Source organism: Cavia porcellus, unplaced genomic scaffold (assembly GCF_034190915.1).
Source record: "Cavia porcellus strain 051 isolate PalLab524CR breed Dunkin Hartley unplaced genomic scaffold, mCavPor4.1 scaffold_5, whole genome shotgun sequence".
In the NCBI taxonomy this organism is placed as follows: domain Eukaryota; kingdom Metazoa; phylum Chordata; class Mammalia; order Rodentia; family Caviidae; genus Cavia; species Cavia porcellus.
Window position 1 is genome coordinate 33,490,340 of NW_026947488.1, and position 69,896 is coordinate 33,560,235.

The 69,896-nt window shown below is 52.3% G+C and overlaps 1 protein-coding gene and 1 long non-coding RNA gene across 7 annotated transcripts in view; both read left to right on the forward strand.

Moving 5' to 3' along the window:
- Positions 1 to 2,493: 2,493 nt before the first annotated feature.
- On the forward strand, positions 2,494 to 47,061 carry Foxa2 (forkhead box A2). Of its 6 annotated transcripts, none has more exons than XR_010047457.1 (5): positions 8,221 to 8,354; positions 39,218 to 39,485; positions 42,117 to 42,284; positions 45,961 to 46,625; positions 46,709 to 47,061. XR_010047457.1 is itself a non-coding variant. In XM_003476438.3 (2 exons), the coding sequence occupies exons 1-2, from the start codon at positions 2,961 to 2,963 to the stop codon at positions 5,298 to 5,300; spliced, it is 1,380 nt and encodes a 459-aa protein (XP_003476486.1). In that variant the 5' UTR covers positions 2,494 to 2,960; the 3' UTR covers positions 5,301 to 5,950. The 6 variants fall into 6 exon arrangements, 1 of the variants encoding a protein (XP_003476486.1); XR_010047459.1 differs by lacking the exon at positions 8,221 to 8,354 and adding an exon at positions 8,456 to 8,473; XR_010047458.1 differs by lacking the exon at positions 8,221 to 8,354 and adding an exon at positions 31,390 to 32,517.
- A 22,724-nt stretch (positions 47,062 to 69,785) lies between these two features.
- The window catches only part of LOC134475880 (uncharacterized), an 8,111-nt gene continuing 8,000 nt past the window's right edge, over positions 69,786 to 69,896 (forward strand). The window contains exon 1 of the long non-coding RNA XR_010047208.1: positions 69,786 to 69,896. This exon is cut by the window's right edge and continues 615 nt beyond it. This is a non-coding gene — a long non-coding RNA (uncharacterized LOC134475880).

Below are 69,896 nucleotides of genomic sequence, written 5' to 3' on the forward strand. Positions count from 1 at the left end.
CAGAATAAAACTGCTAACTGAGCACAGTTGCTGGTTTTAAGGCGGCTTCAGTACAGACATGGCTGGGCTGGAGGGAGAGGAAGGAAAGGACAGGATAAGACAAAGGAGAGTTTCGTGGGTCTGGGCCCTAAATGAGGTCTAATGAAGGGCGGGGGGGGGGGTCTGTTCGCAGCCCAGCTCCTGCAAACTTTTTCCTGGAGAGAAGCTTCGGAGCAGTTTACAGCATTCCAGCCTGTGCTTCCCGAGCCAGAGCTCTGAATAACCCTTTACAAATCCAAGCTCCGAGCACCCGTGTGTACAGGGGGAGGTGGCATCCTGAAGCCAGCACAGGATAAGGCAGAGAAGCCCAGGCTCTGGGCTGACCCTGCACCCCTCACAGGGGCCCGCCCGCCTCCCAGGACCTCGGAGCTGATGGCTCAGCTGGCATGTCGGCCCAGTCTAGCCAGCCCTACCGCCAGCGTCCCCAGGGGAGGGAAGCCAGTTTGGGCTGGGCAGAATTTCAAGGGGCTCAAAATAAATGCATTCTGGAGTGTTTTTTTTTTTTTTTATACAGGGAGGGGGAGGTCGGAGAGACCCAGAGAAGACGCCCAGGTGCAGGAGTTGATTATTCAAGAACGTGGGCCCAGGACGCGGGTGGGTCTGCGGATGTGGGGCCGACAGGGGGCGCGCTGTCACCGTCGAAGCCATGCCCACAGCGCCCGGATGCCCGGTCCAGCCACGCGGGTCCCCTCTTTGGAAGGGACAGGACCTCCTCTCACTTGAGCCTGGAGCTCTCTTTGACTTTTGGAATAATTTTTATGACTAGAATTTCAATCTGGAGCAACAGCAGAAAGGGTGTGCGCGGCTAAGCGCTCCCAGCGCCCCATGAGTAGAGGCCTGGAGGGTTCAAGTCCAGAGAGGCCGGGAAGCTGCCTGGGTTCCTGGCCTCTGCGTGCCCGGCGTGGGGCGGAGGGTGCCCGTGCCCTGCGTCCAATTTAGGAACGCATGCCGTGTGGCTCGCCGCTGTTTTCCTGCCCAGGCCTGCGCAGAGAGCTTTGCAGAGCCGCTCCTGCCTGTGCCCCTTCGCAAACCCTTTCAACGCTCCGGATGGTGCTGATGGCGGCTCCACCCACCCCCAGGGTGTCCTGGATGATACTGTACTCTCAGGCTCCCCTTCCACACTTCCATCTTTGCCCCGTGCTTACACAGCCGGACGCCGGCTTCTGCTGGACGCCGACTTTGGCTTGGGTCGCCTGGTACTCATTGGGAGGGCGAGGAATGCCCTTCCCTACAGATTGCCCAAACCATGTACGATTCCATGGCCAAGGATGGAATCCAAACCCCGCGCAACCCCGGAGGCCAGGTCTGGGAATGCTACCCCCCTCCCCGCGGCCCTGCAGGGTCCACCTTCCAGCCTGACCCTCCGGAGGCATGTGTTTTCCATCTTGGCTCTGCTCACAGCTGTCTTTTGCTACCCTGAGCCCGATTCGGGGCAGGTGGGCCAGATCTGCTTTGTGTCTTGTCCCGATTTGGGAGAAGGCGCACAGGGCTGCGTCCCAGGCCTGGGCCAGGTGCTCAGAAACAAGTAGGCAGAGGCTTCCCTCTCTCAGCACCTGTACACTTCCAGCTCCAGGCTGGCAGAGGCCTTGCTGGTCGTGGACGTCTAAGCCAGGACAGGCAGCTGTTCTGCACCCGCTGGAGAAGCAGTGAAGTGTGTGGCTGCTGCAGTTTGTAGTTTTCATAAAAAGCCCCCCTGGTGGGCAGAGAGGACAGGGACCCTCCTGAAGCAACTCACACACCCTGCATGGATCCCTTTTCTCTCTCTCCTCCCGCCCCACCCCACCTGTCCTGTTTGTTTTAGTTACCAAACGCTGTGGGCACCTTGCTCATGACCGGAAAAGTAACCTTGACTGTCAGAGAGACAAATCGCAGCCTCCTAACGGTTGGCCGCAGTGAGCCCTCTGGGCCGCAGGCAGGAGGGGACTGGGCCGGCGGACAGCAAGGCCGCCAGGCCATGCGCGCAATAGCTGCCGCTCCGGATCTAACTGTCACTGGGCAGGGCCTGCTGGGAGTTCCGGAGGGCAGTCAAGGTGTGTACACAGTTTTTCTAAATACTACAGCTTTTTGCAAATTGGCTGTCACCAGCTTGTTTTTATGACCGAGAATGAGCACCAGGAGCGAAGAACCTGGGATAAATAAATCTGGCTTAACCGCAGTTCCGCGGGGCTCCGAGGCCAGACGCGCCTTCGGAGGCGCGCGCCTGGTGGCGTTTGGTGCTCAGGGACAGAGCGGGGATGTGGCCCCAGGCCGATCGGGTGGCTCTTCCCGGTCCTTTGGCGCACAGTGGGCGTCCTGGAGACCCTGCAGGACAAGGGCTCACCCTCCCCAGCGTCCCTTGCGCGCACCTCCCTGGCCGGCCAGGTGTGGGGCGCGGAAGCTCGGGGTGCGGGGCTCCGAGGGGCAGGTGCGGGACGCCGGCCTGGGCTGCGTCTCACCTAGGTGTGAGCTGATTATTCAAATGGGCTGCCCGGGTCTGGGGATTGGAGGCCCGCGCAGCGCGCCGCGCTATATCACCAGCCGCCCACGTCACTGCGGCACTTGTTCGCCGCGCGGTCCACACCTCCTCCCCCTCCTCCTGCGTTCCCCCCGCCCGCCCCCGCGCTGCCAGCTTCCCGCCGCCGCGGGGCGGTCGCCACTGCCTGCCTCAGCCTCCTCTCGGCAGCCGGAGTGCGGAGCGGCGCGGCGCGGGCGCCCATACAGCGGGCTCGGCGCAGCCTCCCGGGCTCCTCGGCTCCAGCCTCCGCGCCCAATCGTGCGCCCTCGGCACCTCCCGGGCCGGCGGGTATTGAGCGGCGCGGCGCGGCGGGAGCGCGAGCGCGAGGAGGAGGGACCCGGACGCCAGCAGCTTTTTTTTTTTTAAGAGGGTGGGGGTGGGGGCGGACTGCCGGTCGTTTGTTGTGGCTGTTAAATTTTAAACTGCCATGCACTCGGCCTCCAGTATGCTGGGAGCCGTGAAGATGGAAGGACACGAGCCGTCCGACTGGAGCAGCTACTACGCTGAGCCCGAGGTGAGCGCGCGGGGCTGGGGCGCGGCGGGCGGCGGGACTCGGGATCGCGGCCCGGCGCGCACCGCCCCCCACCCAGCCGCGCGGACAACAGCCTTTTCCGCCCTCCTTCGACTCAAATGGGTCTCTTTTTTTATACGACACACTGTTAGCCTTGAGATAATATTAACTTTGTGATCAAATATTGACTTGCGGCGCCTCCAAATCCTCTCCGTGGCCGCGCCACGCACTATCCTAACAGAGTTATGTTTGGCGGCGCGCGGCTGGGGAGGGGTGGGAGGTCGGCCGGAGAGGGTGGGGGGCGGAAGAGGAGAGGTGGGCCCGAGCCGGGCCGCGGTGGAGGCAGAGTCACAGACTCACCACGAAGAGAAAGAAAGTTGGCGGCTGCGAAGCCCCGCCGCAAGGGTTCTGTTCCCAGCGCTCTGAGCCTCCTCCGTTCCCCCCACTTTGAGCCGGAGACAGAGCCCTGGACTCCGCAGCCCTTGCGCCCAGGCTCCCCCGGGACAGGGAGGGAGTCACGGGAGGAATGCGGACAAGCGGGGCCCAGAGACAGTCTACACTTGTGCCACCCCAGACGGGATCCCAGTGCTTGGTTCTTGGGACTGGAGGTGGCCATGTCCAAGGACTCCGGGCAGCGGCGTCCGGTCACAGTGCGGGCGGGAGAGTTTGGGGCGAGTCTGGAGAGGGAGGATACGCTCACTGCGCTCCGGGAGGCCGCTGTCCCAGGATCTGGGCAAGGCTCCGTAAGGCTGGGAGCCGGCTACACTCCCGGACCGGCCGCGCGCCGCAGGCAACTTCCCCAGGGGTGCTCGAGGTTCGCTCTGGAGAAATGCACTCCCGACCAGGGCCCAGGGGAGGCGCGCCCTCCCGCTAGGCAGACCGGGTAGGGACTGGAAGGGCGATGGTGTGGGCACCCTGGAGGCGCGGCGCTAACGCTGTCCCCCTTCCTGGCTCTGTCCGCAGGGCTACTCCTCCGTGAGCAACATGAACGCCGGCCTAGGCATGAACGGCATGAACACATACATGAGTATGTCGGCAGCCGCCATGGGCAGCGGCTCGGGCAACATGGGCGCGGGCTCCATGAACATGTCCTCGTACGTGGGCGCCGGCATGAGCCCGTCTCTGGCCGGCATGTCCCCGGGCGCCGGCCCCATGGCAGGCATGGGGGGCTCCGCCGGCGCAGCCGGTGTGACGGGCATGGGGCCGCACCTGAGTCCCAGCCTGAGTCCGCTCGGTGGGCAGGCTGCAGGGGCCATGGGCGGCCTGGCACCCTACGCCAACATGAACTCCATGAGCCCCATGTATGGACAGGCGGGATTGAGCCGTGCGCGCGACCCCAAGACTTACCGGCGCAGCTACACGCATGCCAAGCCGCCCTACTCGTACATCTCGCTCATCACCATGGCCATCCAGCAGAGCCCCAACAAGATGCTGACGCTGAGCGAGATCTACCAGTGGATCATGGACCTCTTCCCCTTCTACCGGCAGAACCAGCAGCGCTGGCAAAACTCCATCCGCCACTCGTTGTCCTTCAACGACTGCTTCCTCAAAGTGCCACGCTCCCCGGACAAGCCCGGCAAAGGTTCCTTCTGGACCCTGCACCCCGATTCGGGCAACATGTTCGAGAACGGCTGCTACCTACGCCGCCAGAAGCGCTTCAAGTGCGAGAAGCAGCTAGCACTGAAGGAGGCGGCAAGTGGTGGCAAGAAGGGTGCGGGGACTGTGGCCGCCCAGGTTCCGCTGGGGGAGCCCTCCGGGCCGGCCCCGGAAACGCCAGTGGGCACAGAGTCGCCTCACTCAAGCGCCTCACCCTGCCAGGAGCACAAACGCGGGGCCCTTGGGGAGCTGAAGGCGCCCCCCTCTGCAGCACTGAGCCCGCCAGAGCCCGCACCCTCCCCTGGGCAGCAGCCCTCTGCCGCGGCGCACCTGCTGGGCCAGGCGCACCACCCTGGCCTGCCGCCTGAGGCACACCTGAAGCCGGAGCACCACTACGCCTTCAACCACCCCTTCTCCATCAACAACCTCATGTCCTCCGAGCAGCAGCACCACCACAGCCACCACCACCACCAGCCGCACAAAATGGACCTCAAGGCCTATGAACAGGTGATGCACTACCCCGGGTATGGGTCCCCCATGCCCGGCAGCTTGGCAATGGGCTCGGTCACGAACAAAGCGGGCCTGGATGCCTCACCTCTGGTGGCGGACACTTCCTACTACCAGGGCGTGTACTCAAGACCCATCATGAACTCCTCCTAAGAGGACAGCTGCAGCCCCAGCTGGCTCCAGCAGCCTGGGTGAAGGATGAGAGAGAAAGAGACAGAGGAATCCAGTAGAGGCTCCAGGGATGGGGTTCCAGGAGGTGCAAGGGTGGAGAGACCCAGGACACCTCTGCCCCAAACAGCCCTTTTTAGGCTCACTTTCTCCGAAGCCTGAGCTCCCCACAGATGACCACGTTGATGCCCATCATCCTGTATAAGAGGGAGCGGGGAAAGAGGAAAAGAAAAAAGCCTTCGGTTCCCACTCTGTAGACTCTGCTTCTCTCAGCACCTGCAGACCCGACTTTTTGTTGTTGTTGTTCTCCGTTGCTGTTGTTGCAGGGAAGATTTACTTTTTAAAAAAAAAGCTTTGTGAGTGACTCGGTGTAAAACCATGTAGTTTTAACAGAGATCCAGAGGGTTGTACTGTTGTTTAAAAAGACAGAAAAACAAATGATGTAAGGGTCTGTTGTAAGTGACCAAGAAAAAAATGCATTCCCATCCTCCACACGGTGAAATCCAGGTCTCGGGTCTGATTAATTTATGGTTTCTGCGTGCTTTATTTATGGCTTATAAATGTGTATTCCGGCAACCAGGCCCAGAGTTCTGCAGATCTATATTAAAGTGTTATTGCTGGTTTTATCCCTTGAATCTTTTCCTCAAGATTTTTCTTTCTTTTTCCTCTTTTTCTTTTTTTTATCTGACTTTGAAAATAAACAGATTTAAAATTATTCCAAGGAGGGAGGTAGAGAGTGGCTGGTGGCAAGTTTTATGTGGTTGGGGGGAGCACGCTGTTTTCCAAGCATTTTATTAAAATGTCCAAGTTAAGCTTTTTTTTTTTTTTTTTTTTTTTAATGTGAGTATACAGCAGCCACGGCCAAGGTCCCAGTTCTCCTCTCATGTTCCTGTCCCTCTCACCATGCCTCCATCCCTGAACCACTCTGAACCACCCACTCAGCATGGCTCCGGGTAACTCAGGTGCCAGCCCTCTCCCACCTATGCCCTCAAAAGTCTAGCCCCATAAGCTCTCAGCCTCTCTGTGGCCGTGCTTCCCGTCTGGACTTTTAACTGTGCACACAGGGAAACATGGCCCCCTGTGAACCATTCTGGCAGGTTTGTTTTTAAAGCTAAGAGAAAACCAGTCTCCTCTTGTCTCAGCACTCAACGTGGGCTGTAGAAGGCGGCCAAGCCTGGATCTCACTCCAGTCCAGGACTGGCTGGTCCTGGGGAAGCCTGGACTTCACCTGTACCTGCTGTGTTTCTACCTAGGCCTCATGGAAGCTACAGAGCCTAGGCTGCCTTTGTAGATTTCTAGTGCTGAGGTGGTCCTGGTAGCTTACTGTGGAAAGGGAACGGGGCCAGCAGTCTCAGGCCTGTGTCTATGCCACCAGGGTGTCTTGTGCCCTGTGCACACCTGACTAGATGGGGCAGCTGAGTGACATTCCACCTCTCCTTTGTAAATATGAGGTGTATGTGGGACTAAGGCAGAGGTAAGGGTACCTAGTGCCACTTGTCAAAGGATCTTGGCTGGTGCGGGATGCCAGTGTCTTAAGATCTGTCCCCTACCTCATAGCAAGCCCTGAGATCCCAAAAGCATCCTGCTGGGCCAGGTTTCCAGGCTGGCAATGTGGGATTGCAGCCCAGTGCGGGTATTATGTGAGTCTTCTAGAAAACCAAAAGTATGAGGACCCAGAATATATGCTTTTCCTTTCTTTTCTCTTTTGCATTCTTTTGATCTTTCTTTCCCAAAATATATTTTTCCAAACTGTTCCCTCGCCCCACAGATGGCCTGGCTGCAGTGGAAACCCTGGCTCTGAGCAGCGCAGCCCAGCATGGGTTTTGACCCCATCTCCGCAGGCCTTCCAGCGACTGTCTAGAGCGCGCACCTCTAGTTCATGCCTGAGTAAAATCGCACTGGGGCCCCAGAACCTCAGACTCGGTGCTTCCGTTTTCCAAGCCCAGACTCGAGCTTCGAAAGCTACAAATCGGGCTTCCCGACTGCAGAAACCGGGGGTGTCTCTGAGGCTTCCCGGCTCGGACACCTCCTTGTGGTCTCTGCGCCCCTCCCACTCCCCCCGGCCTTCCCACGCCTTGGGAGGGGGCTGCTCCTCCACCCCCGCCTTCAAATCCCCCTTTTTAACACACCACATTGTCCCAAAGAACACAGGGAAGAGAGACGGGGTGGGGGGGGTGGAGTTGCCTAGGCCAGCAATCAGGCCGTCTCTCCTCCAGCAAGGACACACACGTCGCGAGCCTGGCCAGAAATGTGTTTCATTATCACATAAAAGGCTCCCGTGGCGAAGGAGCGGAGAGGCAGGGCCCGGGCCGAGTGCGGGACAATGGGGACTGAAAGCGCGGCCCTAACCTGCTGTGTTCCCTACCGCTCGCCCATTGTGCGAGGGTCGTTTTAAACTACTTAGCGCGCCCCCTCCACTGATCCTGCCGGGAGCAGAGTCCGCGCTCCTACGCGAAGAGGAGGTCGGAGCGGCGCGTCCCGGCTTCTCTGCTTTCAGTGCCGTCCGCGACCCTCCCCCCGCAACCCCCCCCCCGTTCCGAGCGGGCGCCCCTTCGCCTCCGCCCGCCTGGCTCCGCTTCTTGCGGGGTGCAGCGCGCCCCCTCTCTCCCATCTGCCTCCCCGCGCCTTCCTTCCGCGCGCGGGTTTAAGCAACCGTGATGTGTGAATAAACAAAGTCAGTAAACAACCGAAAAAAAACATGCTGGATCCGAATTCCAGGAGGGTGAACTCCCCACGCCACGTCACACCTCAGCAAATTTGCACAGATATTATATTGCCTCCCCCTCCTTTATTATTCTTTTTTTTTTTTTTTTGCCAAGATCCCATTGTACTTAACTGAATTTTATAACGCTGATCGATATCTTGGTAAAATATTCATTTTTAAACTAGCGGGCAGTGAAATCTTTGCTTTGTGCGCTAAAGTCAACAGTCGCTCGGTTTGAGCTCAAATAAATGCAGGGATGCCGGGGCTCTGAGCAGTCGGCCGCCTCCCTCCGCGCGCTGGACGCTCCGCCGCCGTCCGCAACCCAGGCCACACAGGTAGGGAGCGCGCGGCTCCCCGCCTGGCCGGGTCCTCTCCCCGCAGGGGCCGCGACGCTCGGCGGGGGCCAGCAAGACGCAGGGGTGGGAGAGGGTTCCAGGCTGCGCAGCGTGCAAGGGTAAGGGGTCTAAGTCCGGGCGCAGTTGGAGTCTAGCAGGACCCCGAGGCACTGAAGCCTTTAACAGGCTCCTGCCACCACTGTGGTCCGGGGACTCGATTCAAAGGAGAGTGTGGAGGTGGCTTAGAGAGTGAAATCAGCAGGAAACGGGGTGCCCGGTGCGGGACGCGGGGCAGATCCAGGCGCAACTACTTGGTTACTGTAAGCCCCGCTGCAATCTGGGCTCGGCTTCTTGCGGGTGTGGCCTGGCGTGGGCGGCAGGGGTCGTGGCAGGGCGCAGGGGAGGGGCAGCTCCTTTCCAAGGAGAGAGCGATTTGAGCTCACGCGCAGAAAACCTTGATACTTTTACGCACGCGGGCTCGGCCACGAGCAGGATGGGAGCCTCCGGGACGAGAGCTGGGCCCACGTTAGGAAGCCAAAGCTGGCCGCGGGGCCTTTTGTCACCTCTTTCTCCCAGCACCAGTCGTCAGGTGCCGGAGCTCGCTAGAGTGAGCCGGACTTGGCGCAGAATCGTCTAGGACACGGCAAAATCGGGCACAGTTTCGCTGCCTGCGGGAGGTGCAGACCAGGGAAAAGCAGCAGCTTTTCAGCTTCCGGGACGCTTGGCTTTTGAGGGCGGGGTACGGAAAGACTTTCCCCCCGGGACCAACCTTTCCAACAGGTCCCCTCCACGCCGCGCTTTCCCAGGGTCTTCCATTTTTACTCTCGGGCGTCAGGCATACTACGGGGCCCTGTCCAAATAGGACCTAATGCGGTTTTGCAGAGGCTGGGATGCACCAGGTCCATGGCCTACGGAAATTGCCCGCCAACCCAAATGGACCGCTCAGCTGAGCGGCGCCGCAATCACCAGATCGCTACCCCGGGTATGCAGGAATCGGTCGCAAGGATGCATGGGCTTAGGGTTGCTGGCGCACTTTTGTTTGTGCGCATTATAGGTAGCCCCGTCGTGGACACGCTGCCGTCCGCGCCCATCGTCCCCGCTGCTCGAGGGGACGCACCCACCGCCTCAGCCCGGCCTCCGCCTTGCCTGGCTGTTGATCATCCCCAGCGAGGTGGAGCGCCTGAAGGATGCAAGGCAAGGCTAATCGTTTTTAAATAATTAATGCCTCCCGTTCCGCTGGTAATGCTGGGCCTCGAATTCGTCGATTACTTGTCATTAGACGAGTGTCGCCCCACAGCCTCCCCTCGGGCCTTTGATGGCGCCCGGTCACCTAGCCCAGCCCACTCCAAGGCTGAATTAAAAGGTGCCCGGCCTTTGAGAGCCGGGTGCAGAGTAGCCGCGGCCCTTAATTCACTGCGAGTTTTGAAAGAAAGACCCTCGCTGAAGAGATGTAATCTTTCAAATGGCCAATTTAAACGCCTGATCTTTATCTCTGGCCTCTCCGGCTTATACAGAGCAGCCAGCCCTCAGCGCTTTGGGGGCCTTTCCAGGCAGGGGTAGGGCAGGAGAGTGGAGAGATGGGTCCAGCAGTGGAGGGTAGAGACGGTGGTTATTAAGTAGGCTCCAGAGGAACCGTTCAGCGTCCAGCACCCAGGGGTTTCATGCACTCCTGGCTGGAGGCACTGGGTATCCTGAAACAAGGCAAAGCCTTTTCTGAGGCTCTTCATCCTGCAAGATTAGGGGGAAGGGAAAAGGAAAGAGGTCTCTCTACCCCACCCCTAGCCCCACCACTGTGGATCTGGGGCTGCTGAGCAGTGACAGCAGAGCCAGCCTACAGACCCAAGTCCTGCCTCCAGAACACAGTTGCACCCCCAGCACTGGTGGCCCCAGTTTGCTGTCCCTGCAGTGACAGAAGAGCAAGTGTCAGACCTGGAGTGCTTTGCCCACTTAAGATGGCCTGACCACGCCTGGGAGCAGCACCTGGTGATCCAGGCCAGTCATGGGTTGGCAAGTGAAGCTAAAAACTGTGAACACACAAAACAAGGAAAAAGACCTCCAAAATTTGCAGCTCAGTTTAAGGACATTTATTGTGTACATGGGTCAAATGTTCTTTTTAAGGTAAATAAAGATGAAAGCGGCTGGGACAGTGGCTGGGTGCCCTGGCTGAGCACAAGCTGCACACTGTGTCTCAGTCCTGGACAGCGACCCCCTCCCCGGCAGACCTCAGAAATAGTATGTCTCACTGCTCAGGACCCATTCTCCTCTGCCAAAGGAAGAGGTAGGGACAGTCACACAGCTAACAAGGTCAGGGAGAAACTTAAAAAGAGATGAAGAAAAGCCAAGGGCCTGGTACCGGGGGTCCTGGCTGTCCCTTGATCTGTACCCCCCCCCAAAAGCAGGTCACCTTGACTGAGAGCTCTGAAAAATTCTTTTTTGATGAGCTGCGTTGGATATGGGCAGGCGCACAGCAAACAAAACACTCCTGGCCTGGCCGTGTCCCCAGCGAGCTCAGCGGGGGCCCAGCTCCCAGCGGCCTCTGCTCGGGACAGAACTCTCAGGGACTTCCCGACCCCATTGCTCCAGGGGTTGCTCGGAGGCCTAAATCCTGGGGCATCTCCTGCATTCTGTTTGCAGCCTTCCTGCCCACACTCTTATCCCTTTTCTCCTTTCTTCTTTAAAACAATCATGTGTGTCCCCCCTCACGCCCTCCCCGCTTTGTGTTTGTTGATGACCTAACACGCTCACACCAAAAGCCACACACAGAAAACCAACAGTGTGGGATGGGAGGAGAGGCCAATTATGGCTGAGGCTAACAAGCGGGAACACCCAAGTTGCAGCCGGCTGTCTCCTGGGAGACTGATGGAGGCTTCTTTTACAAGCTGTAATTCCGCCCCGGTCCCGGTCCCCCTTGCCAGACAGGAGGTGATGCTCCTCACCCCTCCCCCGCCCTGCACCCTAGGCCGTCTCCAGATCTCCTGTGCATCCTCTTCTCTGCAAGGCAGAAGGCTGCCTTGGGCTGAAGTGCTTCTCAAGGCAGGGAAAGCAGACAGGGATGTGTTAGTGGCTGCTCCTCAGAGTTGGGATCTCCCTCAGATCTCCAGATGAACTATCAGCACCAGGCTCACGTTAGAGAAGCTCAGCTTGCTCTGCCAGCCTCTGTCTCTGTCTCTGTCTCTGTCTATGTCTCTGTCTCTGTCTCTGTCTCTGTCTCTGTCTCTGTGTCTCTCTGTTATCTAGCACAGCTAGTACCTGCAAGTGAAAAAAGAGGCAATTCAAATTAAGCTACATTCAGGCACAGCTAGAGACCTCTGGGTTCCCCAGGGCCAGTGCCTGGGGTTCCGAGCCCCTCTTGCTAACTGGAGGTGTTGAGGTTGCTAATGGTGTAGGGTGTGAAGCCTGCAATACTCTATCAGACATAAGCATCCGGTGAGAAGGAGAATGTCAGCCCCCAAATCTCCAATGTGTAAAGTGAGTGAGATTAGAGGAGTAGCGCTGGGCCTTTAGAGTAAAAGTTGACTGTTTTCAGCTCTTACCTTTGCAACCCCACATGCACTTGCTTGAATGCTAAGAACTAGATTTCTTCCCAAGCAAATCAGGGATTGCATTGTTTCACTCGCTGAAAACCATAAAACTCAGGTTCAAGGAAAAGCACGAATGTTTTTGGACCAGGAGGGGCAGGAGCCCAGTAAATCAAAGCAGAACTGCATGCATGTGGATCTGGAGTTGCTATTTCTGTACAAATTCGATCTTCATTCATTCCTGGGTCTCTTTTTCAGAAAGCAGGCATAATTGTCATGAGTTTTGTGGGGGAAATTCTCATTTGCTGAAAGAAAAGTATATCATTCCTAATTCTAAGTCTTGAGCATTAAATCACTAGAAAATTTAAATTGTTGTCTTGGGAATGTTTGGAAGGAGGGAAGCATAGGGCAGGAGCCCTGGGAGGAACCTAATTCTGTGACTGTCCTCCTAGAAGAGTGGGGGACACCAGCCAGAGCAGGGACTGGGTGCCATCGCCACCACTCCAAAAAAGTCCAGGACATCAACTTATGGTCTCTGTTATAAAATACAGAGTCTGCTCAGGATTTCTGTTTAGTGTACTTTCTGAAACCCATCCTCAATCTAAAGTAAAGGAGACTTACTTTCCCTTTATTTTGCAATTCTTAGCTACATTTTCATTCATTCACTCATATATTTATATTAGTACATTGTGCACTTCATGAGCTGAAAGAAGTTATAATTTCTTTTTTTTTTTTCACTTTTTTTTTTTTTTATCAGTACCAGGGATCGAACTCACAACTGCATGCTTGCAAGGCAGGCGCTTATGCCGCTGAGCTAAATCCCCAGCCCCAGAAATTATAATTTCAACTACCATCTTGCTGGTTGAAAAATTTGCCTTCTACCCAGAGAAGTGAGTCTATTTCTTGGCAGAAATTTTGATTCTTGGTGTTCTACCATGCTGGGTTTCTTATGGCCTTCTGATGCCTAACACGTGTACATCTTTCTCTCTCTTTCTCTTTCTTTCTTACTTTCTCTTGAGATTGCATCCAGGGCCTTCACACTAAGCTACATTCCCAGCCATTTTTATTCTTTGTTTTGAGACATGATCTCGCTAAGTTACCCAGGTGGAACTTGAACTTGGGATCCTCCTGCCTCAGCCTCCTAAGTGCTGGGATTACAGCACATGCACCTCCACAACTGGCCCATCTTGTTTCCTCATCACAACTCTGTTTGACCCCACCATCAAGTGGGGCTCCCCAGGGTGCAGGTACCCCCTGAAGTCGCTTTGGGCTAATCTTCCTCACTGGTGGGAGTCAGAGTTTCCGGGGGATTGGTGCTGAGCCCTAGTCTGAGTTCTGTGTTCTCTAAATTTAGCTTGTCTGCTTCCCAGACTCAGAGCTCTGGCCCCAAGTCACAGCAGTGGGAAACAGCTTTCACCTGAGCTCAGGGTTTGGGTCCTGGGCTATGTCAGTGGAGGAGCATGTCTGGAATGTGGGAAGAGGTAGAGGGAAGCAGGAAGAGCTCAGAAGAGTGGGGCCAGGGTGCCCAGGATAGATTAGGACAGATTAGGAGGGGGTGTGTGGTCGAATTTCCTGTGACCATGGTCCCTAGAGCCAGCCAAGAGTCTGTCTGGACCTGGCTGCGCTCTGCTCCCCGCTGAAGCAGTGTCAGCTGGCCGCTGCTGAGAGAGGAGGCCACAGATATTCAGCGGTTGGACGGTTCCAGCACTGTGATTAGAAGAGAAAATGCCAGGGCCATGCTGGGACAGACTGGGGGAGAGCTAGACCACGCAGGTTTCTTTCAGCGCTAGATTACCCAATGCCTTATTCCTCATCAGACCTGGCAAGGGGCCTGGAATGTCCTAAGAGACTCTGACCTCTGACCTCCCCCTGACCCCCACCTGGTGTCCTGACAACACAGGTGACAGCACAGCTGGAATGCATGGCCGCCCACAGCTGGCCTCCTACACACCCAGCCCACCAGCCCAGGGCAGCACCCCTGTATCCAAATTCGGTCCCCAGCATCTGTGTGTGTGTGCACAAGCGCACAGATGCTGCCCTGCACCCAGCAGGCCTACTGCCAAGGAGAGGACATCTAGCACACACTCAGGGGCTGCAGGAGGGAAGGGGTGACAAGGATGGCTGTGCCTGGCCCTGGGGCCCACACACCTGCCTCCTGCGAGAGTATACACCACTCCCTCTCCCTGTGGCCCCGCAGCTAGGCTCCCTGGCTTGTCCACTTTGAGAAGTTGCTGTCCTGCAGAGTTGGCGTCTTTGCCGCATCATTTCAGGGACACTTGGATTGGGGGACTTAGATTCTAGGCCAGCATGCACTGGATATCTGTACCAGGCCTGAGGATGGGTGACTCCTTGAGCTACAGGGAGGTTCATGGTGAACTGTGTCCCCTCAGCCCCGCCAGCAGTAGGGGTGAGATTGAGGTGGGGCACAGCGCGACACAGGTTCCCAAACCTCTGTCTGTCAGCCCCTCTGACACTACTGAGAGCACAGAATACTCTTGGGGCTGATTATGGGGTGGGCAGCAGGAAGAGGGTCCCCGATCTATGTTCTGTCCTCTCTCCATTTTAATTGCCACCTCTCTCTCACCAGCAGAGTTTGCCTATTAAAGGCCAATCTCTCTTGATTTCTTTGCGTTCAAAGGACATTTCGATTCACCCAGACAGACAATTAAATCCCCCTCGCACTGCTCGCTCCCTTCTCCGGTTTGGGACTGAGATGAATCCCTTTCTCCTGCGGCTCCAGCTGGGGAAGAACCGATGTCAGGTCTCACCTGTGGTTATCAGAATGCCAGGCTCATTTAGGCAGCTCAGCTCGGGACCCCAGGCGATCCCTTCATTGATTGTGGAAAGCATGATTTAGATTTTCCCCTTGCTCAGTAAACAACTAAAAGTAACTGCATGGTTTTGCCCTGGCTTTCAGCTATCTCCCACCCTCACTCTCCTCTCCTGCCCTTCTTTCTCTCTCTCTTCTCCCCCCACAGCTATGCACACATACCCACACTCCTTCCTTCTACAGGTCTCTGGACTCCTGTTAATCACGTAGGGACAGTCAGATCACAATCCCTTTATCTATAGCTAATCCCCTCAGCAAAAGAATTTGGGGGGCTCTGTGCTCTCCATTGGGGACTCACACTTGCCTTGGGGGATGTACATGCCCTCCCAAGTATCTACAGGAGGTTCTGAGAACGTGGGGCCCCTTTCCAAACCCCTGCTGGCCACTTCTCTAAGTTCCCACCTGGCTAGCACACTTGCTGGGGACTTCCCAGCCCTTCTGGTCGGCCTCCCTTCCCCCACCCAGGCCTCTGCCTTTGCTAAGCCGGCACAGCTCTAACCCAGCAGATAGAAGTTGGGGGTGGGGACGTTCCAGCCACCATACAGGAGCAGGGGCTTCTGTACCCCTCCAACCCTGGTCCTCCACACAGATTTCTTGGGGTAAAAGTAATTAATGTGGCAAACTGACTCCTTGGGCACCAAACTTTTAAGGTCTTTAACAAGAGCCTCACTTACTCCCCAATTACTAATAAAAAGGGAAAGACGCTCCCTATTGTCCACAAGTCCCAATTCTCTGAATAGACCATTTGTTCTAATTAGACTCCTTCATTAGCTCTAACTCCAGGAACAGGTTTGCTGGAGGCCATTGTAATGATCGTGGGCATACAGCTGCCTGTTTTATAAGAACAGACACAATCACCAGCTATCCACAGCGGCGAAAAATCTCAGTACCAATCCTAAACAGTACCGAGTTAAAAATGCAAGAGCTATTTTTAAGAAGCCAAATGGTAAAGAACTGTTTTCCCTGAATGTTTTGGGTCATCAGTCTGCAATGAGTGCTTTTGTAAAAATTAAGAAACTTTCTCTTTCAAAGTTGGTCCTATTTCAGATGGAATTCTTTTTTTGTTTGCCTAAATTCCTTTTACTCGCTAAAAGGCATTTTTCAAATTCGATCACACATGGACTTCAAATACAGTGCCCCCTTCTAGCTAGCTTTCACCAAAAATCCCTAGTTGTTCTAATATTTTAAAAAATCACTGGTGTTGTCCATGAACTCTCCAAATTAAAAAAATCCTAAAAATAAAACGAACCTTATAATTTGTAAATTCTTGATAGTTAAGGTAAAAATATCTCCCCCAGCAGCAGCAGAAGGCAGGTATTTGTATTTTAAAGAATGAAGCGTTGCTCTGGGAACCAGAAGACTTTTTAATATAAAGTATGCCTGCACAAGCCAAGAGAGTTTTTGTCTTCGCTTTCTCCTTTCTTTTTTTTCTAGCATAATTTTGTAAATTGAGTGTAAAATGCATCTGGAGTCTTGATACATTTATGATGACACTTGATGCAGCCCAGCTATTTCCTTCCACCATGCCTCAGCCCACAGGGCGTTTGGAGAATGAAAGTAAAAAGGGTTGGTGGACACGAGTTCTGGGCATAGCAGACCATAGTGGGTCACTGTGTTCCTCCTGGTTTCTTTATCATGAGCAGAGTTCCTGGCTGGCTATGTTGTTGAAAATCAGGTTTGATATGACTAGAACTAATCACCTAATTTCGTTTAATGTTTTCTTCTGTTATGTTTGACAGGCCAGCTCCGCAGTGTCCATGAAACGTGTGCTTGCACCATTTCTTTGTATTTATCCGTGTTTGACCTTGTGGTGATAAAATTTACATTAAGAATATTTCTGGAGAGAAACGCATTTATCATTTTTGGGTTGTTTAAAATTATGAAATACAATAAGGCTGTTTCTTGGTAAAAATAGAATCGAGTACTAGATTAGCGATTTGCTTTCTTTTCGCCTCCACTTTGTAAAGCTGGGTCGAGTCCCCTTGCACTTTGCCTCGGTCTGATGTCGATAATTTTGTATACTTTGCCACCTCCGGAGCTCAGTCAAAGTCGGGCTGAATTTTGAAAAAAATAATTCAGGGGAAACCTGCAGATATTTTGAGGACTCTGTGCGTAACCTCCCGGGACGCTCGGAGAGAAGAGGAGAAAATCAGGATCCAGCGGTGTTTACCTGTGTACTCGGCCATGAAATTGAATATTATCAAAGTTGAAAAATGCAAATCAAATTAAAACCAGAGAAAATTGCCTTTGGAATTATAGCGGCCCGGAGACCCCAAGTGTTTGCTTAAATGGCAGCTTTACAAAATGAAAAGCATCCAGACTGCTCCCCGCTTCTCCTCCCCCTACCCCAAGCACGAAGAAGCGTGATCTTTAATTCTCCTCGGAAACAGGTCCAAATGTGGGCCAGGTCGCTCGCCGGCAGAGCGGATCACCTTTGCAATGAGAATTTCTTAAGCATTGAAGGCCAACCTTTCTGCAAGTGTCCCCAAACCCAGCCTGCTTCTGAAACGGAGTGGCACCCCTTCAGCTCTCTGGGACCGAGGCCCCGCAGCGCCCTCTTTGAGCGCCCGGCGCTGGGGCGGAGAGGCCCGAGAGTTCCCAGGCTCCGCGCTCAGGACGCACGGAGCCCCAGGATGGGGCGCGGGTCCTCTGGGCGCTTGAGGCTGGGGACTTGGGGACTCTGAGGGCTCCTCCTGCTTCTCTCGGTGTCGGTTTTGGACAAGGGACTTTCCTGGGCAGCTGAACATTACTGAGCAAGAAAAAAAAAATCTGAAAAGCATGAGGCAGAGAGTCTACCGAGCTCCTTTCCAAGTCCCAGGGCGCAGGAACCGACCCCATCCCGTCGCTGCTGCCGGGGACCCGCGCCCTTTTCCCTCTCAGGGCCAAGGTCGGCTGGGGGCATCCAGGGCTGGGTGGGGCAACGGACAGCGGCCACGCCCACAGCCTGGACTAGGGAGGGTCGAGTACCCCGAGAGCTAGTGTTGCGGGGTGCAGGGTGCCGGTACAGTGGACCCCGGGGAGGAGGCGGTTCTTGTGTCCCAGCCCTCCAGGCCCCCGCTGTCCCCTGCGCAGGGAGAAAGCCTGAGCCTCCATATCCCTTCGTCCTAGAAGCCCTGACAGCAGGACCAGGCCGGACCACTTGGACTCAAACCCGGCTCAGTCTCCTGCCAGGTCCCCGGGTGCGCACGGGCTCCGGAGCTGGTCTTGGGCGGATCCTTTAAATCGTGAGATCCGGGAAGCAGACGGTCTGTGTCTGAGGAGAGCTGTGCTGAGCGGGCGTTGTTATTTTCAAAATCAAGCAAGGGAAGCAGCAGCCAATTAAAACGAAATATGTTTATTTCCCTCGCTTATTGTCGACTTCCCCCCATCCCCAATTTTCCCAAGCCTGTTAGCGGTGACAATGAGTGAGTGCCTTCCTAATTTAATTTTCCTGTCACACTAAATAGAGCCACATTGTAACCTTAGATCTACTCCTACTGATAGGGTCGCCTTGTTTTACCATTTGCACCATAAAGACCCCCAAAAGGGACACTGTATTGTGACCTCTGCTCTTGAATTATTCAAGAACTTAATGACATTTTCCATTTTAAAAAGGGAGCTAATTGCCATTGAGGCGAAGCATGTGACCTTCTGGGGGTACTCAGTAAGGGAATGCAGCCACCTGCACTGCGGAGCCAGCGGGAAGGCAGGTGAAAGCTGGTAGGCGCGTCCCTGCCAGGAGTAATGCTTACTGAACCCCACATCTTCAACTCCACCCGCCAAGACCAGGCTCCTGAGTTCTGTCTCTCATCCGTGGCTTCTGCATTTTTGAACAGGAGGTGGCTTTTTAGGCAGAACAGGGAGGGTCACATAGAATTTCGAAGTAAAATGTCCCTTTTTGTAAATGTGAGACTACTTTGCGTGATGTCAACCAAAATATCCAGCTGCCCAAGTCTCTCCTTTTGTTGGCTTTTCTTTATTTAATTACTTATTTACTCAAAAGGAAAAAGAAATTTACATCTGCAAATAAACCCTACATCTTAGTATGTGCTGTTAGAAATTCTTTCTCCTGAAATTCCTTGAAAATGAATGCTTATCTTTCTTCAAAGTGAGAAGACTATTGTATTTCCTGTTGTCCTCGCATTCGTTCCCTCATCCTGAGGGGTAGACAGGCTTCCACCCATGTCCTTGGGTCTTTAAACTCCAACATCTGACTCCAGTTCACGGAGGGGGCCCTGGTGCAGCTGCCTGTCTACAGCTGCTAAGTGTGAGCAGAGCCCAGAAACCGGGAAGCAAAACATCTTCTCTCGAAAGCTGCAGATGCTGCTCTGAGCTGTTACTGAATGCCTGAGTGGAGCCTAGTGGCTCCTCTGGCAGAGATACCCTAGTCGTCCCTGCCCGGTGCCTGCTTTGTGCTCGGCTATGAAGGTGTGGGTGGCTCTGTCCCGCAGAATCCCAAGGAGAGAAACACAGCACATTCGACCCTCTCCCTAGGATTCGCAAGCCCCTCATGTCAAGAGTGGAGTTGCATGGCAGCCAGGGCTCCCTGCCTCTGGGGGTGCAGTCAGCGCTGTTGGAGGAGATTGCTGTAGAGCTCTTATACCCAAGCTGAGTAAGAGCGACTGCTTTCTCATTTCTCTGAAGAAACCATTCTCTCCGGAATGCCGCATCCCTGTGTTCACTAAATGGCAGGAGATGTTAATTGAGGAAGCAGGATGGGCTGTTTTGGTTGTGGATGCTGGTGTGTTTGTGTATGTGTGTGTGTGTGTGTGTGGTGCAGCCCAGGGCCTTGTGTGTGCCAAGTAAGTACCCTATCACATAGCACACAGGTCTTACTGTTACACAATAACAGTAGTCTAAGAAGTGCTTAGAAAAAGAAGCATTGTGACCCGTGATGAAAGTGTTTTACTGGTCAGATGTTAATTTAGTTTTAGAGATGTTTTGCTTATTTCTCCACTTATGAAAGTGTAAACCACTTGTGATCAGCCACAGTGCAAATCAGCCGTGCGTCTCACGGCATGCCTGTCCCTGTTCTACAGGAGTGTTATCCAGGAATTTCTCTCCACAGTGACATTTCATTTTCTTTTCTTTTCTTTTCTTTCTTTCTTTCTTTTTTTTTTTTTTTTTTTTTTGTTTTTTGTCTTTTTCCTTTTTATCAGTACCGGGGATCGAACTCACGATTGCCTGCTCGCAAGGCAGGCACTTATGCGGCTGAGCTAAATCCCCAGCCCCTAACATTTCACTTTCAAAATGGAAATTTCATTCACTGTTCAAATTGTCAAATCGCATTTGTTATTTTTTTCTCTATTGTAAAAAGAACTGTCAGTGTGGGGTGATCTGAGGGACCTCATGCAATGTGGGGAACCTGCAGCATCTGAGGTGGGGGGGAACAGGAGGAGAGCAGGTGTGATGAGACTAGAGGAGGACCAGGAGGCAGGACACAGACCCCCCTTCCCATCCCACCTCCTATGCTAGGAAAGCATTTCCACCTCAGTGGCCTGGTGGAAGAGTGAAGTTCAGGGGACCTTTCAGTTCTCCTCCTGTTGGGTGGGCTCCTGTGTCTCCATCCAGGCTGCTGTGACCAGGACAGTGCAGCTTTTCAGTTGAGGGAAACACATTTTGTATTGGTATTGGTGGAAATCAAGACTGCTCTGCACCTTGGTTATTTTTAAAGCTTCTATGCACACATGGAAGGAGAGGAATGAGACCTGGATGGAAGCATAGCTGAGACATAGGCAGTAGCCTTAGGCAGCTGGGTTACCAGGCTCCCCTGGATGCTGAAACAGTGGGGGTTCTGCCTTGGCCCAGGATGTCCCCCTGCCAGGCAGCCCCATTCCTGCACGTTTCCTCTCCCGACAAAGATGAGGATCAAGGATCTCGCTAGTGCAGGCTTTTCAAATACCAGAGCAGGCAAAGTTGCAGTGACTTTTTTTTCTGTGTTTATCTGCAGGTATAGACCTAGGTAACGTTTACTGGACTTTTGGCGGTGCGTTTTTCTTCCTCTGGGAAATAACATCACACGCTGTGGTCACTAATAATACCTTTTAAATAAATCCAGTTTTTCCTGTTTCGTAAATATTTATTCCTTGAGCATAGGTCCTGTAGCAACTCAGGGCCAGGATTCTGCTTAGGCAGGGAGAGTTACCCTGGCCGCAGATGTCACTCAGCAAAGACAGTTTCCAGCACGTTATTTGTCACAGGCCCAGGCGGTGCCCACTCCGGTATGTTCTCTTTTCTCATGGAAATGGGGTTCTGAGACTCCTAAAAGATTTTCTGTCTGCTGGGTGAAACCTGTGTGCTATTATCAGTTCTCTAGAATGCCACCTCACTTAATTAATAATTAAGCTTTGGGTCAAATTGTTGAATTCACCCTGGACTCTTTAGGAGCATTATTTTTGCTAGGAGAATTTAAGAGCTTTTCCCAGCATAACCTCCCTTTTCAATAAAAAATTTAACTGTGTAACTTTCCTTATGTTTTGTCTAGATTTGCTTACTCACAGTTCCTTTGCCAAAACTATGAGCTAGAAGACGTTTGCACATATTTGTGATCGAAAGCCCATAAGCTTCTTCCACTGTGAGAGTGGTCCCAAAAGGCCACGACTCCATCAGGCAGCCCCTGGACGCTTCTCTGGGAGCCTCCAATGGCTGTAGACCAGGGCACGAGGCACACGGCCAGACTCGTCCCCAGACTCATGGGTACAATTCCAGATGGGCTCCATGTGCCAATGCTGCCCACTGGAACAAGGGAGAAGGTGACACAATTTCAGAGCTGGTCCACAGTGCCAGGCCAGCATCATGAAGGTCTTTAGAGAGGAAGTGCTGGCCTGTCCTTTTGTCAGACTGAAGTCCTGGCTGGCTAACGAGGTGGCTGAGGATGCATTTGGCCCCTGTCATATGACAAACGAACCATAATGCTCCTGGAAGTGTAGCTCACTGTGGGAGCACTTGGTGAGATGCCTGGGACCCTGCTGGCCAGCCCCAGCATCAGTCCAAATCACCACCTGACCAAGCAGCAAGGGGGAAGACAAGATGTGTGACTGATTTTTAGAAAGCTTCAACTTCAGACTGGGTGACCTAGGACATTGGTTTTTCTGTGTGACCAGAAAATGTCCACAAACTCAGGAATTGTTTGGAGGTGAAAAGTGACCCATCACCCCTCCCGGGGTGGGGAGTTCAAATGTTGACTTGTGCAGCCCTACAGGGAAACCTAGGACCAGAGCAGAAGGAGCCCCAGGCCCAAGGCACCCTGCAGCAGCCCGCCATGCTCTCAGGGCTCTGCTTGTGCCCAGCAGGGCTGGTGAAGGTGGCACAGGGGGTGTAGCTTTCCAGGAAGGGATGGAGGTGGACCTGCTTGGCCAGGGTGGCAGAAGGGTAGGACCCAGTAGACTTGCTGGGGTGGAAAGGACACGAGGGAATGAAGCCACTGTCCAAGCCAGTGTTGACGGCGGCACGGTGGGGTCTTTGATACCATGTGATTTTCAGAATGCTTTGTCTCTGTGGAGAGGATTCAGGAGGCCCTTGAAGTCCTCAGCCCAAAATCCATGTTAACGGGGAAAGATTTTTTTTTTTTTTTTTTTTTTTTTGCTAGAAGAGAGCTTGGGTTGGGAGAAGCACTCATCAGGCCCACACAGAGGCTGAAGAAGGGCAAAAGCCCTGATATGATCTGCAGGGCACTCCTTAGCCACTGCCTCTCTAGGGGGTCAAATTTCCAGTGTCAGCGGCATCAGTGCTGGACATGAAGTGTGGCTGGCTCTTGCCCGACACAAGTATTCTTTTGATAAATGCATCTGCCCAAAGAAGGTGCGGCCACAAGTGTCTTTTATATGAGGATATGCAAAGTGCTTTATTTTCTGCTTTATCTCTGGAACTGCAGGCTGATCCCATCCATATAGATTGATTTTCTTCAGGTAGGTAATGAAAAGTCCAGCGGGAAATCACACAGTGGTGCTCACAACCCTGGCCTTCTAGCTGTATAAAAACTGGTTTATTATTTCATTCTTTTACAGGGAACTTTTTATTTTCCTTTTTTTTCCCTTTGTACTAGGAAATCTTTTCAGAAGCATCATGCGATGGGTCTCCCCGAATTACCTGCCAGAGGCAGAGTGAGGAGTGAGGTCATGGGCCCCCAGCTCTGTCTGCCACCCGTGCTGAGGGCTCCCTGCTGCCCACCCCCTCGGCCTGCCCTGGGGCCTTACCCACTGTGGCCACAGCTCCAGACCTTGCTGGGTGAGAACAGAGATGCCAGTCCACACACGCATCTGCTGCACAGGTGGACTTTTTCTTCACCCCAGGCATTCTAAATTTTGTCACGATGCCTGCAAGAGACAGAGAGGCCAGGGGTGAGAGGGGACAAGGATCAAGGCCACACCAAGGGACAGCTTAGAGCCAGAATCTTGGAGGAAGTGTTATTAATAAACATCTTCTGGACATTGGATAGCCCATGGAGCTTGCTCCAGCTTAAAGCAATTAATTCAGGACACTGACTTAAACTCTCCAGGTCTTTGACAGCTTGGAGCCGAAATAAAAATGCTAGTTCTCCCGGGAGGAGAGGCGGCCGGCGAGCTCTCTTCTGGACTGTTTGCTCACAGGCCCCGTGAGCCGCTTTCTTGCAGAATGAAATGCAAGGGCACAAACAATGTACCAGGGAGAGAATAGGAGATGGGAAGGAGCAGTTTGAACTATTTGCTCAGCAGAAGGGCACCACAATGCTGGGCTGGTGCTTTTCCCAGGCATCCGCTGTCCCTGCTTTGGGGTCTTTTGTTGTCTCTGTCCCCTCTGGCCAGATAAGAGCACAGCTGCGTGCTGCAGCTGAGCTGCCGTCCGGTCCCCTCAGCCTTGGTTGCTATCACTGTGGCCTTACTGCCTGGCTCCACTTGGCCCCTTAAACTATTTTTATAAAGAGCAGAACAGGAAAGAAGGGAGAATCCAGCGGGCAGGGGACCCAGGAATGTCACATCACTTAGGTCTGCTTGCCGTCCCTGAGCCTGAGTTGTGCCTACTTGCTGTCCTTTTGGGTTCGGGGATTTGTGTGGCTGCCGAACCAAATGCTGCCTTTGGTGGTAGGGAGAGAGAGAGAGAGAGAGAGAGAGAGAGAGAGAGAGAGAGAGAGAGAGAGAGAGAGAGAGAGAGAGAAGAGAGAGAGAGAGAGAGAGAGAGAGAGAGAGAGAGAGTTTGTGTGTGTGTGTGTGTGTGTGTGTGCACGCGAGAGGTCGAGGGTGTTAGATAAATGTAGGGAAGGGGATTTCAGGCCAGTCTTTGCTTTCAATAGACTTTTTCAGCAGCTTAAAAGAGGGAAAAGTTTAGGAACAGTCAAATTCAAAATTGTCCAGGTGTGATCTTCTACTTCTGAAAATCACTCGTATTTCTTTGCATTTTTTTTGCTCAGAATTCTAATGAATTGAAGTAGCTGGAATCAGATTGAGAACAGGGTGGACTGGTAACAGGACAAAAAATATCCTTCCATACTTGCCCTGAATTACACTTACAATAAAAGTAAATGTCATCTAAAAATAATCAAGGTGTTCTTTCACATTTGGTCTTTTAAATGCTAGCTTATTCTACATACCGTAAGAGGAAGTAGACATGATAATGGTGTAAAAACAAGCTCTCAGCTAGGGGTGTAGCTCAGGGTCGTAGGCCTTGCCCAGCTTGTGTGTAGCCCTGCTCCCCCCCCAGCCCCAGCAACACATTAACAAAAAAGTACAAAGTGTGTCGATGTCCGCTCCCGGCCGGCAGGAAGGACACACGACATAGTCTGGTAGTGGACAACCTTTTCTTTTTATTTTCCTTCTCTGTACAGCCTGCCCTGGGTTCTCCCAGCTGAAGCCTCCTTTGGTCCGCTCCCCGCGGCTCCTTTTGTGCTTCAGCCTGCCCCAAAGCCTCTACCGGTCCGCTCTCCGCGGCTCCTTTTGGGCTTCTACTTCCGGGCTTCTATCTGGCTTCTTCTTCCGCCCAGGGGTGGCACCGGTATATATACGGGTACAGTGTCCAATCATGTTAAAGTAAGCAAGGCAAGCTGATTGGCTAACATCATCAGTTGCCAGGCAGACTATATTGTTGAGCGGGTTGTTTACGCGGTAAGCAGGAAACTAACATATTCGATGGGAGGGGTAATCTACCTCAGGCCTCACTCTTTACTACAGGCCTCACGTCCGCCAAGTGAGGCGACCGGGCTCGGGGCTGCGGCTCCCAACATCTCCCCCTTTTTTATTTTTTATGAATGTGCGCATCGTAGCCCTTCCTGGACTGGGTGCAGAGGCTTATGCCCTATGCGTAGGCCCACCGTAGGTCCTTGGCTTAGACCCTGGTCGGCCGTCCCATGGTCTGCCAAGGCCCTGAGGCCCTCGTCCTTTTTCTAGGGCCAGGCACAAACTGGACGGAACCTGGATGCACACAAGCTTGCACTCATTTCCTCTCCGTAAAGAAATCCCCTCGGAGAGAAATTTAGACCTGGGCAGCATCTAACAGTCCAGCGGCTTACGTGCAGGATGGGGTAGGGCCTGGCTTAGGTCGAGTCATGCTGGGGAGGCACGCTCTTACCCGTCATTGACTCATCTACCCTGCTATATCATAATTTTTTAGAGGAGGAGTGTGGGAAGCTCACCATCCCTAGACTCGGTCGTAGGCTAGGCGAGCGAGCCATGCATATGCCTGAGGATCTTCTTGTCCATTTCGGGCTACCGCTATTTCTATTCATCTTGTTGGTTGGTCTGTGATGGATCTCCAGTAGGGCAGGTCTGATCTTCAGTCGAGGGCTTTGTTGCCCGTGTCAGTCTCTCCGGTATCCACAGTGGTTCTCGTCCCGATTCCTGTGGGAAAACACAAACCGCGCCTCGGTTCCAGCTGATTACCGGATCCGGGCCCATCCATTGTCCTGTCAGGACATCTTTCCACTTCACCCACCCTTTATGGTTGGGGGAAGGGTTGCAGTGCTCCACAGCTGGGGAGCGATTATCATTATTTAAATTTAAAAAATTGTGTGTGAATAGTGCCATGGATAATCGTGCCTTTGGGGCCAGGCCTTGGCCTACTCCCCCTTTTTGTTTTTGTAAAATTTTTTTGAGGCTTTTATGAGCCCTCTCAATGATTTCTTGACCTTGGGGATTGTATGGGATACCATGTTTTAATTGAACCTCCATCATTTTGCAGAACTCATTGAAGGCTTTGCCTATATAGGCTGGTCCATTATCAGTTTTTAATATTTTTGGTTTGCCCCATGCGGCCCAAGCCGCCAGGCAATGATTGATCACATTAGACACTTTTTTACCTGTTTCTGCTGTTGCAAATATGACGCGAGAACAGGTGTCTGTGGAAACATGAACATATTTAAGAGTCCCAAACTCCTGTATATGTGTGATGTCTATCTGCCAAACATCACCAGGGATCAAACCTCGAGGGTTTACTCCCATCGGTATGGCAGGTTTGTATGTGGCACAGGAGTCACATAGTCGCACGATATCTCGTGCATCTGCTCTAGAAACATGGAAATGGTTTGCTAGTGTCCTGGCATTAACATGAAATTTATCATGGAAGGCACGGGCTCGCTCGATTGGTGTTAGTAAGGTAAAAATCTATAACGGGCGAGTGGCAGTGTCAGCAGCCGCATTCCCCTGTGCCATAGGCCCTGGCAGGGATGTATGTGCTCTTATGTGGGTGGTGAAGACCTTATGGTGTCTGTTTTGAAGCAATGTCTGGATAGACAGGAACAGTCCAGCCACTGTGGAAGTGGATCTAATTAAACCGGCAGTCTCAAGCACTTGCATAGCATTGACCACATACCTAGAATCGGAGACAATGTTAATGGCCTCTGAGAACCGTTTAAGAATCATTTTAACGATCTGCAGTTTCACCACCTGAGGCTGATCTGGTTCAAATTGTATGGTAACCGGGGGCTTGCCTAGGATCACATAGGCGCCTATCCCCGTCTTAGAGCCATCTGTGTATATTGTAGTTGCTGGGACTAATGGCTCAGAGGCAGTAACCTTTGGAAAAATTATAGGGTGCTGAGTGACAAATGACAAGATGAACACCCATATAAGTCTGGAGGCGACACTGAGGTCTACACCTGCTGACCCAGGGGTGGCCCTTGTTGAAGGCTGCCACCCTGAGCTGTCCTGTCTCTGGGGCGGGGGCCCGTCTGTGAAGGGGGCCCCCTCTGGCCGTTTTTTGGCTCTCTAGCATCTTGTCCACAAATACGGTTGCCCTGAGCATCAAAGACCGACCTACACTCCTCAGCTTTGTGTGATCCCTTCTTGCATCGCCCACAAACATATGGTTTTTTATTCCTAGGGCGAGGCCTAGCATCTGCATTGTTTGGGCAGTGACGTTTAATGTGTCCTGGCTCCCCGCAGGCAAAACACCCTTTAGCCTTACATTCCCCTTTTAACCCGCGAGGTCCCCTCTGCTGTACAGCCGCGGCCAGGAGAGCAGCCACTCCCGAGTTGGAGAGCGGCCCCCCTATCTCTCTGCATATCCTAATCCAGGCATTGAGGTCCTTGTTCTTATGAGGAGCTATCGCCGCCTTGCACTCCTTTGTACACTGTTTGAAAATCAGCTGCCTTACCAGCGGTCGAGCCACTCCCGGATCAGAAAATATCTTATCGGCAGCATCTTGCATTCGGGCCACAAAGTCAACAAATGGCTCTGTGGTACCCTGAATTATTTTTGAAAGACACAAGGAGGCTGTTCCAGCACCACTTACTTGCTTCCAGGCGCGGAGTCCTATGGCATTGATTTGCTCATAGACAGCGCCGGGGAACTGGGTCTGGTCATCAGCGTGCCGACCTTCTCCCATAAGCATTTCCTTGTTCCACCCCCGGTTTCCTCGATTGGCGTTTTTCTCAGCCTGCTCGGCAGAGAACTCTGCATACCAGGCTCGCCAATCCAGGTAACTGCCCGAGGGCAGACAGGCCTTTGCCAGCTGAATCCAGTCCGCGGGGGTGAGGGGCCCAGAAGACAGATTCTCCAGCATGGCAATGGTGTAAGGCGCAGTCGGCCCAAAGGTTGTAACTGCATTTTTAAGTTCTCTAATCTGCTTTATCTCAAAAGGCTCCCATACATTGCGTCCCTGGCCCATAGCTACTTGTACAGGAAATATCTCGTAGGGGCCACTATCTATCCCAGGTGGATGTACCTCATGAGACAAGCGTCCCCCCTGTCAAAGCCGCCTGTAAAAATACCGACCTGCCGGCGGCGGAGCATAAGACAGCGGCCGTGATTGGGCGGAAAATGGGGGCCCGTGCATCACTTCCTGTTCTGGCGAAGAGGAAGGGAGCTCCCGGGCGGCCGCCCCGCGGCGAGGGATCGCCTCCGGAAACGGCCCCCAAGGTGGGGCGGAAGGCTTCGCCTCCCTCTCGCGCCGGGGAGCGCTCAGGAGCTCTCTACTCCTCCGCAGACCAGGTTGAGCAGAGCGCAATTCGCGGGGCAACGCTGGAAAAGAACCCTGCGACTCCTTATTGAGCGATTTAGGCTCTTGACAGCTGGTCTCTTTGGCCTCCTTGCCATTTAACTTTTCCTCGTCCTCGGAGTCAGACGACTCCGAGGCTAGAGCCCCGTCCTCCTCCTTAGCATCCTTGTTCCCCTTGACAGACACCTCTCGGGAGCTCCCTGACTGGGCCTGCTCAGATACCCTGCGTACTTTTGTAAGCTCTTGAGAGCTTTCTCCACAACCACCCTCGCTCTTAGTGCCGCTACCTAGCATGTTTCCCATTTTTTAATATGTTACTCACCGCGTGAGGCCCAAGGAATCCGCCACTTACGCGTGAGCCTGAGGGGAGTCTAAAAGCCCTGTAGGTGCGCGCCACCCAGAGCCCAGGCTTATCCCCAACTCACCTGTCTCGCAGCTCTGTACTGGAGCGTTGTCCACTTCCACGTCTCGGGGGTGATCAGTCCCCGTACGGGCCACCAAATGTCGATGTCCGCTCCCGGCCGGCAGGAAGGACACACGACATAGTCTGGTAGTGGACAACCTTTTCTTTTTATTTTCCTTCTCTGTACAGCCTGCCCTGGGTTCTCCCAGCTGAAGCCTCCTTTGGTCCGCTCCCCGCGGCTCCTTTTGTGCTTCAGCCTGCCCCAAAGCCTCTACCGGTCCGCTCTCCGCGGCTCCTTTTGGGCTTCTACTTCCGGGCTTCTATCTGGCTTCTTCTTCCGCCCAGGGGTGGCACCGGTATATATACGGGTACAGTGTCCAATCATGTTAAAGTAAGCAAGGCAAGCTGATTGGCTAACATCATCAGTTGCCAGGCAGACTATATTGTTGAGCGGGTTGTTTACGCGGTAAGCAGGAAACTAACATATTCGATGGGAGGGGTAATCTACCTCAGGCCTCACTCTTTACTACAGGCCTCACGTCCGCCAAGTGAGGCGACCGGGCTCGGGGCTGCGGCTCCCAACAAAAGTGCAAGTAAATCCGAAACCTACACAGCTTTGCACTGTTGGGTGTGTGTCCCAACACAGTGAGCGTTGCCACTGGTGCTGGTTTTGGGAGCCAGGCTACAATGGATAGTTCACTGTGAGAAGATAAAATTAACCTTCATGGTTTCATAAGATGAAAAGGCAAAAAGTTTAACACCAAAGGAAATGAATGGTTTTCTAGGATTGTACTGTATAATCACAGGCTGAAAAGGCCCCGGAAGGAAATAAAAAGTTTCTACACTGTGCGCGCGCATGTGTGTGCATGTACATGTGTTTTGCACTGAAAAGCCGGCAGAGGAAAGCTCTTTCTCTGGCTCTCCTGCTGGGTGGTCAGAGGAAACGCCACAAAGCCAAAAGCCTCCCACTGAGAAGCAGCGCTAGGAAGAGCCTGCCTCCCATGCAATCACCTGGCACCTGGTCACCTCCTTGCTGTGAGGCAGGCCCTGCACTGGCAGCAGAGGAGCCAGGCTTGCCCGCACTGCCACCAAAGACTCCGTGCTAGGAGCCCTGCACCCGAGAGCATGCTGCACCAGGCTGCCTCAGCTCTGCCATGCACAGAAGCTGTCATCCAGCTGAGCCACGGAGTACCTGAATGCCCGTGAGTACCATCCTTGGTTAGAGCAGGGTGTGTGTGTGTGTATGTGTGTGTGTGTGTGTGTGTGTGTGTGCGCGCGCGCGTGCGCGCGCACGCGCATGTGTGCTGTAGTCTGTTGTGATGCAGGCAGAGTGGGCAGCAAGCAGAAGAAGGGTTCTTTTAGACATTTGCAAATGTTTGATGACACCATGAAAACAACGATGACAAAAACCCTATGAAACGTATCTTGTGCCATGGTTTCATTCCTGTGTGGCTGGACGAATGAGACCCTGTTTTCTCTGAGATTGTAGAAAACCTATCAAGAGCTAACTGATTCCATTTGCTTTTGCAAGAATATATTTTAAAAATTTTATGTTTCAGGGCCTGGGGATTTAGCTCAGCGGCATAAGCGCCTGCCTTGCAAGCAGGCAGTCGTGAGTTCGATCCCTGGTACCAATAAAAAGGAAAAAGGCAAAAAAAAAAAATTTATGTTTCATAAAGGAGAAATCGTAGTCTGTAAAAGAGAGCAAGCCCTTTTTACCCCCCTAGATGAAGTGTTTAGGCTAAAATGTATTCTGTCTTCTTGTGACCTGAAGCCAAAGTGGGCAAATATATTCCTTTTCTGTCTACTTTTTGACATAGGTAAAAACTATTTCAGGCAATTTTTTTCAGCATGGAATATTAAGATGAGTTTGAAAATCCAGATGATACTGGGGATAACTCAGAAACAGGTGGAGTCCTTCTTCCAGAAGAGCCTTTGCCCTGCTTTTGTGAGCATATATTCACACTTTCTGCAAAGAATATGCATGCAACTGGTTGCCGAGCAGGCCTCTGTGGGAGGAGCCCCATTGCAGGGGAGGGCAAGGGCACGAATAATGACTCAGTTTAAAGGACTGTGGTCAGATGCAGGGGTGAGCGATACTGATCTTATACCAAGGGGCTTGGACGCCACACCAGCTGCCACGGTTTGATTAATGAGGCATTAAAGAGATCGAGTGACACTTACAGCTAGTTACTTATGGTGCTAATTTCAAAACACTTTGCAATTGACAAAGAGACTCTGCTCATAATGCAAAGTAATTTGTGGTGTGTTCCTGGCGAATGCATTTAGTGAAGCAAATATAGTTATGCAGAATTTAAATTAGGGTTGACACTAATGTAAACAGAGCCCAGGAACCACTGTCCAATAATTTGATGAGGACACAGGTTTTAATCAAGCCTCTTCCACTAAAATAGCAATTTAAATCCCATCGTTTAAACTGGATAAAATGCTTAAGCCGTGAAGGTTGAGGAAAAAATAGAAATTTACTGGAAAGGAAAAAAGAAACACAATATCTGGCAGGGAAAATGCTTTGACTGAAGAAAGGGCTTTGCATATTGTTATAACTATCAGGTTGATTTCCAGACCTGAGGCTGGGTGTTTGAAGGCATTTACCATGTGTCTTTTGTGTTGTTGTGAAATTGAGGTGGGACACATCTTTGTGGTATTGATCTCAAAATAAAAGAAAACTCCCCTTCCTAAGAATCGAAGGCTCCTAGCTGATTCTGAGATTTCAGAGCACTGTTTTATTATGAGCAGAAATCCTTGCTCCCCAATGGGCTCCTCCTGGAGCTAGGGAAGGGCAGACAGCAGGGCACCATCCCCAGTGGGCTTCCCGGGGTCCCCAGCGGGTGCCCCACAGGCTTTGTCTGGGTGTGCCAGCCCATCTCCCTGGCTCCTCGTCCTTGGGGGAGGGGTGGGCTCCAGCATTAACATTCATTAAACGCCAGCAGCCAAGGTCCAGCCTGGGAGCTTCTGTGGATGGAATCACAACCAAACAAAACAGCAGCTAGTCCTGCCATGTGCTGGGAGGGAGAGAGAGTGAATCTTCCAGGGCCTCCTGTTCTACTGCTGGCTGAGGGAAATCCTCAGTTCTCTGAACTGTGACTCTGACTGCTCCAGGTCGTGTGAGCAGTGTGTCTGCAGGGGGAGAATTTGTACAATGACATGGGTTTTCCAAACCCACACAGAAGAAAGAGCCAGAAGTTATTTGGGGAGATAGTGCTTTCAGTGTGCAGTATTCTGGAAATGCTGCTAGCAGGAATGTTTGTGACCCTCTGCCTTAGGTGCAAAGATGGGGGAGCCTTCATGGTTAAGCATGGGGGAGGGTCTCAGCTTTTATTCTGCGTAGACATAGGCACAGCAGGACCAAGAAGATGGACCTTAAACATAGACATTGAGCCCAGTCAGGCACACTGGGGCACACTCCTGTAATCCTAGCACCCTGTAAGGCTGCAGGAGGATTGCAAGTTTGAGCCAAGCCTAGGGAACTTGGCAACTTAATGAGACCCTTTTCCCAAATGAAAAAATAAAAAATGGGCGGGGCATGCATATCACTATGAAAGCTATGAGATCAAACTCCAATTCTGATGGAAAACAAATCCTTAGTGACTTACAAGATCCTGCCTAAAAAAAAAGGGTGAGGGGAGGGAAGGCATCTGACTGTGATGGTCCTGGGTTTAATCCCCAGTATCCTTACCCTCTCCTAAAAACACCACCGGGTCCCAAGGAAAGCCTGTCCCACATATTCCCAAACCCAGCAAGCAGGAAAGGCATTACAGGACTGCTCCAAATCCTGGTCACTTCTTCTCTGAGATGGTCACAGCTTTCTTCATTATTCTTTTTATGCTGTCCTTTAGAGCATGCCAGCCCTACTGTCCTGTGGACCCCCTTCCCACCATGCTCTAAAGTGGAAGGAGCCAGGATGAAGTCTGGGCTCCCCGGTTAGGGAAGATGAACTCCAGTGTGCTGTGTCCCCAGAGCAGAGGCCACAGGTCTGAGAACAGCAGACGCCCAGCTCTGTGTCTAAGGTAGGATGGCTTCCATGATGCACACCAGGCCACAAGGGGCCTGCGGGGGCTTGTCCCCCCTCCACAGGATGGGAGCAGAACCAGTAGGGGTAAAGGGGACTGGTAAAGAGGTTCTGGCTTTAGAGAAAGAGAAATGGCTTGATGGTGATGGTCCTGGGTCCTGGATGATGGTCTTCCTGATGGACGGGGCCTCTGTGTCCTCTAGTGGTTCCTCTGGGACAGTCCCTCTGCAATGGCATGGGGAGCTGCTCTCCACCCTACTGGCTTGGTTCGTGACTGTGCAAGATACAATCCCCAAGAGTGGGCTGGGTGCTGCTCTTCACCTGGAGACCACATGCATTTGGGGTCCCTTGGCATGGGGTCTATGACACTGTTCCTTTGTGAGCCCATTTCCTGATGTGGGACTCTCCAGGCACATACTTTCACCCTACCCTGGATGTGGGTCAGTGGCTCACACATGCGATGCAACTCTTGGTCTCTGTCTCTCGCCCTGCGTCTCTTGGTACCCAGTATCACAATCCCGCGGACCCTTATGAAACCACTGGCTCTGCAAGCTGTTCTAGAAGGAATGGTGCTGGCCTTGTGGCTCAGCTCATTTCCAGCTGCTGAAATGTGGGGCTGAGTGGATGCCAAGCAGTTGGGCAGCTGGAAGCTGGCTATTGAATGTGGTGGAGGGGCTCACATTCCTCTCTGCCTGGGGAGAGAAACACAGACCTGTTTCTCCTGCCCTGCCCTTGGGTCCGGAATCTCTGTGACTCCCAACAGCAGAATGGTTGCTATGGATTTTAGGGTTATCTTAAGAATGCGTCTCAATGAGACTCAAGGGCAGGTGGAGCTGGAGCTGGGACCCTGTGGCACCCTGCTGCCATTGCTGGGCACACCTTGCCCTCCTGGGTTCCTGCAGGCCTCTGCATGGCAAAGGGCACCCTAGGGCACCGAGCTGGCCTTCTTCAAAGAAGTCTTTGCTATCTTCTTCTGCCATGTAGCTCTGGGCTGGAGACCTTTGTTGATTTCCACTTAGGCAGTGCAGTGATGACTAAGTTCCTCTTATCGGCCTGAAGCCTTCCCTATTCATGGGCAGTGCTGACCCCTTCCAGGCCACACCACAGATCCTCTGTGGCCTCTCCACGGCAGCCTGGCCGGGGAAAAGGCCCTGCATTCTGGGAAAGGCTGGCCCATGCCAAATGCCAGTATTGGTGGCAGGGACTCTCAGGGAAGCCATGGGGAATGGTCACCAGCTGTGCTCTCACTCAGGTGTGGGAGAATAGGCTGGCAAGCCGCCTTGCTTTGGATCTGGAGAGTTGCTGATAAAGAGGTTTAATGGCCAGGCTGGGGGAGGGACTCACTGTTAGCAGGCTAAACAGACGTGCTCAGATTTGGAGCCTTTGTCCTGCTGCTCTTCCAGCAAGCAGTTGAGGGCTGGTCTAAGCCTAGGTCCTTTATTCCAAGCCTCACTATTTCCTTGGTTTCTCAGCTTCCTTCTTTCTCCGCTGGGCACAGGTGGGTCCTCAGAGCCTTCCGCCATCCATCCTTATAGGTCCTGGTCTGAGCTCTGAGCCAAATTACAGAACTGAATCACATGCAGTTAGGTATTTTTATAATAAATAGGCTGACAATGCCTTCCTTTAGAAGTCTGTTCAGGGGAAGCCTCTGTGTCATGAAATTTTTCCAGGTAATGGGTGCTCTTGTTACTTACGAGCAGGGTCCTAAGAGGGGCACAGAAATGAGGGGTGGGTGCATTCTGATGGTTGAGGGAAACTTCTAGGACTTCCCATACGCCCTGCTGTGTGTAAAGTGGTGTCCACCGGCATAGACCAGCAGGGCTAGATTCATGTTCCCTAAGCCCCAGCTATTCAAGAGTCAGCTGACCAAGGCTTTGGTGCTATCTCTGCCTTCCTTTAATTATTTACCAAATTCTTTTAATTCTTCTTTCATAATGTCATGTTTATCACTACTTTTCCATTGTCCCTGCCAGTGGCAGCAATGTGCAAGCAGGGAGAGTCTTGAGCGTCTGCTGCTGTCCTCAGGGTGCCTGCTTGTGCAGGCCACAAGCCCCTCCTCCATCATCACCTCCAACCTCATATTTCAGCTTTAGCCACAGACCACAATCTGAATATCACTTTCAGGTTAGGAAAATCAGCTACAGCTTATTATGGGGGAAAAATCATGTCATGCCCATATTCAAGAAATGCTGATGTTTTATGTCTTCTCGTACTGTACATCTAGCCTTGAATTTCCTACTCATCAAAAGAGGTGAGATTTTCTGTAAGAAAGTAACTATTTGATTATCCCTGCCAACACAAAAAGTGTTGGAGGATTTAAAACAGATTGGTTGGGTAGATGTTCCTGATCCTGTCAGCCTGAAAGTCACAAAGAGGGAAACAAGAAGATCTCTACACCTACTTGTGTGATGTCTCAAGTAGCACACTGCATTTGTTGGCAAGAAATAAAATATGAATTGCATCAGCCTCAGGGTCTACATCCCACATGACTGAAAAACAGAGGACAGAAGAACTTGTTAAATGGCACCATGTGGATGCCACCAAGAAAATCCTCAGGGTGAAGACTATGCAGCACCCAGAAACTCATCTTAGCAAATTGATAGGAGGAATTAGAGGACCGCTCACAGGTACAAAGAGAATGAAGTGCATCTGGGTAAATACGTTATGTGGGCTGCATGTGCATCTTGATTGCAATTGAGCAAAAGTAGGAGAAAATCAGGGAAATTTGAGTATGGGTGATTCAGAAACTATTATTCACCTTTTAGATGTAGTAATGTTATGGGACTATATTTTTTAAAGCCTGTATTTTTTAGAGGAATTTCTTAAAGAAGTGCTTTAATATCTAGAATTAACTTCCAAATAAACCTGTTGGGGGACAAAGTGGGTATAGCAGAGGTAACTCAGTACTAGTGAGGTGGAGACAGCCTTATGGAGTGATGTGGTTCACTGTTCTTTCTGACATACTTGGAAAAAGCAAAAGGGAGAAACTTGGGGCTCGTATTCATGAAGACTTTGTTCAGGTCTCTCCACAGTTGGGCACTGAAGATAGCCAGGGTTTAGAGTGGCTGTCCTCCTGTCCATTTGGCTGCCCCTCTCTGGACATCCTCCATGTCCCACATGGTGGTGGCAGCTGACCTGGGTGAAGTCCTTTTGCAGGATGCTGCTCTTGCTGGCTCCCTGCTCTTTTATTTGCTAGTGGACATCACAAAAGCTGGCTCTGAACCCCACACCCAGCAGCCACTCCCTAGGGATGTGCTGTGTGACCTCAGCAACATGGACAGTATCTGCCAGCCTTTCCTTCTCAGGCCTCTCTTTTCTTTCTGCTTCTGTGCTGCTGCTACTCTGATTTTCCTGATTTTGCAGACTCATCTTTACCCAGCCAGTTGGCCCGCTCCATCCACCCAAGGGATCTGGCACCCACTGTCTCTTCCTTCTCTTGCCTGTCAAATCTAGAGAATTCATCTCCTCAAACACCGGGGCTAGGGAGAGGCCTCGTCCTGCACGTCCAGCTTTCCTCCTCTGTGTTTTCTGGGTTCCTCTCTTCAGCACCTCACGGATGGACTCCCTGCTTAGAATTTCCTAAAACTAAATCCTTCCCTCCCTGTCCTTATCCATCCTTCCTGGGGCACCATGCTTAGTGGGGCTCATGCCCATACAGTCTTTCACCTCTGCAGGTGGCCTCCTTTCCCACCCTCACCCGGCCATTTAGCCCCTGACTTGCCTGCTCCTCTTCCCCAGGATGGCGTCAGAAGGTACTCAGGTCTCTCCCTTCCTTCCCAGCCATCTGGGACCATCAGGGTCCCTGATTCTACTGGACGAAATTCTAAACTTGCTTCTCCATAATTAGAGAAACCACGTTTTAGAGTCTAAACAGTGAGAAGTAAGTGTAGAGATTGCGGAGCAAGCTGAGGGTGCGCTGCTAAAGTGTGTGTGTGTGTGTGTGTGTGTGTCTGTGTGTGTGTGTGTATGTGATTCCTTAGTGGGGACCTGCTATGAGCCCCTGGGTCCCAATCTGAAAACCTGCTTCAGCCTCACCCTCCCCAATCTGAGTCCTCACTGACCACTGTGGACCCCTTCTGGCGAGGTAGATGTGCTAGTATGTTCCAAGACCCCACCCAGCAGTTGTCGATGATGGGCCTCTGTGGTGGCAGCAGCTTTCTTGGACTTTAGCTCACTGTATGCTGGGAGGGGTCTGGGCTGGACATAGCTACCGACATAGTTCTGGGCTTCCATCTCCCTGTCCCTTCTGAAGAGGGAGAAGGCCAAAGCAGCACGTGACAGTCAGTCAGCTGTGCTCTGAGCATAGTAAATGCAAAACTCTAGAAATAAACAAGTACGAAATAATTTAAACCTCGTTATAGTAGATCCTTGTACTTGTTCTGTTTTATTTTAAGTTACAGGTGTGCACCCACCAAGTAGATGCTTCATGTGGAGAGTTGATTGCTACTTGTAGCTTTAGGCACTTGGAACGTGTCCCTGGGGTCAGCACATGGGTCCTGCCTTGCCTGGCTCTGTGCTCCATGTTCCTATCTTGTACTCCTTCCCACCTACATGTTCTTGTGCTCTGCAGTAACTCCTGGTTCCAAGAAAGCTGTTCTGTGTGGATAGGGCTGGTGATCACCCTGCTCAGGGTCGGCTCTGGGTGAGGGCCTGGAAAGGAGTCACTCAGCTAGAGTCTGCATAGGACTGCTGTTCAGAGAGCATTCTTGGAGTGCAGAAGGGTGGTGGGGTCCCTAAGCTCAGCCTCCTCAGTCTGATATTCTGTTTCCTGTCTGCCAACTGTGTCCAGGATGGAAGCTTCCAGGCACTCAGGATGCCCCAGTGGCAGTGGCTACTGTGAGCAGTGCCTGGATGGGCAGGCACTCAGGGAGCCCTTGCTGAGCAAATGAGTGGTTGACACGTCTGCCTGTGTTTGGTCCATTTCTGTTCACTGTGGCCCAGGGGGGTTTGGGCAGCTGTGGGTGAATCTCGGGGCAGGTGGCTGCCTGCTGTGCCTGTACTGTCTCGGTCCCTGACCTCAGGAATAACCCCATTCTTTGACAGCACCCTGGCTTCAGGCTTCCATTGCCCTCAGCCTCCTTACTGAGTGCAGGTAGAGCCTGTCTAGAGTCCTGATCCTAGGCAGGGGCTCAGCCCTGAGATGGCAATATCTCAGTTTCCATTTTTGCCAATGTGACCCCAGAGCTGGCCTGATTCTCAGGTCCCTGGCTGCACTCACCTGCAGCAGCGTAGAGTGAGGGAGGCCTGGAGACCAAGACTGGCATTGCCTCCAACCCTGAACTCCTGCAGGGTGTCCCCGCCAAGGTGGGGACCAGGAGCGAGGTGGTGGTGGGCTCCTCTGATTAACAATCTGTCTTGATGAACAGTGAACTCCAAACAGGGCAACTTTCTGCTGCTTGACAGATTTTTGACCAGCACGGCACTGTAATGACTCTATCTAAAGGCATCAATGAAACTTCCAGGGTGCCTTTCACCAGCTCTTCCTGGCCAAAGCCATTTTGTATCCCTTGAGATCCTAGTGGGCTCAAACTGTTGAGGGATTGGAACTAGTTTTGAAGGTGAGTTTTCTAGGCAGAGGAGAGGACGGGGAGGACACTGTAGGCCAAGGAAAAGCAGTGTGCCAGCCCTTAGCTCTGGCTCCACTGCCTGTGCCAGGGACACGCTCACCTCCTGCTGTTTACCTGCCCCGATTCCTGCTGTGCCCATGTAGCCCAGAGCAGTACTGGCACGGGCAGGCCAGGGTGGAGGCTGTGGACACTAGGCAGAGCATGGCCCCATGCTGGCCGAGCCTGACGCAGGAAGTCTGGTGTTTGTTGCCTCAGGTTCCACAGGGCCAGCCTGTCACCTCTGCTCAGGCTCTGTCCTCCGTCCTTGTGTCTATACATACTGTCCATGCTGCTGCTGTTGGGGACGCAATGTTTCTGAAGCCCAGAGGTCCATGCATTCTCATCACCATCCTTATCACCATCATAACCAACACCACATCACTAGGTTCCTGGCAGTGGAATACTTTGCTCCTGTATCCAAGGACTCCCAGCACCTCCCTGTCCCTCCTCTGCTGAGCATAGGTGACAGTGTGTTGCAGCATGGTCATGCCACGGCTCGGCTGTGTGGTTTACACTCCTCTTGGCATGTCTGGCCCCCGGGCAGGCTCCCAGATACACCTTTCATCCTCACCTTCAGATCTCCTCTTCCTGCAGCTCCCAGGGGAGGGCTCTCTCCCCATGGTCATCACCGAAACACACCTTGTCCCAAGGCCAGGCTGCAGCACTCTTCTTTGACCAAACCCCCAGACCTGCATGTCTTTCTTATGATGCTTGATGTATTCATTTTGGGGTTTTCTTTTCTTCCCCATGCTTCTAGCCTACAGCCTGGGATAGATCAGGTGCTGTAAGATCATTGTGGAACTGCACTAAGCACCAGTTACCTGCTGCGAGGGTGATGTGAGACAAAGCATGAAAAACTGTGTTGTAGAACTAAGTGATATGCAAAAATGCTGGTGATTATGGCAGTGATGGTGGTGGTGATGTCCATGATGGCAGTTATGACAGGGAAAATGGTCATGCTGCTGGCGCTGGTGATGGTGAATGTGTAAGATGTGTCTGTTACCCCCCTCCCTACTTCTTCACCCTGCCAGAGATCGATCCTCATGGACTACATCAGCAGCCTCTCTGGACCTGTTTTCTTTTTTGTTTCAGTCAACAGGAACCATGATGGAAATTCAGAGAGCAAGAGGATAGTTGCAGAATTCATTTTCCCAATGTATTACTTTTCCCATTCCTGGGAAGCAACCCTGACACCCACAATTTAAAGGAACTTAATTTGGCTCATAGTTTCAGAGGATTTAATCCATGATTGCCTGATTCCAAGGCAGAAACATCAAGCTGGAAGAGTCGGGTGGCACAATGCTGCTTAATTCATGGGAGCCGGGAAGCTGAGTAGGGAAGCAGAGCCACAGAAGAAGAGGTGAGGGACTGGATAAGATCCCAGGGCCATGCCTCAGAACCCGCCCAAACATACCTGGAGATGTGCCCCACCAGTCAGGGCAGTCCAAAGCCAATCATGTTGACACAATCAAGCTTAACTGTCACATCCTATCCCTTGTCAACTTGAAACCTAAATATCTCTCCTTAACTCATACCTACTTTCCAGGTAAACTCAGTAATAAGTTAGCAATTCTGCCTATATTGACTATAAACAGAAATGCACTACCCCCTTCTCCAAAGTTTCATCAGTTTCAGCATTTTTCAAAAGTTGAAATCAAAGTCTCTTCTGAGACACAAGAGAAACTCTTAGCTGTGAACCTCTGTAAAACTAAAAAACAAGTTACGTAATTCCAAGGTACCATGGGACAGGGTAAGCATTCTCATTCCAAAAGGGATAAATAGGGAGAAAGAAAAGAATTCCACCAAAGTGAGACTGAAAACCAGCGGGGCAAATGCAAAGCCCCATGGCTCCATGTCCACCTCTGGGGTCCCAGTGGCAACATGTGAATTTCAGAGGGTGTGAACACTTCCCCTCCTATGGCCATGCTGTTTGCAACCCATCTGGACTGTTTCTCGGGCTTACCCCACACACAGCATGAAGCCTTCCTTAGCAGGTATTTCATTTTTCTGGCACCTTTGGTTTCACAAATTGTCCTCTCCAGGGCTTCTTCCTTTGAAATCTGGGCTGGAGACTCTCTGATTCAATTTTTGCATTTTTCATGTGTGTAAAACCTGCGTCACACTGATGCTGTCAGGGTCTGCTGCTATCATAGGCATGAGCCAGACCCCTTTAGATCATGGCTCAGCAGTCTCTGAGTAACTGGATGGCTGAGCATGGTGGAATCCCAGAGAAGCAATGTCTTAGGTGGCTGTTCTGCAGCAGGGGGCACAGGGACTTTCTTCTAAGATGAAAGTTGGTTTTTTTTTTTTTTTTTTTTTTTTTTTTTTTTTTTTTTTTTTAATCGGTCCCGGGGATCGAACTCACGACCACCTGCTTGTAAGGCAGGTTCTTATGCCACTGAGCTAAATCTCCACCCCCTAAGATGAAAGTTTTATACTGTTTCACCTTTATTCCTATGATAGGTGGGCTTTTGCTGGTCCCTGTGATGCCCACAAAGAATCTCCTCGTCTCTGTATAAAGTGCTTGCTTTCTTTTTAATGGTTTCTGATTTCTTCAGTCACCATGCTTCCTCTGGTCCCAACTTTACATGTTATTTTTGACCAAGATTTTCAAAGTTTTTCAAACTTTTATGCTCTTCCTTGTGCCCATTGTTCTCACTATGAATGTGATTAAAAGCAGCTGGCTACACGCATGCCACAGTCTAAATGCTGAGGTTTTTAAAATTTTTTTATTTTGTATGGGAATCAAACTCATGGCCTTGTGCTTGCCAGGTAGGCATGCGCTGCTGAGCTATATGGCTGGCCCTGTTGGACCTCTTTGAAATTTCCTCTGCCATATAAGTTAATCTGTGACTCTTAACCTTAATCTCTGGCAAAGTTTCAGGACATGGAAAAGATATAGGGAAATATTTCTGCTGCAGTATAACATGTCAGGCCTGTGATCCAACTGCCAATGGAGTCCTTTTTCCCAACTAAAACTTCCTAAGCCTGGCCTTTACTGTTTCCATTCTTATCAATGTTTGGGTCCCCTGAGCTCTGGTCAGAATTATCCACCAGCCTCTGCTTACAACATTCTAGAACTTCTCTAGCTTCTGTTGCCAACCTTTCCAAAGACCTTGTACAAACAAGTTCCAAAGTTTTCTGAACAATGTAGTAAGGTATACTTACAGCAATGAGACCACTTCTCCAAAACCAATCTTCTGTATTAGGCAGTTTTCCATCGTTAGGGCACAATACTTGACACTCACAACTTAAAAGAGGAGGAGTTTAATTTGGGCCAAGCTTTGAGGATTAAGCCCTAGCCTGCGGGTTCCAACATGGGAACATCACAGCAGATGGGTGTGGTAGAACAAACCTGCTCAGCTCATAGTGGCAGGGAAGCAGAGAAAGGGAATAGTGCCCAAGAGGCAGGGGCAGGAGACTAGATGCAGACCTTGAGGGCAGCTTTCTGTAGCACACTCAGGCACACCCCAAAACATCAGCAGTGCCTGAACAGCTCTCAGGTCAATCAAGCTGACACAAGCAAACTCAGCTGCACACCCAGTGTAGCTTTGCTGGTCTCCCAGTCTTGGGCCCTTGAAACACCCTAGTAAAAGCTCCTTCCTTTGCCTCTCTGGCCCCTGGCCCAGGGTAGGAGCAGCTCCCTGCAGATGCCAGTCCCAGAGTGTGTCACTGGTAAATGCCTTCCATCCCATTCTCGCCACTTGAAAACACTCTCCACAGCTGCTCCTTTCTAGTACTTCTTCGGGTTTCTACATAAAAGCCTGACAGATCCAGTGATGGCAATGGTGGCAACCATGATAATGAGGGCAGAGACTTTTCCCAGCAGGGGCTCTGGGGGCACTAATGAGGAACTCAGGCAAAGATGCTGCAGAATTGTGGCAGAGATGAGCAGAACCCATTGTGTTAGTTATCTGCTGCCTTGTAGCTAGCTACCCAAACTCCAGGAGCTTAAAACAATGATGGTTTATTATTTTTTATCCTTCTTCAGGTCAGGAATTCAGCAGGCACCGCAGAGTACCGTGTTTCACTGGGTCTTCCAGGCCTCTGAGAAGCTTGCAGGGCAGATACCCTCTGCTGATGGCTGCTCCAGGGAGTAAGAAGCCACGCTGCCCCTGGGAGTCAGGCTGGGTCACATCTGTCACGTTCACTGCTTGAGGTAGGAGCATAGGGTCACCTGGCCCTGCCTCTAGATGGGGGACTATTGGGGTCACACGGTGGGGTGTGCACGCACAGTACTTGAGACCTTGACAAGGATCTTCCTGCTCAGGCAGTTGCAACTGTGCAGAGCACAGTCTGACCATGACAGCACCCAAGTGGGGAGGAGCCCATGTCTCTGAATCACCCCTGGGGGCGCCACCCAATCTGTTCAACCCATGGAACTGTGACAAGCTTCGAGCATGTAGGTCCTCTGAGACCTGGTGATTGCCATAAGAGTGGAAGTTTAGCCACATCCCGAAACTGAGTCAGTGCTAACAGCACAGCAGGACAGTCCCTGAGGGCCAGGGTTAATGATCACACTACCCTCCCACCCCTGCTCAGTGAGCAGCACAACAATGGACAGGAGGAAGCAATGGTGGTTCTCCTTGGGCAACCAACCAGCAGCTCTATGCTTAGAGGACTCGACCCATCCAAAGCCGGGATGGCTGCACATACTTATAAGCCCAGAGTATCCCAATTTCTAGTCCAGCCTGGGAGACTTAATGAGACACCATCTCAAACTAAAAAGGACTGGCTGTAGCTCGGTGTGAAGGCCCTGGGTTCAATCAACCCTTAGCACTCAAAAATAAAGAAAAAGGACTTGACCTGGCCACACGGAGGAAACCGTGGGCGTGAATGGAAGCAGGCTGTGTCCAGTGCTTACCTGAAGGACTGGGGGCTGAGATGGCTGTGTCGGAAGACTGGTGGACACAGGACACTGACTGTGGAGAGCAGTCGGTTCCTGGCCAGGCCAGTAAGAAGCCTGGAAAGCATCTGTCAAGTAATATTTAGAGCTGACATTTTCATAAGGACCTGGTCTGCAGAGGGTTTCTCAGGGCTCGGAGAAGCACATTTCTCATTTTTCTCCTCCCACCTTCTGTAATTAAACAGTGCCCCAGTACTCAACACATGTTTACAGGGACATGGCTGACAGCACGCAGTTTGCAAAGATTTTTATTTTGAAGTAATTCCAACACAACAATAATTCCTATAATAACAGCTTAATCATAGCTTCAGTAAATGCCATTGTCTCCTGATGCATTTGAGACTGAGTCGTACATACCCTGTCTGTTTACCCCAAGTACTTCAGTAACGATGTGTTCCCTAAAAATAGCAGTATTTTCCCATAGTCAGAGCATAGCTGTCTACCCAGTGAATTTACAAAGTGCGACAAAATTTTTCTCTGATCTACCACCTGCGTTTCTGATTCTGTAAGTACTGGGACTTAATAAGAGACCATTCAGTGGTCACCCCGATAGTCTCCATCACCTTTATTCATCTGGAACCCATCTGTCCCCATAGCCTCTCTGGCCTCTCATGACACTGATGCTTTTGAATGATGCGGCTGTGAATGCAACACATCACCTCTGCTGCTGACACCTGCCACCTCACGGAGACGCCCATTCCCATCTGGGCCAGGCCAGCAACTAGCCAGCTTATTTGTGGGGGAGTTAGACATGGTACACTCTGAGCTGTCACCTTGCTTCTCCCTCCCATCCTGGTTGCTCCATGAAGGAATATACCTTTCCAGAGGTCCGATGTACTCCCTGACGTTTGTCCTTTTTTTTTTTTTTTTTTTTTTTTTGTCTTTTTCATTTTTTACCGGTACCAGGGATCGAACTCACGACACGACTGCCTGCTTGCAAGGCAGGCACTTATGCCGCTGAGCTAAATCTCCAGCCCCAAGGTTTGTCCTTTTATCACACAGGTGCATGAGTTTCAGCCATACACATGCGCACTGCCATCAGGCAGACCCATGGGTTGAGCAGTTTCACTCAATAAGCCGTGTCCCCGGGCAGCCCTTCCTTTCCCGCCTCACCCCTGTGTGGTTTGCCCCCCTCTCCCCAGCCCCTGCAGACCTTGGGCTGTTTGCTGACCTTCTACTTCGCCTTTCTCAGCTTGTCATGTATGTGGAATTATAATTTTGCTGCCTTTCTCCACCTAGCTCTCTTGCTCAGCGAATGCATTTGGAGATAGTCAGGTCATTGCCTGCATTAGGGCTCAATTCCTTTTCCAGGATGCCTGGTATTCCTTGTCAGAGTGTCCCACAGGACATGGATCAGTTCATACTGTCAAGGACATTTGTGTTGTTTTCAGTTTGGGGAGGTTAAGAATAGAGCTGTTATAAACACTCTGTGTAGGCTTTTGTGGAGACTTATGTTTTTATTTTTTCTGAGCAACTGAAAGAAAGATTTCCAGGTCCTACATAGGTATCTGTGTAGCCTTTCTTACGCAGCAAGTGTTTAGTCCTTGGAGCAAGGGTGGGTTGGCATGCCTCTGAGCATCTTTTCAAGGCCTGTCTTCTTTGCTACACTTTTTTGGTCCACTGTCTGCTTGGATTTTTATTTAGTTGTCTTCTGATTATTCAATTTGAGTGCTTGTTATGGATTGAGAACTGGTGGTTAACAACACCAGCTAGATTACATCAGCATGCATTGAGCAAAGATGCTCCACTTGAGGAGGGTTGCCAGGATAAATAGGTGGAGAAGAAGGGAGATGTGGAGGGTTGAGGCACTAAGGAGCCATTGTGGGTTCTCCTACGAGTTGCTGTCTGAGCTGTTGGTTCTCCTGGAGAAGCTTTGGTCCTCACATCGAGCATTGCTTCCTGGCTCCGAAGGGGAAGACATGTATTGCTTGGTCTCCAGGATGAACTCATCACGCTGCTTCCTGGCACGTACCCGACTGGGCTTGTCGTTGTCAGAGCTCAGGGCCTCCGTGTCACTGAGGACAGCTGTGGTGCCTTTCAGGATAGCCCTGGTCTTTGTTGAGTGTGACTTCTCGGCTCCAGCATAGAACCCTCATCCCCCCAGCACAGCTCCTTCATCCCGCTGGCATGGAGTTTCTGGCTTCCACCACTGACCCTTGGGTCTTCCCGGCACGGATCCATAAGAGAGACTGGCGTGAGTCCTTCTTGTGGGCTCTGGACCTCCAGTTGGACTCGTGGGAGGCATTGTCCTGAGCTCTGGGTTTTTATCTGGACTCACGTGGGACATTGCCATGGGGTTTAGGCTCTTGACTAAATAATCTATGTCTTTGGTGTTGCGGATAGATTTCTTGCATTTTCTTGTGTTAACTTCCGGTGACCATTATAAAAATATTATAAACTCCATGTTCTAATCCTAGTGTTCTCTGTGTACAACCACTGACTACAACAGTGCTTTTTTACATGTTCTTGATAAATTCTTTAAATATTATGTATTTTGCAAATATTGATCTCTCCTTGTTGGTGGATTTTCTCTTCATTTTTTATTCTGGTACCAGGGATCAAAGATTTTCTCTTCATTTTTAAAATAATTACGTAAAGCAGACCTATTTAATTTTAAGTCAAATTTATTAATTTTTTTCTCTTCTATGTCGTGTTCATGGAGTCATATTTTTAAATGTGCATCTTAACATGAGATTTTTTTTCCTGAACATTTTGCACATTTGCCTTGGGTCTGTACCCACTTTGAGCTTATTGTCGTAGTTTGTAGGGTGTAGACCAAGGCTTCACGTACGTACCCTTGGCAGTTTGGTAGTCACTGTTTCCCTGCAGTGATAATATTAACTCCAGGAAGCATTCTGCAATTGCTTTAACAGAAAGAAGCATAAGAAACAGCAGATTAATGAAGCCAGGCTCCCTTCTTTCTTTGCAGTGCTGAGGACTGAGCCCAGGGCCTCCCACCGGCTGGGGCAGAGAGTACTCTACCAGCGAGCTGCGCCCAGTCCTGCTCAGTTGTTATGAAGAAGATTTAATGGCTGTGTTGGGGAAAGTTCTCTAGAGGAACAGAATTGACAATAAACGACCCTGGGGATTTACTAGGAAGGCTCGCAGATCAAGCAGGAGGGCCCACGGCGGTCATCTACACCCTGGAGAGCTGCACACTCCAGTAACTGCTCAGCCCAAGAGCTGGAAGCTGCAGAACAAGAGTGACCAAGGATGCAGCCCTAGGGCTGATGGCCTGGAAGCTTCAGGAGAGGAGAGTCGCCGTCTGTGATCCCCTTAAAGGCTGCAGAGATGGAGTCCGATGTCCACAGGTGATGGCAGTACAGCAGACGCACCTGCTCAAACTTTTCAAGAGCAGGGTGACTTCCTCCTCCTTCCCCTTCGTTCCCTTGGAGCTGCCTGCTATTGGATGCTGCCACCTACATGGGGGTGGGTCTTTTCCCTGGGTTTGCTGGCCTGCGTGCCAATCATCTCTGGAAACACCCATAAATGTGCTTACTGACCTGTGAGGGCGCCCCTGGTCCAGCCCAGTTGACACAGCCAGCCTAAACTTAAGGCACTGCTAAATCGTGAGCTGGAAACCGTGGCAGCCAGGTCATGGGAGGGGCTGATCTGCCACCCTCTCTGCTGCCCAAGCTATTCTTAAATTTCTGGTAGTTTTTAACCGTGGCAGCCAGGTCATGGGAGGGGCTGATCTGCCACCCTCTCTGCTGCCCAAGCTATTCTTAAATTTCTGGTAGTTTTTTGAGCTTTAAAAAACAGGATTCTGGCCAAACAAAAGGGTGGGAAGTCCCCTAGGTGCTGGGCTGTGGTGTGTGCACAGCAGCCAGGAGACTCCTTCTGTGGAAAGGCAGCTCGAGTTAAAAAATCAAACCCCCATGTAAGTCAAACTCTAATTTAAAACCCCAACCCTGCGCCAGTCTAGCTGGGGGGCAGTGGATGAATCGCTTTGCCTCTCTGATTGCTTCAAGCTCTCCGGGGTCTTATAAACTTTAATTGTGAACAATGAAAATAAAATATGTCTGCCAAATGCTTAGTCTTAGACCTGACATGCTGTGTACACTTCAAAAATGCCAGCTCTTTTTCTGGTTGTCCAGTATTTCTGCACACACGTTTCACTCGCTGACCTTTCACCTAGGTGTAGCAGGCATTGGGGACATCAGAATGTGTTGACAATCCCAATGGAGCTTAGCCTGCCAGACCCAGACAAGCGAGCAGACTGAAGCCAGGGCTTGGCTGCTTGCATAGGAGTTGTCCTGTGTGTGTGTGTGTGTGTGTGTGTGTGTGTGTGTGTGTGTGTGTGTGTCGCATCTCTGGGAGTTTGCAATTGGTGACTCTGTGTTTGTTTTCTGGTAAAGATGACATTAAGGCAAAGATGCAGCCTATAAATGATGGCATGTTCAATGAAGGGAGAAGGATACGTGCAAGACTAAAGAGACATCTGAGCCACCAAACGCTGACCCTGGGACCAGGACTAGGAGACCCCATCCAACTTGGGGCAAGGATGCAGCAGGGGGCCTCTGGTGTGACTGGACAAAGTGGGACTTGCGGTGGTGGACACTGGTTTCACCCTGGCTTTTGCCCTCCTGAGCCCCAATGGCCTTCTTGCTCCAAAGTCTTGGCCTTGAGGAGGAGGAGGAGGAGGGAGAGACCACTCCCAAAGCAGCCCCTGGCTGGTTGTAGATTCCCTCAGGGGTCCTGCCTCCAGCTGAGAGCTCAGGAGACTGGAGGTGTGGGGGAGGATGGGAGGGGTGGGCAGGAATGCAGGACCTTATCTTCCTGACAATGATTAACCAGGGGGCTGCAGTAGGGCACTAGACTGGGTCTGGGCAGGCAGGCAAGGTGCAGCAGTTCAAGGACGGCATGGGAACTGAGAGAGGCCAGGAGCAGAGGAGCCGCACTTGTAGGCCGGGGAGACCAGGATGAGGGCAGAGGGTTTCTGGCACCCTGGAGACTGGAATGGACAGAGTGCAGGATGTGCAGAAGAGAATGTGCTCATGTTGACAGACCTGGAGGTCACCCAGCACTATGCCAGGCTGAGAGTGAGAGGGCGAGGTTTGGGCCCAAGAGGCTGGTGATGCTGAGATCGTCATCAGGGCGTCTCCCTTGGGATAGCTGGGGCCTACTGACTTCCACCCGGCCCAGGGAGGATGCAGTGAATCCCTCCACTACCCCAGCTACCAGAGCTGGGGCCCACAACACTGGAAAGGAAGGGGGGCCAGGGAGCCAGCACTGGCTCAGAGGATCCAGAGAGGTCTGGAAGGATTGGGGCAGAGCTGAAAGGCTGCAGGTGTCCAAGGTGGGTGCTGCTCACAGAGGCTGGGGACAAAGGCTGGAGAAACGGAGTCCAGGCGAGTTGAGCTGAGGAAGAGATGATGCCTGTACCCTGAATTCTTTAGAGCTGCCATGTGGTATGAAGCACACCTGATGTCTCTGTGGGTCCCCTTTCTCTGGGACGGGGTGGGGATAGGCAAGCTCCTTCTACACCTAAGCAAACCAAGGCCCAGAGAAGTCCGAGATCTGCCCAGAGTTGTGCAGCCCCAAGAATGGAAAGAGTGTGGTGCTGTGACCTACTACCCCAGCACTCTGGAAGGCTGAGGCAGGAGGATCAAAAGTTAGCCACTTAGAGAGACCCTGTCCAGACAAGTTGGGGCTATAGCTCAGTACCAAGGCTCTGGTTCAGTTCCTAGTACCTCCAAAAGATAGATAGATAGATAGATAGATAGATAGATAGATAGATAGATAGTGAGAGTCTCTGATCTTAGCCTGACTAAGGCCTGCTTAAACTCTAAGTCCAGCAGAGGAGGAAGGAAGAAACAGGCACGCACTTCACACAGGGAAGAGAGTTTCAGCAACTGCCAACCCTGACTTTAATACCCCCCCTAGTCCCAACATGGGGACCCTGGGGTGGGCTGCCTGGCCATACCACAGTGGATGTGGCCTCCAGAAAGTAAGTAGACGGCCTCCTGCTGTGTGACACACTCATGCTCTAGTCCCTGGCGTGTGGGGTTCTGGAGATTTTCTGGGAGGACTCGGATTTCACAGAGGGTGCAGAGGTGCAGAGGTTGAGTGCACGGCCTCCTCTGGCATAGTGAGGACACTGGGGTCTGGAGGGGAGCTCAGGCCCTGAGGGCTGGGGTAAAAGATGGCACCTCAAGTGCATGTGACATCTAAAAACAGGCGCTTGCTCTTCTGAGATCATCCAGAGGGGCCCCAACTCAGAGTTCAGGGCCTTAGGGACTTGCTTGGTCCCAGGTGCAGTCTGATGCCACTGTACCCAAGCGTCATCTGGCAGAGTAGCAGAGATGGCAGAGTGGGCGCCGGAGCTGAACGTGGCTGACCCAGCAGGGCTCCTGAGGGAGCTCGACCCGGTGACGCTTCTGGGAAACACTATCATAGATGCCATGTGGGCTGGGCTCAAGACCCCAGATGAAGGTGCTCTATGTGGCTTTCAAGCGTCTGGCCTGAAGAGTGACCCGAGAGCACTTCATTCTCACACCTGCAGCCTTTGTTCTCTCCTGAGTTAATGAGGCCACTGGGTCACTAAGGGCCCCAATTTAAGGGGAGCAGTGGCAGAGACAATGTCTTCCAGCATTCCCACCTGGCTTCAGCATTCCAGGGTGGGCGAGGGCTGAGCTCTTGTCCCAGTGCTTCCTTGGCCCGGCTGTGTGCAGGGCTCTGTCCCCCAGGAGCTCACCATAAGCTTTTCCCCAACTGGGCTGGAGAGCCCTGGGTCATCCCCAGTGAATTCATGGGTGCCCTGGCCCCCAGACTGTATGAAAAAGCTGATTGCTTTTTCCTGGAAACCCTTTTTGGGCAGAGGAACCAGGAGCCCAGAGGCAGTCAAGCATGTAGCTCAGTGTCCTCACAGGTACATGGTGAGGCCAAGCTGTCCTGCTAAGGACTCAAACCACCAACTTCTAGAATGGCCACTGTGATCTCCACTGACTGGCTCTGTGCAGTTCTGTGCCCATCCTGGCCTTTCTCGACCACGCTGGTTCTTCTGCCTGTAGACCCTGGTCATAGTCAGGGCTCGTAGATATCTGCTTATCTAATAATATCCATGCCTTAGCTCTACCTATAGCTGCATTTGAGTGGAGATGGATGCGGTTGCATTTGTCACTGACGTGGAGTTTGCAAATGGAAGCAATGTTTGCTGAATAGTTTTGTGAACTAAATTGTTTGCAAACAGAAGCGTTGGTGGATTGAGGTATTCCTGTAGCTAGTTTAGAGAAAGCTCATATGATAGAGTGTGACAAGCAGGAAATACCCACATTTTATTGACTTTAGTGGAGTTCAGAATGTTTCTTGCTTGACCTGCATTCTTCAGTTATAGCCAAGTCACGCTATCAGATACCATTTGCATGTTTGCAGTGTTAGTTATCACCTCCACACACACACACTCGGATGCCCGGAGGGATGGAGGAATCTTGTTGTTGTTTGTCACCATTGCTTCTCATATGCAGAAGAACTATGAGACATTGCTGATAAATCCCTGGTCGGGTTTCCTGGGTCTGAAGTTCTCCCCAAATCAAAGGTACCTAAGACCTCTGCCAGGAAGCTCAAGGCAGCAAGGAGTGAGCAGAGACAGCATGCAATCCTCCCAGCCATGCCCTGCTCCACTTGGGAAGCCAAGCTTGAGATGTGGTCACCTGAGCTCTGACCTGGCTCTAGCTGGCCCACAACAAAGGGTGATTACAGTTCTCTTGTTATACGGGGCGTAAGGGGAAGAGAGAGCTGGGTTTCTGACCTGAGTGCCCTGCCTGTGCTCAGTGTCCTCACCTGTCTCGTGTCTGCCTTCTTGCTGGCCTCTGTTCCTGACATGTGTTGGGGTCATCTCAGTTTGGGAGCATCGTGCCCCTTTCCTCAATCCAAGGTCTGCACCTTGAAGCTGTGTGACCTCAACTTCAAAGCTCGGCCATGAGGTCCTGGCAGAAGTTCTGGTGGCAACAATGGGCTGGAACCGGGGCCAGGTAGGGGCTGTCCAGCCGGCGCCCTTAACCTGGCGGCTGCTGTGTTCAAAGCCTTTGCTGCAGCGATGGAACAATGCGTCTGGCAGCCTGCGAGGTCCGCTTTCATGGCATGGTTGTGTTCTCCTTGCCAGCCGTGCCAAGCCGGTCCTGGGCATTAAGGCTGCTGGTAACACTCTGGAAAAATAACAAAAACCTTTCTTTTTCATTCAGGAAACAAATGTGCCTAACAACATCAAAGGGAAAACTTACATAAAGAAAGCAGGGTCTGCCCGCCCTCCCACCCTTGATGTTCCTCCTTGTTCTGTTTGTCTTTTTATTTAACCCAGCTGTAATCAGCGTAAGAACCTTGCTGCTCTGTGCTATTTTACTTAGCATAGCAGTGGGTGTGAGGCAGGTCTACTGTCTACCGCCTACGGGGTGCTTGAGTGTGGAGCCCTTTCCCTGGGCAGATGTCAGGGTGAGTTGCAGCCCTCTCCTTCCCTTCCCTTCCGTTCCCTTCCCTTCCCTTCCCTTCCCTTCCCTTCCCTTCCCTTCCCTTCCCTTCCCTTCCCTTCCCTTCCCTCTCCTCACCTCTCCTCCCCTCCCTTCCCCTCCCCTTCCTCTCCTCCCCTCCCCTCCCCTCCCCTCTCCTCTCCTCCCCTCCCCTCCCCTTTCCTCTCCTCCCCTCCCCTCCCCTCCCCTCTCCTCTCCTCCCCTCCCCTCCCCTCCCCTCTCCTCCCCTCCCCTTTCCTCTCCTCCCCTCCCCTCCCCTCCCCTCTCCTCTCCTCCCCTCCCCTCCCCTCCCCTCTCCTCTCCTCCCCTCTCCTCCCCTCCCCTCTCCTCCCCTCCCCTCCCCTCCCCTTTCTCTCCTCCCCTCCCCCCCCTCCCCTCCCCTTCCTCCTCCTCTCCTCTCCTCTCCTCCTCTTTCCCTCCCTCCCCTCCCTCCCCTCCCCTCCCCTCCCTCTCCCCCCTCCTCCCCTCCCTCCCTCCCCTCCCCTCCCCTTCCCCTCCCCTCCCCTCCCCTCCCCTCCCCTTTCCTCTCCTCCCCTCCCCTCCGCTCCCCTCTCCTCTCCTCCCCTCTCCTCCCCTCCCCTCCCCTCTCCTCTCCTCCCCTCCCCTCCCCTCCCCTCTCCTCTCCTCTCCTCCCCACCCTTCTCCTCTCTTCTCCTCTCCTCTCCTCTGTTCTCCTCTCCTCCCCTCCCCTCTCCTCTCCTCCCCTCCCCTCCCCTCCCCTCTCTTCCCCTCCCCTCCCCTCCCCTCTCCTCCCCTCCCCTCTCCTCTCCTCTCCTCCCCTCCCCTCCCCTCCCCTCCCCTCTCCTCCCCTCCCCTCTCCTCTCCTCTCCTCCCCTCCCCTCCCCTCTCCTCCCCTCCCCTCTCCTCTCCTCTCTTCCCCTCCCCTCCCCTCCCCTTTCCCTTCCCTTCCTCTCCTCCCTTCTCTTTTCCTTTCCTTGCTTTCCCTTCCCATTCTCCCTCCATGCCCTCCCCTCTCTTTTTCCATCCTCTCCTCTCCCTTCTCCTCTTCTCTTCTCTCCCTTCTCCCCTCCCCGCTTCTCCCTTTTCCTCTCCCCTCCTCTCCTCTCTTCTTCCCTTGCCTTACCAAATGATATACTACTGTAAATAACGCTAGAATAAATATCTCTAGCTTGCAACATGATCTTACTGGGTCAGAATTTGTTATTTTGCTTTGTTTTACATTTTGAGAATGCTGCCCTCACTTTTTTTCCAAAATGGAGACCAAACTCTGCTGGACATGTGCAAGACTGCTGGCTTCTGCTGGGCTGACGGACATCCCAGTATTTCACTGTGAAAATTTTCAGCACAACAACAGCTCAGTGGGTTTTCTAATGCACCACTATATACCACTGCAGAGTAACTGGAGCCTACACTTTTCTTTCTGAAATGCTGGGCAGAAATTAGCTAGCAGAGAGCTGAGTACCACCTTCAACTGTTGCATCATAATCATGGCAATTTATTATATATATAAAATAATATTTCATTGAATTTATTTCAATGCATCCTGGGGTTTATTTTTTTTGCTTGATCTGCACCCTGAAGTTATAGCCAGCTCATAAACTATCAGATATTTCTTGCATATTTGTAGGTGATGAATGAATGATCAGAGAGGTTATCAGGTCTGTGAAGGATCGCACAGCACAGAGAGAGAGGAGGGTAGGCTTGACCACAGGCTCAAGGAACCACACCAGCTGTTCCCACCCGCTTCACCAGTCCTGTCCTTCCCATGACCAGGCCTCGAGTTCCACATCCTGATTCCCACAGGTCCCTCATGGACTGTCAGGTCCCGGTTCTGTGCCACTGACTGTGGACCTTTCTGGAGCTATTTTGGCCAGCACCCTGCCAGGGCAAAGATCAAGGACCAGCTGTGGCACTGGTGCAGTTTGGTGGTGGAGCACGGGTAGCACGTGGAGCAGGGGACCCGACCTTGACACTTGGCACCGAAACAGACGAAACCCTGCAGAATGGAGACCAGATCCCGATGTCTTCCTTTAGCTTTGCAGGATGAGCTGGACCAGGGCTGGGCCCAGGGGGGGCATGCTCTGGAGAAGAATCCAGAGGCCTGGGGTTGCCCTGGAGAGGGGGCCCCATGCCTCTGTCAGGACTTGTGTCTGGAGTGCTGGCCCAGCAGCCCTCTCCTCTGTCACCAGCTGTGGCTTCCCTGGCACACGAGGCTGTACACGTGCTCTCTGGCTCTGAGCTGCCTACTGGTGCTTTACATTGAAGGTCACACTTGTCTTGTGTGGACAGTGGTGTCCTGCTCATAGCAGTTCCCTGTGGTGGGGAAATGTACCCAACCCACAGTGTGGCAGCCAGAGGTCCCTGAGAGCTCCAGGGTGAGGCTTTGGGCTGGCGTCTGGGGACCTTGGGCCCCAGGAAAACGCCTCCCTCAGTAGGGTTCTTGGCAGCGGCCCAGGCCTGTGCCCACTCTTTTTTCCTCAGCCTCCAGGGCAGCAGCTGCTCGGGTTGGAGGATGCAGATTCTGGGCAGGAAAACCATCTGAAGACCTGGCCATGGGGCCATCTGCTTGTACTCGCCCTTTGGAAAAATCAATGGGTTTGATTTTTGGACAGTCAGTTTCTTAAGCTTGAAAACGTTCATTGGAACACCATGGGCAGAAAAGGCCCTACTTCCCAGTCCCATTGATCTCTGCAGCGAGGCCAGATGTCCTCACAATTTCCCAAAATGGGCCAGAGAAGACTCTAGGTGAGAAGCACTTCGGGGAGCATGGGGGTCACCATGGGGACACTGCATCTTTTCTCAGAACAAGCACAAGTCCTCTCATGAACCCGTGAGCCTAACTGGAATTAAGCGAGGTTTCCTCACAATCTGGCACTCGTCCCTTGACATATTGTCCCAGCACAAGTGAGGGTGGCATGCTGGGTGCAGGCTGGTTGTTAAATGCATGGCCTGGCCACCCTCTTTCTGGGGTGCTGGGTGGAGAATAGCAGCCAGGTCAGAGGAGCCCGAGGGCCCCGGGGTGGACCTGGAGTGCGGGGCTCAGAAGGACCCTCTGCAAAGCTGGTCTTGCAGCCTCTCATGAGGCCAGCATCTCTGCAGAGCTGAGCACTATTTCCATCTTGTTGATTTATTCCCTGAGAGGTGGCTATCACTCAGGCTGGCCTCAAGCTCCTGGACTCAAGCAAAGCTCCTGCTTCAGCCTCCCAAGTGCTGCGATCCAGGGCCTACTGCCTGCCTGGATCCAAGTTTAGTCTTAGAGTTGGCCTCAAGTGATGGCCTGGTGTCCCATCACTGTAACTTGCTGAGCCTCTCCCTTCAGCCAGCAGTCTCAATTTAATCTCTCCATGTCATTATTTGTGTGTCTCAGACACACCGAGGAGGCAGCGCAGTTACTTTCGTAGGAGTTTTTTTTTCTTTCCCAGGATAAAGGACAGCCACTTTCCATTCCACAGGAGTCTCACACCGAGGGAATAAAAGCAGACAATGCAGGGCTGGTTGGGGAGCTCTCCTTCACCTTTTCCCCTGAACCTGGTGCTTTGCTTGATACACAGATAAATTAACCTGTGACAACTGTCAGTTAACAGACAAAGGCTGGAGACTTAGGGAGCCTGGAAAGGTTGCCCAAGACCTCAAGATCAGAGCAGAAAATCAGGCAGCTGTGAGTCCAAAGTCCAGACTCTTTGGGAGGAAGCTGGGCAGAGAGAGACAGGACTCAGCAGCTGTGGGAGGGCTCCTGGTCCCAGGTCTGCAGGGAGGAGTGACAGGAGTGGACCAGGGTCCTGATCAGGAAGGCCCCTAAGGCGGACCCTGGACCCCAAACTACAGCCTGAGCAACCTAGAACCACATCTGCCCAGGCAGGAACTACAGCCTGCCCAGCGGGAGTACATAGGAGGTTGTATTCATTAGGCTGTCAGGCAGGGCCATTCCTCCCGGTGACCACGGTGTCCTCTGGCTATCAAGGTGTGGAGGGCTGGTTTGTCACCTTCAGCCTGTATCCACACTTGGCCAGATGGCATTCAGGCTGTGCTGGGCCTCTGGCTGACTAATCTGTCCAGGTACAAGAGTAAACATGGAGCAGGGATGCCATCTGGCCCTGACTCACATGCTGGCCGGAATCGCCACCATGGCACCCTGCATCTGCTCTCCTGGGCCACAGCGGAACTGGCTGCATGGGACAGAGGAACAGAGGGACAGAGGGACAGAGGGACTGAGGGAGCTCATCATGATGCTGAAGGAGGATTGTCCAGGAGGGATCACATCCCAAAGGGCATTTAGTTTGCAGTGTGTGTTTGAGCCCAGGGCCTCTTCTATGTGCAGTAGCTAGACTGCACTGCTTAGCTCCACCCCACCCCAAGGATATTTGTGTTCACAATGTGTTTGGTTTTGTGGGATGGCCTTCAGCTCCCTTCTCTCCTTGACTGTCACAGGCCAGGACTGTAAGTTGGGAGGCATCTCCCACTGCTGGTTGGGAACTTTGTCCCAAGGTTAACACGCAGCACCCTTTGCTCAAAGGCTGTCGCCACTGGGAAACAGCATCCCACAGGTACTCTGCCCCATCAGGGCTCCCCAGCAGCAGAGCCAGAGGGTGGAACTGGGAGCCAAGAGCATGCAGGTGCCTGAGGACGGGGACTTGCAGCCCAGCATGATGCTAAGCCCCTGGGAGCTGCTGCTTCTCTGTTCCATAGCCCACCCACAGGAGGGTGGTGCAGGTTAGCCCAGCCCAGGGTGAAAGTGGGGAGCACAGAAGCATGGAGGGGTTCATCTGTCCCACTCATTCCTTTGCCAGATGCAGCGATCCCTGGAGGCATGGAACCCACGAGGCGCCCTCCAGAGGGACTATGGGATGGGCTGGAAGCCTCCTGGAGGTGTGTGACTCCCCCAGCAACACAAGGCCAGTGGGTCCCTCATGTTTCTGAGTCACTCTGTGCCACCGCCTTGGGACCCAGGGGTGGACTTTCTGCCCTCATCCTGCAAGCCTACAGTCATCTCAGAAAATGCAGCCAGAGCTCCAATGGCAGGGAGAGACAGGCATTGCAAACTGAGTCTTGACCTCTTCAAGAGCTTCTCAGGGCTTCTGCAGTTTCCTGCTCCCCAGCCTGTCCGACCTCGACAGTGAGTGCCCAGGTCTGATTGCTCCCGCAATGAAGCAGAGCAGACCAAAGGCCTGCGACCTCCCAAGGGGGACTGAAGCCACAGGGCATGGAGCACCTGGCTCTACACCAGGCCCAGAAAAGATGCTGGGGCCTTCAGGTTCTGTGTGAATGGAAAAGATGCAGTGTGTAATGCATTTCCTTAAACTGTGTTGGAAGCTTCCTATCGTGGGGCAGCAGCTGGCCGGTGGGGCTGGACCAAGATGGCCCCCAGGAGCATCCAAACCCCTTGCCCCAACCCAGGCCTCCTGTCCAAACCCTGCCCACAAGGGATGTAGGGCTTCCTGGACTTTCTCCATCATTTGGTTTTCAGTCCTTTAGTCTCTCAAGCTGTTCATATAAAGCCAAAATTCCAACCCAACTTCCAGAACATTCACAGTGCTGGCCCAGGACGAGACTTGTTCCACCTTATGTTGTAGAAAGCTGGACTTCATCCTGGGCACAGCCCCTGGTTAGCAGAGTGGGAGGTCTTTTTGGGAATGAAGCCTTAGGACAGTAACCCTTCCAGGAATGCAGGAGTAAAGTGCTGAACTTCCCGCCCTTCGGATCAGAGCTTGGTTGAGGGACAAGCATGACTTGCAGGTTCCCAGATTTACCAGGTAGAGGTGAGTACAGGCAGCGCCACTTCAGGCGGGGTATCTGCTCCTCAGAAGACACTTGTGTGCGTTGGTGATGCAAGTCAGCCCCTGCTGAGTTTCCTGTGTTTCATAGCACCCCGCCTCACCAATTATCTTCTTGGGCACCAGGCCAGTGCTCTCTTGACACCAAGCCCACATCTTCCAAAAACTGCACTGCCCCAGCCTCCTCCTGCAGACCCTTCCTCCCACGCCAGCTGTCCTCTTCTTAGTCCATGTCATAGGGCTTCACAACCCAGACCGGGGGTCTGTAAGGAGCGGAGACAGCCCGCTCTCGGTTCTGGAGGCTGGAAGTCCAAGGTCAAGGAGCTGGCATCTAGGAGGACTTCCTGTTCTGGGATCACTTCCTGCTGTGGCCTCACACTCTGGAAGGAGTGTCCTCACAGGGACTCACTCTTTGGGCTGAAACTCACTCTTTGGGCTGAAGCCCCTTACACAGTTGCTACCCCAATCTGCTCTACAGGCCTTGACTCCAAAATTCTGGCCCCTCAGGCCCAACACGGCGCTTCATGGGCTCAGCCATACCTCAGGGAACCCGAGCTGAGATGCACTCCTTCCTGTTCCTCTCTTCAGGGAATACAGCAATGCGCAGTCCCACAGCCTCAGGGGGAAGCTAGAGGAGCACTGTGTGTCTGGCTTCACCCTCCAAGCCCGTCTTCCCTGGATGCCAGTTTTTACACATTTTACCTAGAAGAATCTCTCCAATCCATCCTTCCCTTGCTTTCAATCCACTCTAGTTAAAATCTGAAAAAAAAACTGTAGACAATGCAGCAGCTCGTCTGTGATTTATCTTCTTTCTTATCTGTTCTTCACGGAGCCATGTGACTTTTCTCTTACAAGCAGAACGACCACTCATTGCTGGCCCTAACTTCTGATGTCCCAGTGCTCCTGTGAGCCCCCCACCCCCTCTTCCAGCTCCTTCCTCCCTCAGGCCAACCCCTTGCTCCCCACCTTGAGGCTGCAAATAGCCACCATCTTTGTCAATCCCAGGACGTAGGAGTGACTGTTCAGTCTTTGCTGAACTGGTGACAATCCAATCAATGGGTCACCTGCCTACGTCTGAGAGTGGAGGTGCAAAGTCCTTGTCCCCACCCTGTGATGGCAAGTGGTGTGAGTGTGTGCACAGGCACATGCTATGACATGGGTGCAGTGTGTCCTCACATCCATGTGCCTTTCCTGCCACGTCGCCATGGACTGCTTCTCACTGTGCTCTTGTACATTTCCCACATGACTGTCATGTCCTTCCAGTCCTTGGGCCAGATTTGAGGAGTCACCCCAACCCTCTCCTCCACCCCCTACATGTCCAGTGTGCCAGGGTCCCTTGTGAGATACCTCTGAAACCCCCTCAACTACTCCCTGGACGAGGCCTGTGAGATCCACCTGCCTCTCTGCAGGTCTGTGCAGAAGGTTCCCGCTCCTCACCTGCACCCCGGCCTGGCTACAGCCCACCCAGCAGAGCAGACAGAGTGGCCTTCTGAGAGGGTAGGGCATCGGCATCCTCTGCACCCCAGCATTTTCAGGGGCAACACCAGACCCGGAGGCTGTGCACAGTTCCCAGCACCCTGTCCCACTACAGCCATCGGCCACTCTGTCAGAGGTCAATGGTCCCAGTCAATCTGCAGTGTTCCCTCTTCTCCCCCTTGTGCCAGTGCAACTTCCTTAATGAGAACCCCACATTCACAGTGACAATTCATGTGCCTCCACTCTCCCTTTCACACTTTCTGTTTCTCCCCAGCACCCTGGCTTGGAGGAGACTGAAATATTCTCTCTTATTTTATTGGTTACTGTGCTCATGAGAAGATAAGCATGCTTTTGATTTAAAAATATGGCCCTAGTTTAATTTCCTTCTATTAAGTCAATGTTCTATATATTTTTTTGTCTTTTTCTTTTTTATCAGTACCGGGAATCGAACTCATGACTGCCTGCTTGCAAGGCAGGTGCTTATGCCGCTCAGTATTCTACATTTTAATTGACATAATATTTGCCCACATTGTGTGATACAGTTCAGTAATTCAACACATTTACAGCCTAACATGCAGATCAGGGTAAGCAGCATCTCCACCCACTCTAGTATGTTTGTTTCTATGTGTTACGAACCTTGGCATCCTCCTTTCTAACCATTTCAATGTCTGTCATATATAACTGTGTGCTCTGGTCACCCTGCTGTGTGGGCTCAGTCCGGGGTCACTGTCCAGCTGAAATTTGGTTCTTAGTGCCCAGCCTCCCTGCTTCACCTTCTCTGTCCTTCATGGTCTCTAATGACCCCCACTTCTGCTCTCCTCTATGAGATCAACAAACAATGGAGAACATGAGTGTTTAAAAGAGTGATATGTGATCAATCATTTATAGAACTGAATTCTAGAAGTATAATTAATATTAAAAATAAACAGGTAAAAGTAATTTTAATGGTATTTTTTTTCCTAATACTTCCCCAAGTCACGTCAGTACATAACCAATACCAAAACACTCCTGAGCCATTCTGTGCTCTCCTTTCACATCTAGTCACCCAAATCTAGTGTGCATGTCACACTTCGGGTGCATCTCACTAAGCACCGCCCCCTAGCAAGGGCTTATGCACCGCCCCCTAGCAAGGGCTCCGGCACGGGCGCAGACATTCCCCGGCTCGGGCAAGGTCCTGGGTGAAAGGTTGGTTTTGTTGACTTGCCCTTGTAATAAATTCTTGCCAAATTCTAGTGCTTTAACGGAGTTGCTTGTCAGGTCAGCCATATAAATCTTATTAATGACTCATCAAGCTGTTCCCTCTCAGTGACATCTGTGCATGGCTGTAATGTGAATGCCTGTTGGATGTATCCCAGAGTCTATTCCTGACCTAGTCTGAGTCCTGAGAGTTGGGGTTTCTTTATTCTTTTCCAGTGAGAAGGCTCCTGTCCAAGTCAGGAGCTCCTCTCTCCTTGATGACTCCCCTGTCCACCATTCAGTACGTGTACAAGGTCACTGATGGAGTGTGCTGGTGTGACCCCAGAGGACACTGTCTGATAGCCCTGCTCAGTCAGTCACACCACTTTTCCTCAGTGTCCCCTCCTTGCCAGTTGTGTGCTTTGAGGTTGAACTGTGGAACATCAGATGTTGTCAGTGGCTTTAGGAACCTGACACACAGATTCCCTTAAGATTGTCTTCCAAAAAATCATTGTGTTCTTCTGCTCGGAAAACTAAAACAAGAACACAGAAGAGTCACAAACACGCTCTGAATGCTACATCCAGAGCAGCAGAGAAGCAGCAAAGGGCGGGGTGATGCAGGGAGAACGAAGTGGTTGTCAGAGTTCTGGTGACCTCAGGAAGGTGAAGACGGCAACAGAAAAGGCACTGACACGGAGGGCGAAGTGTCATTCTTCGTGTGACAGAGTCCAAAGGGGTTGGATACAAGGGGGAGGATGAGCACAGCCTCACATGCGGTCTCAGACAGCGGTCAGAGCAGGGGATACCATGGCGCCTATGAGACGAACTTCTCCAAATAGAGACCAACCTGAGCAGTGGAGTTCCATGTCTGCCGGCAGCGATGTCATGGCACACTGTCCCATGTGGAAGCCTTGTGCAGCTCCAGCTTGGAATGTGACTGGTGTCACTAAATTTTAAACTTTAACTAACGAATCCCTAAATTGGGTATTGGAAAACTTCTAAGTACATTTGGAACAACTTGGTAGGTGAGTCTATTATTCAATTATAAACTGAATAAAATTAAGTAAAAGGAAATACTTATTTCAGCCTTCCAGAACAAAGGAAGCTTCAATCAGTGCCAAATAATCAGTATATGCAGATTGTGCCTCCTAATCATAATGAAATAAAGAAATCAGTAAGCACAAAGCTTCAAACAACTCTGGGACTCACAAAACAAATCGAGCACTGGGTATTTATTATGAGTTAGTGAGGATGAAAGGGAATTTAAAAGACATTGCAAAATTCCTGGAGCTGGACAGCAGAGCAGTATGAGGTGCTGGACTTGGGGGCCACTGCCCAGGCGACTCCAGGGTTTTGGAGTCCAGTAACCGAGCATGAACGGGAAACACTGGAGCCAGAGCCTCCAGGGCGAAGTAAATCCAGGGGTAAAAGACGTGGACCAGGAAAGAGCAGGATTTGGGAACCAAGTCTCTTCTGGGGCGTTCACCCTCCACAGTGAGGAGTAGTCCAGGACACTGATGGCTGAACACCCTGCCAAGGGGACGGTGGGTGGGACAGAAGGCCGGGCTGGGCTGGTTTCCCTCCAGGGCAGTGGGGCCTCATGGACATACAAGTGTGGCATGGGCCCTGCTGTCACTCCCAGGGTACGCGCTTGAGGAGATGCACGAATTTTCTGAGCGGCATGGGAAATCTGGAGTGAAAGGCTCAGCCTAGTCCTCTCTTCTGTTAACTCTAAAACTGGGGCAACCGGAGCCCCCACTTCACTGCCCCGTGGGTTGGCCCACTCTCCACGCCTGCCTGAAAAGTTTTACAAAAAAGTTGTGGCCCCTCATGTCCTGAGGTGACATCCTCAGGTGCCCCATGACTCCCTGTGACCAACACCCAAGCAGAGGGAGTGCAGGCAACAGGCCAGGGCCAGTGAGGGGGGTCACTGGGGTCACTCTCCTAAGTGGGAGAGATGGGGGGAGAGGAGTTAGAAACCAACTTTGTTAGATGCTGACTTCATTAGCTGCTTTCTTTGCTTTGCTGACGAAATCAAGAAGGTAAGTTTTAGAGCTTTTGTGGTGAGCTGGTAGCTAATTGTCCAGCAAGAAAGACTCAAGAAAGAGGCAGTAAACTCAATCGCAGCACTGCACCGGCCTACGACGGTGCCACCTCCTCGACCAGGGCAACCTCCAAAGAAACAGTGGCCCCTTTGGCTATGGGCCTGCGGTTCAGATGGGGGCCAGGTTCCCTGGTTCTCAGGTTGATGGGGCCCCTGCCTTTGTCTGTGAGAGCTGGCGCCCAACAGCTGATGGCCAGGTGCATTTCCCCAGCCGTGCGCAGAGGTGAGCTCTGTTTTCTTGTGCACATAAAGATAAGAAACCAAGGGCCCCTTCCGAAAGCAAACACCTTTAATTTGAGCCACCGCCTCCCTGTGATTCACCGGATGGAATTTACGATGGTGTTTACCCTTCCCTGCAAAAGCGGCAAGTGGATCTTTCTAACTGGAAACAGAAACCCTCTGTGGATACATCTGAACTGCCCAGGAGGAGTCAGTGATGGTTTCTGCCCTCCACAACGTCCCCTTGGAGAGGACAGCCTTCCCAGGGGCGAGGGAGACACCGCAGTGGGAAGCCTAGTCAGACTGTGTGGGCCAACTTCTTTGGGCCCTGCTCAGCAGTAGGAATTGAGCAGAACTTCAGGAACAGCCAGGCAGGCAGCCGGGGTGCTTCCAAAGCCAAGAGCCTGCCTCACTCTTTGCAAAATCTATCCAGATGAACTGGAGCAGGACTGAACTTAGACCATGCTGCTTCATGCACCCTTGTGACCACTGTTCTGTGTAGAGTGTCGCGTGGCTCTGCACAAGTACGAGGCTGTGTTTACCAGCCCAGCCATCATGGACCTGCTTCTGCTACTGCCACTGCCACTGGCAGGGTTCTTCCTTTGAACCCTGCTCAGGCAAGGGGGGCCCTAGGCCACGCAGCACTGCCCGTCTCTGAGGGCCACTGCTCGCCACTCGGGGGCACTGTTGAGGGGGAACTCGCATCTGTCCCTTCATTACTATGTGCAGCACGGTGTGTGTGTGTGTGTGTGTGTGTGTGTGTGTGTGTGTATGACAGAGAGAGAGAAAGAGAGAGAGACAGAGAGAGAGAGACAGAGATACAGACAGAAAGTATCACTTGGTCTCCTTGTGAATTTTAAGTCCTTTTTTTTTTTTTTTTTTTTTTTTTTGTGCTGCGGATTGAACTCATGACCTTGTGCACTTGGTCTCCTTGTAAGAGGTATTTCCATATCAGTGTACAGGCGTGAGCGTTGTCTTTCTCGGTCACTTCCTCAATCGAAACTGCATCTCTTGCTCTTGCTTTCAGATTTGGAAACCTTTCTGCCTCAGCCACATATCATCAGGGGTTTGGGCAGAACCATTTGAACACGATGTTTGCATAGACCTAAAACAGCCAAGCATAGCATTTATTTTTCCAGTTCTTTTTAGTGAATTCATCTCTCCTTTCTTGCCAAGTTTTGCCTGACCCTGCTCTGAGGGGCTCAGCCAGCAAGCTTGGGAGCACGATGTCTACATCGAGTTTCTGGATGTCATGATATGGGGCACAACCCCAGCTGCCTCAGACATAGCTCCTGATGGCAGCCCCTGGCATCAGCCTACTCTGGAGCTGTCCTTGAAACCAAACCATTGAGCATCAGACAGGAGCTCCAGACAAACACCATGGTCACAGTGCGTCATGTTGTCTCAGGCCTCACTGGGGCTCTTGGGACATGAGTTTCTCTCTACCAAGGGGTCTGGGCTTGCTGAAGGCAGACACAAGTTAGAGATGAGGGAGCCCCAAAGATGAGGAGAACACACACTGGAAATCGCCATGCCTGGAGACAGCTCCGATGCATGTGCCCTGTGTGTCCTCTTGTCATGCCCTGGACCGCAGCCTGGCTTTCCATGTCCAGCAGCACAGGCAAGTTCGACATTCAGTTTTGTCTTCAGAGGACACAGGGCAGTTGCTATGTAGGTAATGGGACATCAATTGCATGCTGTATTAACAGTCTGCACATGCCTGTGTGTTCATCGAAGCTGCTCCCTGACATTGGTGGTTTCCCGTGGGCTATAGTGGGTATGGTGTGTATGTGCACACACACACACTGGTTCCAGTTTTTGTTGTTCCTTTTCTGGGACATGCACCGAGGAAAGGGACTGCTGGGTCACTTGGCTCTGTGCTATAAGTTTTGAAGATTTGCCCAGCTCTTCTCCACAGTGGCTGCACCTTTTGCTTTCCTATCAGCAATGTCCAAGGGTCCAGTTTCCCTACCTTCTGGCCACACTGTAGTCTCATACAGTTGCGACCGTGTTAGTGGGTGTGAAGCAGCACCCAAACGTGCTTTTAACTGGCATTTTAAGAGCTATCGTGCCCACATGATGTTATGGAAGGACAAGGACATGGGCACATGACCTCTGGCATTTGCACAGAATGATGCTGGGCTCCTCTAGCATCCTGATGTCTCCTGAAAGCTGCTTTGTAGCTGTGAGTGCCGAAGCCAGGGGTCCCCCTTTCTGCAGAGAATCCTTGCCATCAGGCTGAGCAGGCTGGAGGAGGCATCCTGTGCCTGTGGCAGAAGGGGAGAGCTGAGGACGTAGGGCCTGGGGTGAGGGGGGGCAGGCTTAGGAAGTAAGAAGGAAGAGCACAGCTCAGGGCAGAGGCTGGGGCGCCAGATCTTGGAAGTGTAAACAGGTAGTACTCACTGGGGTATCCTGGGCACCTAGGCCAAGAAAGGCACTGAGGCTGAGGGTGCAGGAAGGTGTGGGTAGCAGAGAGGTCACACACCTAAGGAGCCAGTGGGAAATGTGGGATAGGACAGGGATGCAGGCTCCTGGGTCCCCATACAGGGCTAGGTCCACGGAATCAGTGGAGTGCACCTCCCCCTCCAGCCCCAGCCTTTGTTCCTGGTCTGGGCTGCAGCCAGGGCCTCACCTTGGCCATGCTGAGCCACCCCAGCTGTCCAGACTCAGTGCCCAGGCCAGGTGACCACCAGGCATTCTGCTGCTCAGGCTCCCTGGGTGCCTCTCAGGTGTGGACAGGTGGTTTTGAAGGTCGAGTTTACTGTATTGTTCTTTGTGCTGTCACATGCGAGCTTGCTGGGGAAGTCTGGGTAGAGTGAAGGCAATGAGGAAGGAAGGAACTGCTGGGCCCTGGGGCAGCTTGTGCTGAGAACATGGACACATGGAGGAGATACATGCTCCATGACCTCGGCAACAGAACAGATAGGGAGAAGCTGCACTCTGTCAATGTGGGCAGGAGGAGGGGGGAAACGGGGCTAGAAGGCAGGGACCCTGAGGAGCAGCCGGACACGGTCCCTTCACTCTAGGAACTCACAAAGGGCAGCTGAATAGGCATTACAATGGCAATAATCGGATGGCGGCAATTGGTCTTGCCTCGGTGGCTCTGTGTGTCTGTGTGTGAAGCGCTGCAGCCAGGGAAACCGGGGGAGGCTGCTGGAAGCCTGGTAGCTATGGACCTCTTATCTTTATTAATGCCCTGTGAGGCATGGTCACACTGCCCCCTTCTTGATAGAGCAAGTAAACAGGAGCGTTGCAAACACGGGAGGCTGCCAGGGGCGCCCAGCGCTCACCTGGGTGGTCACAGAGAGGTCAGCTGGGCTCTGCGGAGGAGGGCTGCTCTTGGCTTGCTCCGTGAACTCGCTACCTGTGGCAGTTAAATAAGTTGATAAACTGCCAGCTCCCACTACGGAGCGCTCCTGCCTTCGAGATGGCAGATGTGGAGCAACACCCAGGTGGGCACATGCCCCTCTGTGGCCTGCCAGCCCGGAGAGCTGCACAAGTTCCCTCAGTTGCAAAGCAGGTAGCAATTGTTGCTCTGCTTTCCTGGCCTGGTGCTGCTCACGTTCAGCAAAGAGTCAGTGACTCCAAAGCTATGGCATGGGGTGGCCTTTCTCCTGCTGTGTAGGACCAGGCATTTTGAATTTTGATTTTTTTTATTTAATTGGAATATCTGAGCCTATAGGGAGGGACCCAAGTGTGGGCATGAAATTCACCTGCTTCCTGCATTCCTGTCCACAGTTTTGGGTCACTTTCCCAGGTTTTACACCTCGGCATTTCCTCTGCCACGCCTCACACAGGAGGTCAGGTGTGGAATTTCCCACTTACTGGCATTCAAGAGGTTTGGGGTTTTCAGGTTTTCCTTCAGACCACAGGTGTTTAACCTATGCCCACACACAAGCCTAAGGACTCATAGGCCCCTCAGTCACAGAGAGAGCTCCAGCTGGGTGGACTGACTCAGCCCTCCAGCATCAGAGGCAGACATTGCCCAGGGCAGTGGGTGCTGGATTCCCACAGGGACTTGGGGGTGCCAGTCACCTCAGCAGCCTTGGTAGCTGTAACTAAGTTGCCTCTTGCTCTGCCCTCCTTTGCAAATGGGAAGGAAACAGCTTTGCCCTGCTGTGTGTAGTGGGTTTTTCTTCTCTGTAAGTCAGCTCATGAGGTGTTTGGGCAGCCATGGTCGCTGGTGAGTTAGAGGAAGTGGAGCTGTGGACATCAAAGTTTCTGCCAGCCAGCGGGCCCCTGGTTGCTGGTGGCATGGCCACTGTCCCCTCTGATGCATGGGAGGTCCAGGGTCAGGCGGAGGGCGCCCATGCTGTCTCATCTCAGCTTTGCACTTTCTTTTTTTGGTCTTTTTCGTTTTTATCGGTACCAGGGATCGAACTCATGACTGCCTGCTTGCAAGGCAGGTGCTCATGCTGCTGAGCTAAATCCCCAGCCCCTCAGCTTTGCACTTTCAAACACAACGTTTTTCTCTGCCACCCCTGTTGCAGCTTCCTCGTGCCTCAGCTTCCCCTTCTCTCCTAGAGTTTCATTTTCCTTGTTTGAGGAATGAAGAAGCAGATTTTTTTTCTTTTTAATTAACTTGTCCTCTTTTCAAATAAATTATAATGCAGGAACCCCAATCTATAAAACCCACAAAAGAGATATTTTATTAGTTTAATAACTAGTGAGTATTCTAGTTCTTAGTATATAACATTTACTCAACATAACTCAAAAATAATGTAGTGATTTTTGTGGTTGACATCTAAACGCAGCTTTTATTGTATGAAAAGTAAAGCTGAGGGTCTTAACTGATGGCAGGCGGCATCTAATCCTGTCAATGTCATACAAATTTTAAAATGAATTCTTGAAAAAAATTGTGTCAGTTGCATAGTCTGCTTCAGTGACCAAGCAAGGACAGCAAAACTGTGTCTGCGGCCAGATGGTCACCGGCTGAGTCCCGGAACCCCAGCCCCGTGCCCTGGGAGTGCTCTTCATAGTTCTAGAATTTCTAGAATATAGAAGAGAGGGGAATATTCAAAACAGTCCTGAGGGCAGGGCTCCAGTAGTAGAGCACTTGCCTGGCACGCAGAAAGCCCCACAGCTCAAAAGGAAAAAAAACAAAACCCAGACAAATGTTTCCTGGCTGCTGTGACACATGAGGGCAGCAAGGTCAGCAGAAAAGTCTTAAAGTCTTGAGCTGAGCTGTCCTCAGCAGCTGGCGCGGACCAGGGCAGGGGGAGCAGTGAGGCCCAGGCTGCTGCCCTTTAACCCTTTGCTTTCCAGCCCATGATGGAACCTTCCCGAGTGGATCCCTTTCCGATGTGGTTCCCATCTGCAAAATATCACTGTGAACAGATTCCGTCCTCTGACAGCTTCCCCAGACTTGTGTGCACCCTCACGCCAGCAGGCAGAAGACATTTTATCAAATGCCAGGTGTGGGTTCTCTCACCCAGGGATGCCCCAAGGGGTGTGGTTTGGAATTGCTCCTACTTTACTTGCTGCCTGGCAGTGCCTACTTGGTTGTTCTCTGGTTTGCAGTGACACTGCTGTCATTTTGATGCAGCGAGCAGGGTTGTCAGAAATACAGAGAGACAGACAGGCATTTTCCACCTGGCAAGTGGGCTCTGTCACTGCCCTCCCCCTCTGCCCCATGGACTCTGAGACGGCTGGAGTCCAGGTGCTTGTGGCCCTGTCCCAGGCAGCAGCCACTGGCCACATCCAGTCCTCACTTACACCATGGCCTGAGTGACAGAGCTGGACAGAGGGCCCATGTCTTCTGCAGAGAGACTCTGAGCTGAAACCTCCTACTGTTCCCTCCAAGCTGGGTCCTCAGGCATCTCCAGCTCTGGGGCATCCTGACTGCTGCCTCAGCCTGGCATTGCTGTGGGTCTAGGACCTCCCACACCCAGCTCATCCACTGTCACCCAGGCCCTCCACTGCCCAGACCCTGCTGAGAAAGCTCAGGACAGGCAGCTGACCCAGACCTCTAGTCCTCAGTCCATCTCCAAAGGCGCAGCATGAAATTTTCAAGAGCAACAGTGTGCCTTAAACGTAGGATGAATTACTGAAGCACTAAGTAAACCTGCCTGTACACATGGGGAGACAATTCTTGGGATCACTCTGGTCACCAGGGCACAATCTCCTCTGGTCACCCTTGAGAGTCCCAGCCTTGGCTCTGGCCATCTCCCCACCTTCAGAGGCTCTGTAGGGCTTCCCAAATGTGCTGTCCCTGTCTCTACCCTGGGTGTCTCCAGGGATCTCCTTTACCACGCCTTTCTCAGAGCTCCATGGTCACCCCAGGCTGAGGATCCCCAGGAGTCAGAGAAACCAGAAAATCCAGGGCCTTCCTGTTTGAACGTCACCCTTGGTCCCTCCTGCTGGCACACAAGGCTCCTGTTTTCTGTGTGCCCTTCTGTCCCCAGGCATATCTGGGGCACCAAGGCAAACGCTGGCATTTCAGTTGGTGAGAATTTCAAAGGCTCCCTGGCCTCCTGAGTCCCTCCCCCACTGCAAGGAAGAGAACGACTGCTTTGTCCTTCTGGGGCCACCGCTCTCAGCATACCTTGCTCAGCCTGCGCCCTATAAAGGCTTATCTCCTTACCGCTGGTAGGAGACATTCTAATTCCTTCCTGTTTGCGGATCATCGCTCCTCAATGCTTGCACTCAGGCCTTCCTGGGGCACCAGGTAACGTCACCATCACCAGGAGTGCTGGCGCCCATCTGTCACCTGATGTACTATCTTTACGGCTGCATCAGGCTGGCACTCTGTGGGTGCAGACCTATCTCTGTTTTCCCTACCCTCCCTCCTACTCCTCTCCGGAGTGGACTCTGGGTTCTTTAGTCTGAGTCCCCTCCATCTCCTTCACCCATTGGCCACCTCTCTCCCCTACCATTTACCTCTCAGAGTGGATTTGTGCTAATTGTTGCCTTAGAATTGTGCACCCGCCCTGAACTGTCCTGGAGACCCATGGGTGTTAGGAATCAGGAAGACACTGGCTCAAGCTAAGACCACCACCTGATCACCCCAAAGGTTTCATGCAGGGTGGCCTCAGGAAGGGACCCATACATATAAATAAATTTGGTAATGAACTGAACGGGAAGGTTTCCATTACTGAGCTTGCAGCAGAGTCCAGTGATCTGTGAGCAGTGTTCCCAGGGTCATCATTCCTTCCAAGCCCAGCCCTGGGCAGTCTGAGCATGGCCCCTTTGTGGGGGTTAATACAGGAAAGGGGAGCTGGGTATGCCCTGGGGAGGGACTGGGGTTCAGGAATGGGGCTTTTATGTTGGGGGAATGGGGCAGGGAAAGTTAGGATGGTGGTCTTGGAAGATGAGAAGCATGGCCAGCCAGGCATCTGCAGAAAAGAGCTTCTAGGGGCCGGGGAGAGGGCAGGGAGCTCTGCAGGTGGCTGTGTCCTGCCAAACATCTGGTTTACAGCCAGCACAGCCCAGAGACTAAGGGACCCAGAGCTGAGGGGACCAACTGACCTGTTAGCTGTCCTCCCATACCCCACCCATTCACAGTCCAAACTTCCTGCAAATTCCCCTTGTGACCAAACACAGCCCCACCTGGGCAGTGTTCTGATCAGAGCTTTCCCTGGCAGCCATGTCACATAGCACAGCCTGGCACGGCTGCCCCAGACCATGGAGTTGGTGGAGAGTGGAGCCACAGCCAAGGGGACCAGCAGCTGAGTGACATCCTGGCCTATGGTTG

Bases quoted from the DNA above. Each gene is read 5' to 3' on its own strand.
- Foxa2 (XM_003476438.3), top strand. From the start codon at position 2,961: ATGCACTCGGCCTCCAGTATGCTGGGAGCCGTGAAGATGGAAGGACAC. The intron at 3,048-4,007 runs GTGAGCGCGCGG...CTCTGTCCGCAG, and splicing joins GCTACTACGCTGAGCCCGAG to GGCTACTCCTCCGTGAGCAA.